The 70,514-nt window shown below is 36.6% G+C and overlaps 3 protein-coding genes across 4 annotated transcripts; all 3 read right to left on the bottom strand.

The window, feature by feature from the left end:
• Nucleotides 1-40,297: 40,297 nt before the first annotated feature.
• LOC133880137 (cyclin-U4-1-like) lies at nucleotides 40,298-42,034 on the bottom strand. The gene is made up of 2 exons (XM_062319023.1): nucleotides 41,648-42,034; nucleotides 40,298-40,845 (listed from the first exon to the last, which is right to left on the bottom strand). The coding sequence occupies exons 1-2, from the start codon at nucleotides 41,980-41,982 to the stop codon at nucleotides 40,569-40,571; spliced, it is 612 nt and encodes a 203-aa protein (XP_062175007.1). The 5' UTR covers nucleotides 41,983-42,034; the 3' UTR covers nucleotides 40,298-40,568.
• Nucleotides 42,035-52,565: 10,531 nt separating this feature from the next.
• LOC133880321 (pentatricopeptide repeat-containing protein At1g02150) lies at nucleotides 52,566-56,540 on the bottom strand. Its single transcript, XM_062319269.1, has 2 exons — nucleotides 55,726-56,540; nucleotides 52,566-54,126 (listed from the first exon to the last, which is right to left on the bottom strand). The coding sequence occupies exons 1-2, from the start codon at nucleotides 56,092-56,094 to the stop codon at nucleotides 52,867-52,869; spliced, it is 1,629 nt and encodes a 542-aa protein (XP_062175253.1). The 5' UTR covers nucleotides 56,095-56,540; the 3' UTR covers nucleotides 52,566-52,866.
• A 3,688-nt stretch (nucleotides 56,541-60,228) lies between these two features.
• Nucleotides 60,229-63,098, bottom strand: LOC133880527 (F-box/kelch-repeat protein At3g23880-like). Of its 2 annotated transcripts, XM_062319476.1 has the most exons (3): nucleotides 61,867-63,096; nucleotides 60,626-60,657; nucleotides 60,229-60,475 (listed from the first exon to the last, which is right to left on the bottom strand). In XM_062319476.1, exon 1 carries the CDS (start codon nucleotides 62,984-62,986, stop codon nucleotides 61,868-61,870), a length of 1,119 nt encoding a protein of 372 aa, XP_062175460.1. In that variant the 5' UTR covers nucleotides 62,987-63,096; the 3' UTR covers nucleotides 60,229-60,475; nucleotides 60,626-60,657; nucleotide 61,867. The 2 variants fall into 2 exon arrangements, with proteins under 2 accessions (XP_062175460.1, XP_062175461.1); XM_062319477.1 differs by lacking the exon at nucleotides 60,626-60,657 and having other exon boundaries at nucleotides 61,867-63,098.
• Between the last annotated feature and the right edge of the window lie 7,416 nt (nucleotides 63,099-70,514).

Here is a 70,514-nt window from a genome sequence, read left to right as displayed (position 1 = left end):
TCTATATGTGGACTTTGAAAATTCTAAAATACCAAACTGCGATTTTTCTACTCCCATGTGTTTTGTTGTGTTACTTACTGAGTTGTTAAACTCACCCCTTACCCTACAACCTTTTTCAGGATGTTAATATCAGAGTCACATTTTGATGATGGCATAGACCTTGCTAAGAACAATAGATTGTTGGGGGACTGATGTAACCTTTGTACTGTATAGAATCTTTCTCTTTTGAAATTTATAGCATTGTAAAGACCTACTCTTATGTTCATATAAATAAAATAGATGATTAAGATCTATATTTAAAAGATGTGTGCTTTATATAAATGTATTTTTAGGCTCAAGTTTGCGTTGCCTTTATATCCCAAAATGGGGCGTGACATGGACATTGCATGAGAAGAGGGGAAAGGTGGACCAAACACTCCACTTGTGGACATAGTGAAGAGAGATTCAAAGAATAATCCCTTGTTCCCGTTTTTGGAAATTTCTCATTACAAGTGGTTTGAAAAAAACAAAAACAAGAAAAAGATTTGGGCTGAGTTTGAAGGCCAGGGAGGACGAAGCATCTTATTCCGACTGCAACAGAACTGTCCTATAGCTAGGTCAAGGTGTCTGTACTTGACTAAATGGATAAGCATTGATCGGGCATACACGAGACTAGTTGCTAACCTTGTTTTGGTATATAAAATCATTGGCACAAGATTTGGTATTCATTGATAGGAAAGAAAAATAAAAATAAAAATGGGTAGCCCTCTCCCACCATCGAAGAGCTGGTTTAGATACTTCCAATTTGAGAAAAGTAGGGACTCACCAGACAATACTCAAGACGCTCTCTTAGTAATTGCCATATTGATTGATTGCAGTAGTGACCTTTCAAGCCGGGGTAACCCCTCCTGGTGGAGTTTGGCAAGAAAATGATATGGCAAATGAAAATACTGCCATGAGTGCAATTTATGCGTCGGATGAAGGAGCCTACATTGTTTTCTTGATTTCTAACACCTTGGCATTTCCCACGTCCATTCTTGTCATAATGTCCCTCACATATAAGTTCCCTTTCCTTTTAGAAATCTTGATTGCCACATGTTCAATGATGGTAATTTTTGAATCTTCGCTCTTTGCTATCACGCCAAGAAAATTTCCGGGCTTTCGTTACGCCCTAATAGTAGCTGCTGTGCATTTTGGAGTGTGAATTTTGATTCATTTATTTAGAGTACTGTAGACGTAAGATTTCCAACTCAACTAGCTGAGGAATGTCTAGTTGATATATGCAGAAATATTTGACAGAGTCAACTAATGTATCACCTAAAATTACTGCTAGAATGTGTTAAACCATATTCAGCACAGTCAGCCGTGACTACCGTGCCTCTAGCTCCAGCCTATCTAGACCACAAAAGGAAAGCCTTATGCGTATCATCCTCCAGCTTTCACCATGCAATAGCTAACCATCCAGGAAAGGAAGACCCTACAATAGGCAAGGATATCATATCCACCCACAAGGAAAGACAACCAGCGTCCTAGCAAATCCATATCATTTATGTACATTCCTAGTTTACATTTGACAGTATTCTCTGCCCATAAACAAATCAGTTTACCATCTATAGGGCAACGGTAACATAGGACCTTTCATGTATATAATGCCTAGCATATCACTGTGTAAAGCAAGCAAGGAATTATTCTCAATAAAATATTTTCATCTTAAAATTTATTTCTTCACATGGTATCAGAGCCTCTTGGCTAACACCCATAGATCCTCCGATGGCCTCCTCATCCACAGATTCCGCTACCACCAACCTCCAACTTCCAAGCTTCACATCTTTTTCTTTCAAGAAACTCGAAGGCCCCAGTAGCTATTTGAATTGGGTATCTCAGTTCAATCCCATTCTCAAAAGCTATGAATTGATGGGTATTGTGGATGGCACCGAGCCATGCCCATCAAAATTTCTCCTTGATGATTCAGGAAAACCAACTTCCTCTATCTCTCCTGCATATTCACTATGGTAGAGAAAGGACCAATATCTTGTGTCCTGGTTCACCACAACGCTGTCCGACAGTGTATTGTCTTCCATCTATGGATTAAACACTGCTCTACAGGTGTGGACCACTCTTGCCTCTCGATTTGCATCTCAATCGAAGGCAAGAACATCTTATTTGAAGAGACAACTTCAATCACTACAGTAGGGTTCCCAAACCTGCTCCGAGTACCTACTACAAGCCAAGTCTTGGACTGACCAACTCAATGCAGTAGGGAAACCGGTCGATGAAGATGACTTGATATCCTACATCATGAGCGGCCTCAACTCATCCTACACAGGGTTTATCACAACCTACAATATTGTCAATCGAGTTGCTACTGCCTCCTTTGATGATTTCCAAGACGATCTCCTTAATCATGAAATGCTCCTTGGACATCATCAACAACAACAGCCATCTCCTACAGATTCAGGCAACTTTGCCTTATATTCTCACAAGCCAAAGCCTCATGGCTCACATGGTCCTACTAATCAATCGAACAGAGGCAAATTTCGGAACAATACTCGGCACAACTCATTCCGAGGTAACTCCTTCTCTAAGAATCATACTTCTAGCACTAATCATTTTTCCCACAGCTCTCGAGCACCCTGTCAGATTTGTGGCAAATCTGGTCACCAAGCCCTGAACTGCTACAACAGGATGAACTACTCATATCAAGGGAAGAGTCCACCCTCTCAACTTGCTGCCATGACAGCAAGAACCAACTTTCATCAAAATCATGCAGAGGAACAGCCCTGGTATGCCGACAGTGGGGCTAACAACCACATCACTGCTGACTTGGACAATCTTACCGTCAAAGAACCCTACAAAGGTGATGAAGAAGTGGCTGTAGGCAATGGAACAAGTTTGATTATTACCAATACAAGTTATTCCACTCTTTATGGTTCACACAAGCCCTTCCACTTAAACAACATTTTCCAATGCCCTACAGCTGCTGCCAATTTGCTATCAATTCAAAAGTTTTGCTTAGATAATCACTGTTAATTTAAACTCACTACCACTTATTATTTTGTGAAGGACAACCTCACGGGGCAGACGCTTTTGCAAGGGCTCAGTAGGGATGACCTCTATCCAATTTTTCTTTCCAAATCATCCAATAAAGCTCGAAAGCTCACTGCCTTCTTGGGAATCATTGCTGATCTCCTTGTTTGGCATAGACGGCTGGGGCACCCTGCATCTTCTATTGTTGACAAACTTAAGAGTCTAGGTCTTGTGTCTGTTCTTGCTTCTTCTATTCGGCACTCACCATGTGAGCCATGCCAATTAGCAAAAAGCAAGTGTCTTCCTTTCAAGTCTTCAAATAATGTAACCCATGAACCTCTTGAATTAATACATTCAGATTTATGGAGTTCTCCTATTTCTTCTCTTGGTGGTTGCAAATACTACGTGATTTTCATTGATAATTTTACAAGATTTTCATGGATCTTTCCCTTACATAAAAACTCAGAAACTTTTGATTGCTTTGTCAGATGCTTCGTTGAAAACCTTCTGTCCAAAAAGATCAAGGCATTTCAATCTGATGGAGGTGGAGAATTCACCTCTCATCAGTTCAAACAATACCTCACTTCTAATGGCATTCTCCATAGAATTTCTTGTCCCTATACTGCCCAGCAGAATGGATTAGCCGAACGCAAGCATAGGCATGTAGTTGAAACCGGCCTCACTTTGCTTGCTCAATCCAAACTCCCTCAAACTTATTGGGTAGATGCTTTCAACACAGCCGTGTTTCTCATCAATAGAATGCCCAGTTCTGTCATCAACCACTAGTCTCCATATGCTACCTTGTTAAAGAAGAATCCAGATTACTCCTTCCTTTGAGTCTTTGGCTGTGCTTGCTATCCTCTCCTTCGTCCCTACAATAGCCACAAACTTATGTATCGTTCTGTCAAGTGCATTTTCATTGGTTACAGTTCCAATTACCAAGGCTATCGGTGTCTAGATCCTTCCACCAAAAGAGTTTATCTGAGTCGTCATGTCGTCTTTGATGAAGGAACCTTCCCTGCTGAGGATTGGCCATCATCCCCACTACACCCTACTGCAACAGCTTCTGCCGCGACAAGAGGTAACACTTCTCACTCATTTCATCAGCCTTCATTTACTTTTTCCCCAGATTTTACTGCTGCCCCTACCCCCATTACTCTTCCTGCTTTGCAGCCTCCTTTACCACACTCGGACACCCCTGCATCTTTAAGGCCACACACCCATGCAGCTTATCCTGAACCAGAATGCCCCTCTCCAGCACCCCAGCTTCCCCATTCTTCTACTATAGAGCCCTCTACCCCCACCTCACCAGCTCTACCAGATTCTCCTCCTGATGCCACTCTGCCTGACCTCTCTTTCTCCCCTGCACCATCTCCACCACTTGCACCTATTCCCTCTCATCCAATGACCACTAGATCCAAGGATGGCATCTCCCAACCGAAACAATTTTCTGGCTTCAAGTTGTATTCCACCACCAAACACCCTTTGCTGGCTCTCCACTCCCTCACCACTCAATCACTGCCTACACCTCCCTCTCGGTTTTCCCAAGCCATCAAATCCCCTCATTGGTTTCAAGCCATGAGTGAGGAATTTTCTGCCTTGCTACATAATCAAACTTGGGAACTTTGTCCTCGGCCTCTTCATAAGAACATTATCTCCAACAAATGGGTGTTTCGGTTAAACAGAAAGCAGATGGTACTCTTGATCGCTTCAAAGCTCGGCTAGTTGCCAAGGGCTTCCAACAGCAAGATGGTGTTGACTTCACCGAAACCTTCAGTCCGATTGTCAAGTCTCCCACAATTCGAGCCATCCTCGCAATTGCCACTCACTTTGATTGGCCAATTCAGCAGCTTGATGTCTCCAACGCATTCCTCCATGGTTCTCTAGAAGAAAAGGTCTTCATGAAACAGCCCCCTGGCTTCATTGACAAACGGTTTCCTCATCATGTTTGTCACCTCAAGAAGGCACTCTATGGCCTTAAACAAGAACCCCGTGCATGGTTCAACAAGCTCTCCAGCACTCTTCTGCATCTCGGCTTCTCTGCCTCTCAAATGGATCACTCTCTGTTTGTTTTCCACACCTCTCATATATGTTTGTTTCTTCTAATATATGTTGATGACATCATAGTCACAGGGAACAATCTCATGGCCATCAACAACTTAATCAACAACCTCAAGCTGGAGTTTGCTATGAAGGACCTTGGCCCCTTACATTTCTTCTTGGGCATTCATGTCACCTGCTCTACCTCTGGCCTTCACCTTTCTCAGTCGAAGTATATTGCAGATTTACTTGAGAAGTCCAAGATGGTTAGGGCTAAGCCGGCCAAGTCCCCATTGCCTCCAGGCTCCAAGCTCTCTCAGCATGACGGTGACCCCCTTGAGAATGTCACTGAGTATCGGTAGGTTGTAGGTGCTTTACAATACTGCACGCTCACTCGCCCTGACATAGCTTTTTCCGTAAATCAGCTCTGCCAATTCATGCATAGCCCAACTTTCGTGCATTGGAGTGCCGCCAAACGTGTTCTCCGCTACCTCAAAGGTTCTATCAATCACGGTCTGTTCTTTGGCAAAGGATCGCTCCAACTGAATGCCTATAGTGACTCGAATTGGGCTGGGGACCCGGACGATTGTCGGTCCACCACCGGCTATGCCATCTTTCTAGGACCTTGCCTCATCAGTTGGAGTTCCAAGAAACAGCCAGTTGTCTCCAAATCCAGCACAGAGGCAGAATATCGCTCCATGGCCTTTGCTACAGCCAAGCTTTACTGGTTACGCATGCTATTTCAGGAACTTCGTCTTCAACTAACCACTCCACCTACACTATGGTGTGATAATCTTGGTGCCCTCTCCTTAGCCTCCAATCCCGTATACCATGCACGTACGAAGCACAATGAAGTGGACTACCACTTCACTCGTGAGAAAGTCGTTCGAAAGGATCTCACAACTCGGTACATTTCCACCCTTGATCAAATTGCCGACATTTTCACCAAATGCCTCACTACCCCTCGATTCTTAATGCTTGGAGACAAGCTGCATGTGTGCTCTACACCCATTGGCTTGAGGGGGATGTTAAACCATATTCAGCACAGTCAGCCGTGACTACCGTGCCTCTAGCTCCAGCCTGTCTAGACCACAAAAGGAAAGCCTTATGCGTATCATCCTCCAGCTTTCACCATGCAATAACTGACCATCCAGGAAAGGAAGACTCTACAATAGGCAAGGATATCATATCCACCCACAAGGAAAGACAACCAGCGTCCTAGCAAATCCATATCATTTATGTACATTCCTAGTTTACATTTGACAGTATTCTCTACCCATAAACAAATCAGTTTACCATCTATAGGGCAACGGTAACATAGGACCTTTCATGTATATAATGCCTAGCATATCATTGTGTAAAGCAAGCAAGGAATTATTCTCAATAAAATATTTTCATCTTAAAATTCATTTCTTCACAGAATGATTGACACAAATTTAAATGAATCATGCTTGCAGTAATTTTAGGTGATACATTAATTGACTCTGTCAAATAATTTTGCATATTCCCAATACCGTTGATCCCAAACCCAATAATGGTTTCCTGTATCTCCCGCCATATGCAATATTCGATATCATCAAACTGTTGTACATGAGTGTTGACCGTTGCCCGAAGGACCTGCAATCCACACTCTTTCTTCTATAATTTTTTTTTTTTTTTTTTATTTTTTATTTTTAAAAAAATGCAACTCACTGTGGCCGTGGGTCTTGTGTAATTTTTTATTTTTTTTTATTTTTTTTATGAATATTTTTGTTATTTTTAGAACAAATGTGTTACATTATAATTTTATTTTTAGTTTTGGAAAAAATATTTCTTCAATTAATAGTTTAGGTGTAAGTGTACTTTTGTTTAAAATAAAAGAAATGGAATTGGTGGAAGCATCAAAAGCTGAAGCACGGATATCGAGCAAAGGACAAAACAATGTATTATATACGTTGCTTAATCATATTTCCATGTTAATGTAAATTATTGTTATTATATGATCATTATCATCTTTAGGAAGAAGACTTCAAATTAAAAATCCTATGCCCCGGTTTTTGGTGTATAGAAAATAAAACCACTACAATCTTGAAAGAATCAAACGTCGAAAGCACAAACAACAACAAAAGTGGGACAAGCATGTTTTATATATATGAGAGAATCTTGATTATATTTTATTAAAATAATTTTTCACTAACACGTACAATCACTTCACTTTCTAAACTTGTAGTGAATTTGCACGATCTAAGAGGTGGGCGTTGGGAAGTCGGGAAATTTGGACCAAACACTTCACTTGTAGACGTAATTAAAGAGAGATTCAAAGAACAATCCCTTGTTCCCGTTTTTTTTTTTTTTTTTTTTTTTTTTTTTTTAAGCAGTCAAGGTGTCTATACTTAACTAAATGGATAAGCATTGATCAGGCATACACAAGACTAGCTGCTAACCTTGTTTCTATATATAAAATCATTGGCACAAGATTTGGTATTCATTGATAGGAAAGAAAAAAAAATAAAAAATGAGTAGCCCTCTCCCACCATCGAAGAGCTAGTTTAGATACTTTCAATTTGAGAAAGGTATTTTTTTTATTTTGTTTTATTTTTTTCGGCACGCAAAATTATTATTAGCAGCAAAACATATCGTCTCTATTCAGCAAACATTAGCGATGACCCCAACATGTTGCCGCTAAATATCATATGCGTCCAACTATTACCAACGATCACATTAGCGGCAACATGTCAACACTATTGTTTGATTGCGGTGACAAAGAGCTCATTAGCGGCGACAATTTGAGCAAATTTTTTTGTAGAATTAGGCTCGACTCATATATATATATATATATATATAATGTTTTATACTTATATGTTGGGGTAAATATAAAAATAAATCCATGAGTTTTCGTGCATATTTGAAAAAACTCCCCACTTCTTTTTTTTTTTAACATTAAATCCTTTAGTTTTTCGCGAATTTGAAACCTATCCTTCCATGAGGTTTTCGTCTATTTTCGTAACCTCTGTTAGTGCCACTTCGACATTTTCACCACATCATTTTAAAATTATTTTTTTATTATATTATCGAATTAAAAAAATTAAAATTATATTTATTTATTTATGTTTAAAAAAAATTAGAAAAGACTGGTTTGCCACCCTCCTTCGGGAGGCGATGGCTTGCAAGTGGCCAGCGCTAGCTCTTGGGTGGCTCACAGGTCACCCCTTAGGGAGAGTGAGGGAGGAGAATGGCATGTCACCCCTATTGTTTGATTGCGGTGACAAATAGCTCATTAGCGGCGACAATTTGAGCAAATTTTTTTGTAGAATTAGGCTCGACTCATATATATATATATATAATGTTTTATACTTATATGTTGGGGTAAATATAAAATAAATCCATGAGTTTTCGTGCATATTTGAAAAATCTCCCCACTTCGTTTTTTTTTTTTTTTTAACATTAAATCCTTTAGTTTTTTGCGAATTTGAAACCGGTCCTTCCATGAGGTTTTCGTCTATTTTCATAACCTCCGTTAGTGCCACTTCAACATTTTCTCCACATCATTTTAAAATTATTTTTTTATTATATTATCAAATTAAAAAAAAAATTAAAATTATATTTATTTATTTATGTTTACAAAAAATTAGAAAAGACTGGTTTGCCACCCTCCTTCGGGGGCGATGGCTTGCAGGTGGCTAGCACTAGCTCTTGGGTGGCTCACAGGTCACCCCCTAGGGAGAGCGAGGGAGGAGAATGGCATGTCACCCCTGGGGGGGGGGGAGATGGCATAAGCAATGTCTTTGTCTCTGGGAACTTATTGCAGGTGTTGGGCCTACAAATTTTACGTTATTGGAAGTAGGATAGGATGTGATGAACTGGGTCTTGTGGGGTTCGGGGAGCTTCGTAAGGGGAAAGAAAGAAACGGGTTAAGGGATAAAATTGGAGAAAGCGGCCATGCTTCTGAAGATGAAGAGGCTCCATTGCTGCGTTTTTAAAAATCACATTTTCAAATCGCAATTTTTGAAATTGCAAGTCCAAACGGAGAGTTTCCTCCAACTATGATGAGACTTTGACTTAAAACACAATTGCCTTACCTGAAACATGGACAACAAAATTTGTCTCTCTTTACACAAGAGTTACATGGAAGGATCTTATTGAGCAGATCTAAATCATCGTTAAGTGTTTAGTTATAATCCAATATTATTATAAGTGCACACGTGAAATTACTGTTATTTTTAGAATATTATATTAGATAATTATTTTTTTGTGGATGCTCGTTTTTCTTTTGTGTGTTTGGTAAAGATTATTGAGTTGATTTTTTTTTTTTTTGAGTAATTGTAAAAAGTGATTGATATGATATAAAGTCAAAAAAAAATTTTATGGAAAAGTGAAAAAGTTTTATAGTGTAGTAGATTTTTTTTTTTTTGAATAGTAATAAAAAGTTATTGATATATATATATATATATTAGGATATTTTAAAGTTAATTGTTTTTAAAAAGAGTGAAAATAAAAGAGAGGAATGGAGTGTTGGTTACCAAACACCCTTATCGTTTGGCTACTCTCTCCCCTCCACTTTTTTATTCTCACTTGTACCCAAGAGCCCTCTCATCCCATGACATCACGAACCCAACATCATCGTCCACCATCCATTTCACAAACCTGGGACAAGAAAAAACAGGGGTGAGAAAGACCTTAAAGAGACTTTCCACACGTTGCGGAAGTATCAGATGAAGCTCAACCCGACCAAGTGTGCTTTCGGTGTATCATCAGGGAAGTTTCTGAGATTTCTGGTACCACACCGAGGCATCGAGGCGAATCCTGAGAAAGTAAAGTCAGTCCTCGAAATGCAATCTCCAAGGACCACTAAATAGCTTTAGCAGTTAACAGGAAGAATCGCAGCACTCAACCGATTCATCTCTCGGTCCACAGACAAGTATCTCCCCTTCTTCAAGATCTTGAGGAAGGCCTTTATGTGGAGTAAAGAGTGTGAGGAGGCGTTCGGCAAGTTAAAGGAATACTTGATGAATCCGCCTCTGCTAAGCCGACCCTCGGAGGGGGGAAATACTGTACATGTACCTGGCAGTTTTTCCCTCAGCAGTAAGCTCAGCATTGGTAAGGAAAGAGGCAGGAGTGCAGAGACCCGTTTACTTCACGAGTAAGGTGCTTTATGGAGCAGAGGAGAGGTACCCTTGGATTGAGAAATTGGATTTTGCTCTCGTTGTCTCGGCTCGACGATTAAGGCCTTATTTCCAAGCTCATGCGATCTAAGTACTTACGAAGTACCCTTTAAGGAAAATCTTACAGAAGCCCGACCTCTCGGGGAGGTTAGTTAACTGGGCCGTAGAGCTCAGATAGTTTGACATCGAATTTCACCCTCGGACAACAATAAAGGGATAGGCTTTAGCATATTTCCTAGTGGAATTGTGCAACATTCCAGAGAGTGAAGAACTTCCCAAAAAATCTACTGGTTCCTCGGCCAGTAAAAGAAGCAGAGTCAGAGTCATGATACTAAACCCCGAGGGTCAAGTTTTTCGATTTGCGGTCAAGTTGGATTTCAACACCACCAACAACGAAGCAGAGTATGAAGTAGTTATTGCGGGACTTTCCATATCCTGAGAAATGGGCGCTACTAATATAGAAATTTGTAGCAACTCTCAAGTAGTTATGGGCCAAGTCCAAGGACAATTCGAAACACAGGAAGTCAGAATGAGCAGGTATCTGAAAAAGGTACGCGAACTCCAATCCTGTTTTGACAGGGTTGTTATCACCAAGATACCAAGAGAAGCAAATACGGCAGCAGATGAGCTCTCAAAATTGGCCTCGAGTAGTGAGCAAGAGATTAAGGCCTTGGATTAAGAAGTTATTGTTCTATCCGAGCCCTGCATTGCCCCGAAGTCTAATGTTATGGAATTAGAAACGGTGCCAACTGAACCAGAATGGGTTGTAGATGTCATTCAGTATCTGAAGAAAGGCCTCCTACCTGAGGGCAAGGTGGTAGCTCGGAAGGTTAAGCTACAGGCAGCTCGGTACAACCTTCTCGGTGGAATCCTTTATAAAAAGGAGATATTCCGAACCTTTACTGAGGTGCCTTCCAAAGGATGAAGCGGAGTATGTGATGAGAGAGATCCACGAAGGCATTTGTGGCAACCACTCTGGAGCTCGGATGTTGGCACACAAAGCAACTCGGGCCAGTTACTATTGGCCTTTGATGAGCAAGGACGCAACTCGAGTCGTAAAGTATTGTGATAAATGCCAAAGATTTTCCAAAATAGAAAATTCACACCCCGAGAAGTTCATCGGCATTACGTCTCTGTGGCCCTTTGCAAAATGGGGGGTAGACATTGTCGGGCCAATGCCCTCTGGAAAAGGTAGCAAAATTTTTTTGGTTGTGGTTGTAGACTATTTCACCAAATGGGCTGAAGTGGAAGCAATGACAACTATAACCACTACAAATATAATTAGCTTCCTCTAGAGATCCGTGGTATGTCGATTCGGAATACCACATGCTTTTGTAACTGATAATGGGATACAATTCGATTGCCAACAGTTCCGAAAGTGGTGCTCCAAGCTCTGTATTCGGGACTATTATTCCAGTGTGCTACGTCCTAAGGCAAATGGGCAAGTAGAGGCAACGGACAAAACCCTGATGCGAACATTGAAGAAGAATCTCCAGAAGAAGAAAGGAGCCTGGGTCGAATACGTCCCCGAAGGGCTCTAGTCATATAGGACAACTATTAGAACCCCAATTGGCGAGACCCCTTTCTCCCTCACTTATGGGATCGAGGTCATCATCTTGGCAGAAGTGAGGTCTCCGAGCTTCAGGGTAACATACTACAACCCAAGGCTCAACGATGAAGGTGTCAGCCTAAACCTGGATCTCTTGCAGGAAAAAAGAGACGATGCTCAAGTCACCTGGGCAGCCTATCAGGATAGAACGGCTCGGTACTTTAAGAAAGCAAAAACCTCAGGAAGTTTCAAGTCGGTGATTGGGTCCTCAGGAAAGTGAGCTTGATGACCAAAGAGGCTACTGAAGGAAAACTAGCACCAAAGTGGGAGGGCCCCTATCAGATAGTAAAGTGTTAGGGAAAGGGGGCCTATCATTTGAAGTCCGAAACGGGAAAGATGCTCCCGAGAGCATGGAATGCCGAGCATTTGAAAAAGTATTATATGTAGTCATTGTAGCTCGGCAATCATATCATCAATAAAGAGATCTTCTTCTCAATTTTTTGTCTACTGCAAAGTTATTGTACTGCACCAACTATATACCCGACTCCCTCCCTAAAAAACTCGATCGAGTGTTGGAGGGATACCCATGGGACTATCCGCCCGACTCCTTCTCTAAAAAACTCGGTCAAGTATTGGAGGGATACCTAGGGGACTATCCGCCCGACTCCCTCCCTAAAAAACTCGGTCGAGTATTGGAGGGATACCCAAGAAATTATCTACCCGACTCCCTCCCCAAAAAACTCGGTCGAGTATTGGAGGGATAGCCAGGGAACTATCCACCCGACTCCCTCCCTAAAAAACTCGATCGAGTATTGGAGGGATACCCATGGGACTATCTACTTGACTTCCTCCCCAAAAAACTCAGTCGAGTATTGGAGGGTACCCAGGGTACCTGACTACCTACCTAATGGTAGCTCAGCAAAAGATATGAATAAAGATAAGGATATGACAAAGACAAAGAACAACCTCTCGGACTTAAATCTCAAAGAAAGCATATCAGAACATGATATAAAATCGTCAAGTAAGTTTCAAAAACCCTCAGGGGTACAAGTTTCAAGTTAAGTTTTACGAGTTTTTAACTCTTGGGGGTATAGTTCAAAAACCACCAGGGGATACACGTTTTACTAGTATTGGTTCCTCTTGTTTAAAACTAATATTTAAGAATCAGTAAGAGAAGAAGGAGGAAAGTCAAAGTATCCGAAGAGTTTCTTTTACCATCAAAAACTTTTCCATTGCGAAAATTTGGTACAAAAAGATACATTTTGAAACAAAAATTTGAAGTATCTACAGGTTGAAACCCCGAGCCCAAACTTGAATCTCAAGAGCTATTGATTACCCCCGAGGTTTTCATCGCATCAAAAGGACTTGGGGCAGAGTTGGTCCAATCAGGTACATTAGGCATGAATGAAGGACCAAATCTAGACATCTCCCTCTCCGCATCCTTGGGAATTCTTTCAGGAACATATTGAACTGTGTGAGGGTCGAAACCGGAATGAGGGTCTAAGACGAGAGCTCGGAAGTTTTCAAAACCCCAGTTGAAGCCCCGACCAAAACCAAAGTCTCGGATATAGGGAATGTAACTCAACTGCTTCAAAAGTCTTTTGATTTTCTCTTGATAAGCGTCGTAACGCCCCCGAATTCTGATTAAAAGGCTTTCAGCATGGTCTTGTGCTTTTAGGGCCTTCGACTTTTCGGCCTCGAGCTTCTCCACTTCGGCCACGAGCTTCTCATTCTCTGCCTCCGCAGCTGCCACATTCTTGCAGGCCTCGGAGCACTCAGTTGTAATAGCCCAAAGTCTAATCTCCAGGGCTTCTCGGGCATTAAGCTCGATTGATAAACTTGAGATTGACTGCGTGCATTGTTCGTTAGCTACCCAAAGTTCCCTCTCAAGTTGGAGTATGGTGGACTTGCCCTCGGAGATCGCAGAATCCTTAAAAGTAATGTCATCGTCTTGGTTCTGAAGAAGAGCCTTTTGATCAGCGACATGTTGCTCAAGTTTCGAGATTCGGTTCTGCATTCGAGAAGCGGCAAGATCCTTCAAAGCGATTTCCTCACCCCAGGCCTGTAGAAGGGCATTTTTGTCGGCCACTTCCCTCTCAAGCACTATGATTCGAGCTTGTGCCGCGGTGCTGGAAGCTTCTTGCGAAGCCTCACGATGCTTCTCGAAACCCCTCCAATGGGTGGTCATCTTTTCCAAGAGCTGAAAAAAGAAAAAAGAAAAAAAGAAAAATGATGATAAGTGGAAATTTATAAATATATGGAGTAGTGAAAATTTCCTAAGGAAAAAGGAAATTAAATGATAATGGGAGATCATGATGCTCTGCGCAAATTTTTCAGCTGAAGTCACCCGGGCACCGCCTAAAAAATCTTCGGGGATCAAATTTTGAACGGCCTCCATCGGGCATCCCCGAAGCCCTCGCCCAAGGATCTCAAAAGGCGACCTCGCCCTTGACGTATTGGGTTCCTCGGTATGGGGAAGTTCCTCCTCAGCAGGAACAGCCTCAGACTCGGGATGTCTCAGACTTGCCTCTAGGGTAGTTTCGGCCTCAACATCTGGGGGAGGCTCCGAACTCTGAGGCTCTTCAGCCCCGAGTGTGTCTCTGATGATTTGCTCGGAGACAAGCAGACTACCCCTTGTAGTTCCCCCTTCAGAAAGTTTCTGGGCTTGGGCTGGATTTGGCAATGCGGAATTAGTTCTCAAGTTTGTCTCTATCCCATCGTTGTTTCTCTCTCGAGGCGGAGTCGAACCCCTCGGTACTGCAACAGACGTCGAAGGGCCTCTTCTGTTGCCATAGAAACCTCGGGGGTTTCCTCTCCTTCACAACCTTCCTCAGTGTCAGCAGGAGAAGAGAGCTTAGGCTAAAAACCTTCCACCTTGGAGGGATTGTATGTTGGTCTACCCAACGTTTCTTTAGCTTCAAATATTAAACTCACAAGGAGGCCTCGGGGTCCAAACATTTTCCTCTGGGCCATGTGCTTTACGCGATGCGGAGTATGTTGAGGGCTTGGCTCGGGGGTAGGTTTTGTCCCCTCTTCCGTCCTCAGAGATGTAGGACTTGTTGCCCCAAACTGCTCCTTCTAGCTCTTCAGGAGGTATCTCTGACCCATGGTGCGATGCCTCGGAGCTCGTTTCGTCCCTTAGGCCAAATGGTGGCAAGCTTCCCTCTCCCTGGTGCGAGGGATCTTCGAGCATAAAACCTCAGAAGCTCATCGAGCCTTCCTCTGTATTGGTCTCAGGCACGTGCCTCTCTGGAGGAGTGGAATGCTTTTCTTCTTCTTCAAATGAGCCCTCTCGGGGGTCTAAGCTGTTGCTTCGGACGTTCTCTTAGCAGCTAGTCTCAGTGATTGAGGAGCATCATCCTTTCTCTTTGCCACGCCCCTCTTAGTCATCACCTTTTTGTTTGACGGGATCTTGTACCCGAGAAATTGCCTCAAAGTCTCGTCAGTTACAAGTTTGTCGAATTTAATTTCTTCAAACTTCTCGAGTTTCACCCTCGCCGCAGACCAGTCACTTATCTTTGCAACGTTGTCTCGATCAGTTGTGCTAATGGAAGCGAGCTTGCACCTATCCGATCGCAGCAATTGCCAAGTCCGAGGCATTCTCCGGTTTTTAGGCAGGTTGTGGCCCTCGGGGAATTCCTACTCCCCAGACACTTGGAAGAATTGTTGCTCCCAGTACTTATTGTTGGTTAGCCCACTCTTGAGTTTGATGAAGATAGGGGGTGTCGGACAGACTATTCTATCATCCCTTCCAGAGTTTGCCTCAGGCGATAGATATGAAAGAATTGAAGGATCTTCATCTTCTTCTTCAGAACCAGCCTCCACATGATGTAGGAGGCAAAAAGATACCTCCAAGTATTAGGCATTATTTGACTCAGGGCAACCATCAGGAATAGAACAAAGTCCCTAGCAATCTTTGGGAATGGAAGACGGAGTCCGGCCATGAACATCCTCTCAAAGGGGGTGACATCACTACCATTGATTGTCCGAGTCCCGGGGGTTTGGTAAAACATCCTCACTGTCGGAAGGATGTCGTAGTTCAGACGCAGGACATCTTCATGCCTCTTGAGGATGGCTGTTTCCACCCTGCTCTCCAAGGGAGAAAGATCTGTAGAGCCATCGGACTTCTTGGTTCTTGCCCGTGAAGATGAAGGAACCTCAGGAGTAGATCTCTTTTTGGCCATCTTGGAAAAGAAAAGCAGAAGAAATTTAGGAATGGGAAAGCTTGAAGAATCGGCAACAATGGTAAAAGTGAATAGGAACGGCAAGGAACAATATTTATAAAGGGGTGAAAAGGGAGAGTTAATTACCCCCCACACATGTCCGAGAAACAAAAGGGCGCCATAATTCCAAATCTCCAAAATTGAAAAGACGGCCGATCAGAAATTCAAAATTCAAATTTGCATTAAAGGCGCAACCTTGAAAGTGCAAGTTTGGATTTGAAAGGCCGGCGTCATCATGAAGCATGCATGGGCATGTCATTATGATGGGAAAATATTGCAACTATCAGATACAACATTTATGGCATGGAAAGCGACAATTTTACAAGTACATGTAATTCCTTTAAATTCAAAAAATTAAATAAAAGGAATTATGGGGTAACTGTTGGAAAAATAATCAGCTCCGAAGCCACTTGACCTTCTATTCGACTCGGGTTTTAAAGTGTGTATCCGAGTCGGACCGACCCGATCTGACCTGACAGGTCGGGTTGATCCAAACTATGCCAGATCATCTGGGTCATATCACCTCGGTCATAACACATTTTTGGGTACCTCGGATGTTTGTCAATCCTTGTTATGGATAAATCAGTTCGATGTTCGAAACGCTTTAGATTATGGCGTGACCTAATGAACTGCATACCTCGGAGCTCAAGACCCCACAGAGTGCGGAATATGCCGAGATCTCCTAGTCTTTATGGAGTCAATATGTCTCGGATGTTCCTACCTCAAAGTCGTGGCCAATGCAAGCGCTATAAGGTTATCCCCTTATCTTCAGCGAGTAAACATTTGTTAACTGATAAGATTCTATGACCAAGATTTATGGAGGTTCTATTTGGATACCAAATCCCAAGATTTGGGGAACAAATCTGTATCCCAAGTTTAAAGGATGACAGATCCCTATCAGCGTGGAGTTCTTTTGAAAAAGGAAGAGTCCTACTCAATTCAAACTTATTAAAGATAAGATAAAAATCTGCACGATCTATGGCTAAGACTCCAATTCCAGGTATACTTCAGAGACTCCTGCAAGTCTATAAATAGGGAGATCATAATAGGTATGATATAGGTTTTCTTCTCTAAGCTCTGAGATTTTCCGGTTCTCCATTAAAGTCATAACTCTTGATGGTAGAAGGATGTACGTGGTGTACTGATTTGAAAATGAAATCAAAACTTCAAGAGAGAGAAAGCTCAAGCTAGGCTTTTCACAAATCCTCTTTGGAATAAAGATGAACGAAGCAAGATTACCTCTAGAAGGTCTTTCTAGGTGTTTCTTAATGTTCTTGCTTGACCTCAAAAAGTGGGCATCAATAACTATTTATATGGTGTCCATGAAAACACACACACACAAAAAATGCCTTTAGATTTGTGCAGTGAAAATTACTTTGAATGAATGGAAGCTAGGATCAATAAGACAAAAAGTGAAACACCTATCAATTTTAGTATGTTACTTTGAATTTGGAATTGTAATGATGGTTGTTATTGCTGATATTAAATGATGATACTTATTTATTCCCCTTGATTTTTTCCATTTAGGATTTAATTGTGGGGAGGCATCTAATGATCTTGCACTGGCATTATGTTCAAGGTTTGTTCTTCACAATTTATATTTGGGGTAATTACCTTTTCCCCCATCAACTACTAGTCATTGTCAACATGCCCCCATGAACTGACACCTCGACCAAAAGAGAGCATCCAACTACCAACTTTACATACTTTGCTCCCCTCCGTCAGGGAATCCCGTTAACTTGGACGGAATATTCCATTTTTGGGCGTTAATTTTGGTTTAAAGACCAAAATGCCCTCCAACAGTAATTAATAAAAAATATATATTAAAATTGATATGTTTAAAAAAGTTGAGGGCATTTATGTCATTTTTGAATTTAAGTTAGGGTATTTAAGTCTTTTTACGAATTAAACTGACGAAATGGGGCAAAATATGTAAAGTTGGTAGTTGGATGCTCTCTTTTGGTCGAGGTGTCAGTTCATGGGGGCATGTTGACAATGGCTGGTAGTTGATGGAGGAAAAAGGTAATTACCTCTTTATATTTTTTGCTCACTATTGTTCTAGCCGTTTCATTCTTAAGTACCGTGCTTTCCCTACTCACTTCCCCTTCTTTTTTGTGCCTTTTTGGCATACTTAGAATAGGTCACACTTTGGTGAATACTGTTTATATATATCAAGTGCCTTTCTTTTTCTTCTTCTTCTTCTTCTTTCTTTTTCTTTTTATTTATTTATTTATTTATTTATTTTTATCATAGTAATTTGTTATATTGCTGCCATCAATTAGGCACAGTTAGGATGCTATTGGAATTTGGATCCTCTCCAGTTCAATGGAGCTTGTCAATTTTAAAGTAAGGGCAATTTTGTTCAAAAAAATATGTAAAAACAAATTTGCCCTTGCTTTAAAATTGATTGGCTCCTCTCCCATTTAGTTGAACCGGAGAGATTGCATCAATTTGAAACTTACTCCATAGGTTGAAGGACTGTTATCTTGTTTTCTGTTTTCACATAATTCATGTAATTATATTTCGGGTAACTTTTGTAAATAATTTTATTTAGTTGTAATGTAATGAAGTTTAAATCTTTAATATTAAATGTTATGAAAAGCTAATATTTTATTTTGTTGGAACAATTGTTTGGTGCTAGGTATGAATCAAGTCTTGCTGATGTGGTATACGTCAAATTAAAGCAAAAGGCTAAAAATAAAAAAATAAAATATTTTTCAAAAAATAGTAATTTTTTAAAATTTTAATACTATTAGCAGCAACCTAGAGGTCGTGACCAGAAGCAAATTTTGGTTCTGGTTCAATCTTTTTTTCTTTTTCTTTTTTTTTTTTTTTTGCGGCGCGCAAAATTATTATTAGCGGTGAAACATATCGTCTCTATTCAGCAAATATTGGTGATGACTCCAACATGTCGCTGCTAAACATCATTTTGGGTCCGACTATTACCAAAGATCACATTAGCGGCGACATGTCGTCACTATTGATTGATTACGGTGACAAAGAGCTCATTAGCGGCAACAATTTGAGCAAATTTTTTTTGTAGGATTAAGCTCGACTATATATATATATATATATAATGTTTTATACTTATATGTTGGGGTAAATATAAAATAAATTCATGAGTTTTACTGCATATTTGAAAAAAACCCCCACTTTTTTTTTTTTTTCCTAACATTAAATCCTTTAGTTTTTTGTGAATTTGAAATTGGTCCCTTCATGAGGTTTCCATTTATTTTTACAACCTCCGTTAGTGCCACTTCGATATTTTCGCCATATTATTTTAAAATTATTTTTTATCATATTATCAAATTAAAAAAATTAAAATTATATTTATTTATTTAAAAAAAAAAATGGAAAAGACTGGTTTGCCACCCTCCTTGGGGAGGCGGCGGCTTGCAGGTGGCCAGCGCCACCTCTTGGGTGGCTCGCAGGTCACCCATAGGGAGGGCGAAGATGGAGAATGGCATGTCACCCCTAGGGAGGGCGAGGGGGTGGGGAGAATAGCATAAGCAATGTCTCTGTCTCTTGGGAGCTTATTGCAGGTGTCGGGCTTACAAATTTTGCGTTGTTGGAAGTAGGACAGGATGTGATGAACTGGGTCTTGTGGGGTTTGGGGAGCTTCGTAAGGGGAAAGAAAGAAACCGGTTAAGGGATAAAATTGGAGAAAGCGGCCATGCTTCTGAAGACGAAGAGGCTCCATTGCTGTTTCGGAAATCTGCTTTGATTGATGAAGAGGTTCTTGTCACCAAAACATTACTACCACCTGGTTCTGATGTTCTCACATCTAGTATTAGTGATTCTTCGGATACAAATGGACCTGTTTTTGACTCGTGCGGTACAACCTCTTACTTTTGCTAAAGAAATGATCGACTGCATTACAAGTGGAAGGACCTGAAGAGGAAATTGCTTCTGATTTAGAGCTGCCTACACTAAAGGATAATATTGAGCTTAATGGTGCTTCTGTTAACATAAATAATTCACCTGCAGAAGTGAATGCATATAACAAAGCAAATGATGAACCTGCTGAAGAGGGCAAAACCATCAGCGAAAATGTCTTTCTTGGAGAATCAGTTAGAGAAGAGCTTTACATTTTTTATGTGGCAAATGAGTCGGTGACACAATCTATAGCGAGTTCAAGCACTTTAAAATCATTTTCTCAGCATGCCTCTGTTCTGAATAGCAATAAATATTCTTCATCATTGAGGAACTCAGCACTAAAAGGAGCAGAATTATCAGCACAGGGTTTCTCTTCAGACTGCAGGTAATGCCATAGATAACATACAAAAGTGTATCATTTCTATAGATGGTTTTTCTTTGAGCATTAAGTTTCTTCTCTGTCTCGCATTCTTCCATGTTGTAGCAGAAAGCCCAGGATTTTTTACTTTCCTCACTGTGCTGACTTTCTTCTCTGTCTCTGTCTCGCATTCTTCCATGTTGTAACAGGTTCCAAGCGTTAGCCACCCACGCTAAGTCAACAAAAGCAGTTTTCTTTTTCTCTACGCTCATAATTGAGTTCAACTGGTATCACAGTAAACAAGAAAAATGTCCTCTTTTTTTTTGCATGGATACTTGAAGGAACATGCCTACATGTGGCAACCATTTGGCTTTGCTCATCCAAATTTTCTAGATCATGTGTGCTTACCACGGAAAGAACGTTCCAAACATTCTCGTCTAAAGACTCAAGAAAAGCTCTCATGTGAACCTTTCAAAAAATGCAAGAAAATGACGTCACATACATCTCTATAATAAAATGGTAATTGACTCACTCACTGGTCCTTCTTATCATTGGTCTTTTTATAATCATTCACTTACATACGATAATTGTTAAAAAAAAAAAAAAAAAAAAAAAAAAAAAAAAAGTGGGGAAGTATTTTTAATACTTCAGGAAGATAAGATTGTGAGTCACATCTTGTTTACCCACATCGAGAAATTTAGAACCAAAAAAATATATATTTTGTGTGTACGGACACGTTTAGGGTTGGAAGTATTGAATAAAGTATGTATATATAGAGAGAGAGAAAACCATGAGGATGAATTTAAAAACCAAGCTGACCAACCTGTCAAAAGCCTTAGAGATTATTTGCAACCGACTAGGTCAAGTACCCCTTCCTGCGTGGCGGTCCTCGCCAATACAGGAAATTTTGACATTAAACCTGGGGTAGTCCAATTGTTACCTAAGTTTCGTGGGCTTGATTCTGAAAATCCTTACATGCATCTCAAGGAATTTGATATGGTTTGTGCTATGCATCTTAGTAATCTTGATGATGTTATTAAACTGACATTGTTTCCATTTTCTTTGACAGAGAAAGCCAGATATTGGCTACACGCCCTAAGGCCCAGAACAATAGGGACATGACAAGAGATGACCAGGGAATTTTTGAAAAAAATTTTCCCAACTCATAAGACCAATACCTTGAGAAGAAGCATCATGAATTTTGCCATGAAAGAAAATGAAACATTTTTTCAATGCTGGGAACGGTTTAAAGAACTCTTACTCTCATGCTCACATCATGGGTATGAAACATGGCGGGTGATAAGTTTTTTTTATGATGGTTTGACTTCCAACATGAGGCAATTTGTAGAGATGATGTGTAATGGTGAGTTTATGAACAAAGTGTCTGATGAAGCTTGGGATTATTTTGATCTCTTGGCCGAAAATGCTCAAGTCTGGGACACCACAGAAAAGACTGATAAGGCAAAACCTGAACCTAGTTCTAGGGGAGGTTTATATCACATTAAAGTAGATGAAAATATGAGTGCTCGTATTGCTACATTGATAAGGAAGGTGGAGGCATTAGAGTTAAGCAAAGTGGGTGTGACCAAGAATCCCAAACCAATTGAGATTAGCTGTGAGATTTGTGATGCTAATGTGCATTTGACCAAGGATTGTCCCACAATTCCTGCTTTCAAAGAGGTGTTGCATGAACAGGCCAATGCAGCCAATGCATATCAAAGACCATTCAGTTCACCCTATTCTGAGACATATAATCCTAACTGGCGGAATCAACCGAATTTTAGTTGGAAAAATGGTCAATCTACAAATGAATTTCAAGGATCTTCTTCTCATGCTCCTTATGTGCCACCACATAAGCAGACCTTGGAGGAAATATTGCAAGCCTTCATACAAAGCCAATCTCAGATCAACCAAGATAGCAGGCAAGATATTCAAGAGTTGAAAAACGCAGTTGGCAGAATTGAGTCTCAGTTGAATGTGAGAGAGAAAGGAAAGTTTCCAGCCCAACCTGAACCTAACCCAAGAACTCGAGCTCGGGTAAATGAAATCAGCAATACTCAAGTGGAACATGCCAAGTCTGTCACTATCCTTAGGAGTGGAAGGGTGGTTAATAAAGAGGTCCCAACAAAAGTTTCACCACCTAAGGGAGATTTAGAAACCAAGAAAGATGACAAGCCTAGTGAGGGTGAAGATGTTTTGGAGAAAGTGTATGAGCCTGTTGCCCCATTTTCCCAAAGGTTGCTTGCACTTAAAAAACGAACAGAAAAGCAAGATATTTTGGAAGTGTTCAAGCAAGTGAAAATAAACATTCTTTTGTTAGATGCCATCAAACAAATTCATTCATATGCAAAAATTTTGAAAGATCTTTGCACCGTAAAGCGAAAGCTTTTTGTTCATAAGAAAGCATTTTTAACAGAGCAGGTAAGTGCTATAATTCAGCAGAAAATTCCTTTGAAGCAGAAAGACCCTGGATCACCAACTATCCCATACATCATTGGCAATTCTAAGATTGATAAAGCATTAATGGATTTAGGAGCAGGTGTAAATCTACTTCCCTACACAGTTTATGAGCAATTGGGCCTTGGGGAGTTAAAACCCACCAAAGTTGTTCTTCAACTTGCCGACCGATCTGTTGTTATACCAAGAGGGGTAGTAGAGAAGGTTTTGGTGCAAGTGGATAAATTTTACTTTCCTGTGGATTTCATTGTTTTAGATACAAAGCCTATTTCACATTCTAGCATTGATGTTCCTGTCATTTTGGGACGGCCATTTTTGGCTACTTCTAACGCTTTGATTAATTGCAGGAATGGAATTATGAAGCTTACATTTGGAAATATGACCGTTGAGTTGAACATCTTCAACAATTGTAAGCAACATGTCATTGATGATGGTGAGGAGATTCATGAGGTGGAGATGATCCAAACCTTGGTGGAAGATAAGTTTTATCACTCTATGTTTTCTGATCCTATAGAGGCATGTTTACTAAATCCCATGAGTGATGATATCGAATTGGAAAAAGCTCATGCTATTCTAGATGTTGATCCAGTGATGGACACTAATGGATGTAACTCATGTTTTGAGGACTTGCATGCACCCATTAAAACTCATCCATCCAGTGTCAAAGCACTCAAAATTAAAAACTTAAAAAATGGTAATGTTTCTAAAGAAAAATATTTGAAACCATTTTATGAAGATTTGGAACCGATAGATGAGTCCAATGATTTGGAGGATCCTGTTTATCGAGATCTGCCAAACACATGAACTCAATTTTGTCATTATAATCGAAATGTATGTGTCGTAGTTTAGGTTGTTTTTGTTTTGTTTTGTGTGTTTTGTTTTTCTAATTTTTGCAGGCAATAAGTTTGTTTGTTTTCATCACTTCAAGGTACTCTTCCTAATCTCTACTTCTTTATTTTATTTTGTTACATTAGAGACAATGTAAGTTTTAGGTTGGAGGAGGAGCTTGATGCTTGATGATTGTCGTTGTTTTTGTGTTGTTTTGTTTATTTTATATTTTCTCAAAAAAAAAAAATAAATAAGTTTTGTGTTTTTCTGTTTGGTGTCTTGTGTGTTTTCTTTTTCATCTCAATTTTGTTTTTTGTTTTTTTTTTTAAAAAAAATAATAATAAATAAATCTTGTGTCTTTAACATGAATTTTTGTTCAAGTTTCATTATGCTACTCCTGCTAAAGAATTTCATTGCTTTCATACTCAATTCATTGCACATGCACTCAGCCCCATAAACACGTCTCTTTGTTAAGGATAGAAATGACTTAGAAATTCTTGAGGATAAAAATGTGAAGATTTTTAACCCTTGTGAGTTTTGAGCCAATCATTCTGTGGTGAGGGTAAATTTTCATGGAATCATACTTCTTTTGGATGCGCAGACATTATTTCGTAGGTAGTCTCATTGTTCTTTCTCTTGGCTGAATGCTAAAAATTGATGTTTTTATGCCACACTTGAATTTGAAAAGTCATGAATATTGAAGAATTATGTAAATCCTTGAAAGATGAAATTAGCCCATTTTTCTATACTTTGAACCTGAAATTTCTGTTCATCATGATTTATTGTCGCTAGTTACCCAGTTGAGCTTTACGATTAGCCTTTCTTTCTTAAACCATTTTCCAAAGTTTTTCAAGAATGAGGTCAATTAACTTATTCCAATGAGGGGGATGAAAAAAAAAAAGCAGAAAAGGTGTTTCAAAAAAAATAAATAAATAAATTGGGGTTGACCGTTGACGTTCAAGGGCAGAAGGTATATTTTGGAAAAAAAAAAATAGTGCATATTGGAGGAAGAGTGGAAAAAGAAATTGATTGAAATGTTAGAAGATGATAAAGTTCCAATTATTCTTGAAAACATTTATCACTTTTACCATTACCTTTTTGTTAGTTATTTCCCTTCTCTTAACCTTACATTACGTCCCAATAAAAGTCCTTATTTGATCTCAAGGAATGCATGGTTCAGAAATTTTCATGACTAATTAATGAGTGTGGAGTAAATTATTTTCAGCATTCTTTCATGAGACTACTTGTTCTTTCTTGATTAAGCGGTTTTCTTATGATCCATATGTGAGATATTTGATTTTTGCTTACCTTATTCCACTCACATATACTTGAGAGTGTTACACCTATTTCAGAGTGATTTCAATTGTTGAGTGTTAACACCAGTAAGGCTTGAATCAAAACATAATTATTTTGATAGAATTTCAAGGTCATGCATATCTGAAATTGAGAGTGTGTTTATATGTTGGCTGAGAATTCCACGTACTCACATTGAGTTATGAGAGCATCTGAAAATTCTTTGGTCGTTGTCAGTATTATGAATTTGTACTGTTTTTATTTTTTGTGTTAATTGAAGAAAAAAAAAATCTCTTTTCTTGAGTCTTTGCTTGTAATGCATATGAACTCGCTTAAATTGCTAGAGACTAGCAATAAGCTGGTTGGGGGGTGTGATAATTGCTTAAAAGTGCATATTTTTTCTATTAAAATAAGCATTGTCATACTATGTTTTATTCTAATTCTTGCATTTTATATTTAATTGTGGAATATTATTTAATTATTAAAGTTGAACTTAAATTGGTATTAATGCAATGAATTGTTATTTTGTAGAAGACCAAAAGAAAAGACGATAAATAAAAAAAGGAAAATAAGAAAGGAAATCAAAGAAATAAAAGATGGAAAGAAGGCGTAGACCTGGCAGCACCCATTCCTTCAATAACAAGAGAGGCATGCATATTTTTATTTTTTAAGTGGCGTGCATCTCCTTCCATACCTGGAGAACGGAATAGAAGATGGATTTCTTTCCAAAAGAGAATGCAATACCAAAGATATTATTTCCTTTCCACACTTGGGCTGCGGTGCAATTAACGCAAGAAATTCAAATTCTTTCCAGATTAGAAGCACCGAAAAGACCTAGCAAGCTCTATAAATACCATGTTTTGCTCTTGCAAAAGAGAGGAGGAAGAGAAGAGCAAAGGAGCACAGAAGAGCATAGAGGCGCAGAGTTTGAATTTTTTATTTTCTTTGTTTTTAATTTATGTTTAGTACTTTGATTATGGAATTTATTTTCATAAACATGAGTGGCTAAACCTCTAGCTAAGGCTAGATGTGAAGCCTAGTATTTTTATTATGTGTTCTTGAGACTATATTATTTGTTTTTCATAGATGAATGATTAAATTTTGGGGATGATTTTTATTTGAGAGTAATTTAATGGGACAAGTTTATTTTGATTCCTTATGATTTTTGTTTATATCAAATGCTTACTTTGTTTGATTTAATATGATTCGAAAATATATAGAATGCTTAATTTATTGTTTCATGTTTTTGAAGTTAAATTCTCAATCAACCCATGTTTGATCTATTTTATATATTTTTTTTTTTATGTCTCATGAATACATAATAAAATACTAGGTGGATCCTTGAAACCCTAGTCTTTTTCAATATTATCTTCCAAGTCAAATTTATTTATTTTAGTTTCATAGTTTACTTTTTAATTTAAATTATATTTCTCTGCTCCACTTTCGAGTGGAAACCAAATGCAAATTTCCTATTTTTTTTATTTATTTTTCTTTTTTGCATAATAATAAAAATTATTCTCTCGTGTCTAATCATTACTTGTGGATCGACCTCGGACTTACTGTGATTTATTACTTGCGAAAACCTACACTTGAGTTTGCACCCTTTGTGGTCCAACAACTAATTCCATACTAGAAAACGGTTCCTTTAGTTGTTTCCTATTGTAGACAGTATAGTATGTACTAGGATAAATTTGAAATGAAGAAAATTAGAACGACCCATGAACTACGAAAGTTAAAAAAATAAAAATAAATAAATATTGTCAGCTTAAAAAAATTGAAAAATCTTGCACCAAGTAGAGGAGAAAATAAACAAAATCAAGACAATGATTCCGAAATGAAGAAAATTAGAACGACCCAAAAACTACGAAAGTTAAAAAAAAAAAAAAAAAAAAAATGAAGAACCCATAATTTTTTTTTTGTCGGCTTACAAAATAAAAAGATGAGAACTCCCTCCCTAGTCCCCGGTAAGTTTATTAATTGCTTCAGAGATCACTCTGTGCATCGAAGAATTACAATCGTCAATTGTCGATGAGGTACGGCCGTGATTTCTTGTTAAAGCGGTCGTACTCGTTCAGATTCGAACGGATTTTGGCATTAGAGAGGATGGTGCTGGAGCCGGCAACAGAGAGGAAGCTTCTGGAAGACTGGAACAAAAGGCCGTCGCCCTTTGGATCGTAGGGTAAGCCAAGGGTTTTCTCCTTCAGGTACTACAGAAGAATAAGTTGTCTCCAGTTGGCTGTCGTCTTCAGGTGGTGTTTTCGGTGGGTGGCTGCTGGTGGCGGAAGCTGAACTTGGAGAAGGGAGGAGGGATGAAAGAGGAGAGGGCGACTTTTTTTTTCTTGTTCCTTTTCTTTTTTTTTGCCCTTTCTGAACTCGTAATGGTCTAAACGTTAAGAATAATGATAGTTGTACACCAAGTGTACAACAATCATACAACACCCATTCACAAGGAGTGGGCCCCACAGTGTATGGGACCCACCCCTTGTGAAGAGGTGTTGTATGATTGTTGTACACTTGGTGTACAACAATCACTCCCCAAACGTTAACAACTGTCAACTGGCATCAACTTTTCTGTCTTTTAAGTTTGATAACGTGACACCTTTTTGACCTTAGATTTCATTAAAAAAACAAAAAACAAAAAAAAGGAAAATGTTAGTTTTACTACGGCTGCATGCCTGCACAACATGTGCATTCCTGTAGTGCAGCAATTCAGGCCCTTAAAAGAATCAAGGCCGCGAACCGGCTATTCTCCGATTCTTTTGAAATGGAAAGGATCCGAATCCAAATTATATCAGTTGTATGAAATAAAATAATTTATTTAAAAACAATAAAAACTCTTGGCCTGCCACTCCCATTGTACATTGCCTCGATAAATAGGAGTATGTTTGATAAGTGACTGAATAAAGCAAAATTATACGTCTGATATAAGGGAAATAATTTTTTAATTGAATTTTTTTTTGGGCAGTAGTAGGAAGTGGTAGAGATGTGATATAAAGTAAAAAATATTTGTATAAAAAAATAAAAAAAAAAATTTGTATTATAGTGAAATTTTTTATTTAAATAGTTATAAAAAAATTATTGATGTGATATAAAGTTAGAATATTTTGAAATTGATTGATTTTTAAAAAAATAATAATAAAATTGGAGAATTTTCTGTCAGTTGCCAAACAACCCCACGGGGGGATAGATTTAGATAGCTGTTTCTTCTTGTTTATCCAAAACCACAAAGAACCATTCATCCTATATTTTCTCAAAATAATAATAATAAAAAAATCTATTCACCTAATTGAACTTAGGGAAAATTGCACCGTTGGTCCCTGTGGTATGCAATAATTATTTTTTACTCCCTGTGGTTTAAAAAAATACTGGGAGATCCTTGTGGTATGCAATAATTACAAATCGATCCCTGGCGTCAAATTATGTTAAATTTTTTAACAGATTCTGTCAAATGCCATGTCAGCGACATGTGTCGCCATCTTATGGCGACACGTGTCCATCTTAATAAAAAAAATATAAATTTATTAAAAAATAAATAAAAATACTTTTTAAAAAAAAATCAAAAAAAAATCAAAAAAAAAAAAACTGAACGGGTGGCTTGGCCACCCATTTGGGGGTGGCCGCGCGGCCACCCCCAAGCCACAGGGGGTGGCCTTCGGGCCACCCCTGGAAGATCCGGGGGTGGCGCGCAGCCACCCCAGTGGCCTGGGGGTGGCCACGCGCCACCCCGGAGTTGTCTGGGGGTGGCGCGCGGCCACCCCCAGTTGTCTGGGGTGGCCATCGGGCCACCCCTGGATCTTCCAGGGGTGGCCCGAAGGCCACCCCCTGTGGATTGGGGGTGGCCGCGCGCCACCCCCTGCGGCCTCTGGGGGTGGCGCGCGGCCACCCCCAAATGGGTGGCCAAGCCACCCGTTCATTTTTTTTTTTTTTTTGAATTTTTTTTTTAAAAAAAAATAAATAAGTATTTTTATTTATTTTTTAATAAATTTATATTTTTTTATTAAGATGGACACGTGTCGCCATAAGATGGTGACACGTGTCACTGACGTGGCATTTGACGGAATCTGTTAAAAAATTTAACAGAATTTGACGCCAGGGATCGATTTGTAATTGTTGCATACCACAAGGATCTTCCAGTAATTTTTTAAACCACAGGGAGTAAAAAATAATTATGAAATACCATAGGGACCAACGGTGCAATTTTTCCTTGAACTTAAATACTAAGAAAAGTGTATATATATATATTAATTAAACATAGAGTCTACATGTTGAATATTTCTCACGTTAAACAACTCTAATTTTATTGCACATTCATACATGTATCTCCACTATAGTTGTTGAAGTAAAATTGATCATAAGTGAATATTTAACTTGCAAAAAAAAAAGAAAAAAAGGAATGAAATTAGATTGGATTGAGGCACAAAATGGTAATATCATGTATTTGACACTGCAATTTCGTAGATAAAAAGTGTGATTTTAAATTGAATAACAAAAAATAAGTCGTTTGGAATTGCATTTTAAAAAAATTACGATTCAAATCGTAGTACATAGGTTTTTTTTGAAACTGCACAATTTTAAAAGCTCAACTACGATTTTTAAATCGCATTTTTTGAAATTATGATTTTGCCAAACGTTTAATTGTGTTTTTAAAAATCACATTTTCAAATCACACTTTTTGAAATTGCAAGTTCAAACGGAGAGTTTCCTCGAACTATGATGAGACTTTGACTTAAAACACAGTTGCCTTACTTGAAACAAGGACAACAAAATTTGCCTCTCTTTACACGAGTTACAAGGAAGGATCTATTATTGTTATTTTTAGAATATTATATTAGATAATTATTTTTTTCTGGATGCTTGTTTTTTATTGGTGTGTTTGGTAAAGATTGTTGAGTTGATTTTTTTTTTTTTTTTTGAGTAATTGTAAAAAGTGATTGATGTGATATAAAGTTAAAAAAAAAAATTATGGAAAAGTAAAAAAGTTTTATAGTGTAGTGGGGTTTTTTTTTTTAATAGAATTAAAAAGTTATTGATATATATATATATAAAATTAGGATATTTTAAAGTTGATTGTTTTTTTTTAAAAAAAAAAGTGAAAATAAAAGAGAGGAAATGAGTGTTGGTTAATTACCAAACACCCTTATCGTTTGGGAACTCCCTCTCCTCTACTTTTTTATTTTCACTTGTTTAAAAAAAAAAAAAAAATCAATTTCAGATTATTCTAACTTTTTTTAACCTTTTATATTATATCAACAATTTTTTATTACTATTTAAATTAAAAAAAGTTAGAAAAATACAATTTTTTTTTTCATATAAATTTTCTTTACTTTATATCACGTTACCACTTGAAAAGAAAAAATTATTTCACCGCAAAATATTCCAACTAGTCGCTCCGTTTCGTAAATATCATGCCGCCGTTGATGACCCAAGACCCCTCTCATCCCATGACATCACGAACCCAACATCATCGTCCACCATCCATTTCACAAACCCGGGACGAGGACAACTACCAGCTACTCACAAACCAACGGCGGTTCAAGATATTTTAAGATATATATATATATATACCATCCATTTCACAAACCTGGGACGAGGACAATTACCAGCTACTCACAAACCAACGGCAGTTCAAGATATTTTAAGATATATATATATATAAGGCCACGAGTTTAAGTTTGGTCCCTTTTTCTTTTTTAATTATTATTATTATTATATAATATTTCAATGTTTATATAAATTAAATAATATATTTTATTTATACACACAATGAAATGAACCCAGCAAAACAAATAAAAGAAGGAAAAATTACTATGGAAGTGAAGTAAGGTTGTAAACGAATATAACAACTCATGTAGATACTTGGGCTCGACTTGATTAGACTCAGCTTAAGCTTAACTTGGTTATTTTTAAACGGAATGTTTATGAATATGAAACTAGGCTTGCTATATATATGTTATAAGATATAAGTATACGGTATAAGTTATAATTTATAAGAATATTAAATAATATATGAAATGTGTTATATAATATTATCACTTTATGTCATAAGACATAAGTATACAAGTATTTATACAAGTATATATGTAAATAATTAATGTAATATATTATATATGAGTATATGTATAAGTATATAATATATATAATTATAGGTATAATAATTCTCTCGACAGAGGAGGAAAAACAAAGCATATTATATGAAAACACCGAAAATGTCTAAGTTGTTTCTAGATTTTTGCTTTCAAGTGTTTTTATTAATTTTCACTTGTTTTGATTTTTAATTAAAACGGATTTTCAAACGCACACAAACAATACAGAAACACGTTTTGAGATTTAAATAAGCTTGAGGTTAGTCATCTAAAGCGGAGAGAAGTAATGAAGTAGCTCACCAACTTGCGAAGGAAGCTCTTTTGCTTAATGAGGAAGTTGTCCTTAATGAGGATTCTTTTCGTCTTTTGAGCCCTGTTATTAAATTGTTTTATGTACATGCAAGAGAAGCTTGATTGTTTGTTTTATATATTCTAACACAATCACTTCCCTTGTAAACTTGTCGTGATCGATCAATTTGCACGATCGTAACATGCAGGAGGACGTTGGGAAGAGGGGAAAGGTGGACCAAACGCACTTCACGAATCACTTGTAGAAGTTGTCCTTATATAAATTGTTTTATATATGAGAGAAGCTTGATTATATTTTATTAATTTAATTTTTAATTAAGAAGTACAATCACTTCACTTTCTAAACTTGTAGTGAATTTTGCACGTTCGTAAGAGGTGGGCGTTTGGAAGAGGGGAAATGTGGACCAAACACTTCACCTGTAGATATAATTAAGTAAGAGACATTCAAAGAATAATCCCTTGTTCCCGTTCTTGGAAATTTCTCATTACAAGTGGTTTGAAAAAAACAGAAAAAAAAAGATTGGGCTGAGTTTGAAGGAGGGGCGAAACACCTTATTCCTACAGAATTGTCTTATAGCTAGGTCAAGGTGTCTATACTTGACTAAATGGATAAGCATTAAGCATACACCAGACTAGTTGCTGGCCTTGTTTCTATATATAAAATCATTGGCACAAGATTTGGTATTCATTGATAGAAAAAGAAAAGAAAAATGGGTAGCCCTCTACCACGACGGGAAAGCTGGTTTAGATTCTTTCAATTCGATGAAGATAAAGATAAACCAGGTGACGTCCGAAACGTTCTCTTAGTAATTGTCACACTGATTGCAGCAGTGACCTTTCAAGCTGGGGTGAACCCTCCTGGCGGAGTTTGGCAAGAAAATAAGAACGGAAATACTGCCGGGAGTGCAATTTACGCGAAGGACAAAGAAGCCTACATTGTTTTCTTGGTTTCTAACACTTTGGCATTTTCCACATGCATTCTTGTCATAATGTCCCTCACTTATAAATTCCCTTTCTTTTTAGAAATTTGGATCGCCACAGTTTCAATGATGGTAACTTATGGATCTTCGCTCTTTGGAATCACGCCTAGAAAATCTTCAAGCTTTCGCTACGCCCTAATAGTAGCTGTTGTGCCTTTTGGATTGCGACTTTTGATTCATTTATTTAGAAAGTGTAGAAGTAAGATTTCCAACCCGACTGGGCGAGGAATGTCTTTTTGATGCAAAAATATTTGAATGAGTCATTTAAATTTGTGTCATGAGAGTCCTTTACACTTGTGGAACTAGAATTATACGTGTCTTTAATTATTGTTGACGTGATATGGGAGTTCCCATGAAAGTAAAAGAGGTGAAGAAGTCCAGCTACGATTGAAGTCTCCCACGTAGACATGATTGAAGTTTGTCATTAATTCAAAGTCTATTAAGAGTGTGTAGTACTGCTTTATCTTCCATTTTGTTATTTATCTTTATTTGCTGTTGTTCTTTCTTTGCCAGGTTTGCTAGTATGCCGTTGTAGTATACTACTACCTGTAGCATGTAGAAATCACCAATAATATAAAATAAAGTTATATGTTGTTTCTTAATTTAAACTAGTGATGCTGCATATGTTATATATTAGTATTTTTATTATTATAATTTTAATGTTTCGTGAAATAGTATCACAATTGGTGTTAAATATTGATACAAATTTTGGTAGAACTTATTTTAATGTTTTGTGAAATAGTATTCACGATTGGTTAGTGTGTGAATGCCTAACCAGCCAAAAGCTCAATAGAAGGCATCACAACTTCATTACTAATGATTGTGGAACTTATTCTTTAATATCACACCACAAAAAAAAAAAAAAAAAAAAAAAAAAAAAAAAAAAACCGGATAATTAATCTAGTTAGATAAAAGTGACACTTGGCTCCCACTAAAACTAATATTACGTTACAAATTAGCCCCGCTATTAGAAATTGACGAAAAGGTGGTTAGGTGTGCCGCATGTGACTTATTTTATGTTATTCTTATCATAACTTAAAACTCATTAACATAAATAAATCAAACAATCTGTGAGGGTGGTTCGGCCCTCTTGATTTCTATTCTTTGGATGTTAATTTTTTAAGCTATTAAATCAACACACACACATATTTATATATATATATATATCAAAATAATTAATTTTTTATTATCACATCATTTCAATTTTATAATAATTGTATAACATTATGCTAAATAGCATCACTAGCTACGCCCTCAGCCTCGTCACATTATTGTAAGGCAAAATACAAGCTTCTTCTCTCTTGGATCAAAAGAACGGCCATCTCATTGAACTTATGTGGAACTCTAGATTCAATATTTAAGGGACAATTGGTATTTGGACCGGCTCTTCTACTAAGCGACTTAAGAGGTTGCTTAAAGCCCCCAATGAAAATAGACTCCCTAATAGAAAAAGGTTTCCAAAAATAGTATTGATGCTAAATAGATATAAAAAAAATTAAGACAGTTTTGTTAAAAATAAAAAATAAAAATAAAGTCCCAATTATAGTGTTCAACTATTTTGCTAAAGAAAAGAAAAAAAAAATACATTAACTCTCCTTTGAGAGGCTCTAAATCTCATGGAAAAGTCAACCGTAAGCTTCAAAACACAAGATTTTGTCAAAATAATAATAATAATAATAAATACAATGATTTATTTTTTTCTTTGATAGATAAAAAAGCACCCTATAGAAAAACCAACCATCAGATGCCTAAGAACACAAAAATTTTGTAAATAAAAATAAAAATTGCATTGCCTCTCCATTTGAGACTATAACTCCCGTATAGAAAAGTCAATAGAAGAAGCAAATAGCACTTTTTCTTTGTTTTGAAAAAACCAAAAAAAAAAAAATACAAAACAATTTCTCTCAACAAATTACCTAAAGTTGTCTCCGGCAGCCAAGAAGCAGGAGCCTACGAGGCGCAAAACCACTCCTACAAGCTTGCACGCTTGAACACCAGCCAACTCCAACCTTTCTTTTTTTTTTTTTTTTAGACAAGAAGGAAAAGCCGGAGAGGAACTTATATTAATAAACTAATATTAGGTATATGGAACTATGAAAGGATGCCAATTTTTTATTTTGTCTGTATAAATTAGTTACTAAATATTAAAAATAAATGTCTTATGTAGGTTAAAAGTGTTACATGATTTTATTATAAAAGTGAAGCGTCCTTAATAAATCCGGTTCAATTCTATTATTTTTTTATGTCACCTTTTAATTTATTATATTTTTAATTATAAATGTACGCTATGCATTAGTTATGAAAAAGCTTTAAACATATAAGAATAAAAAAAGAATATAATTGAATAAAAAAAATATGCAGACAGATCGAAGAGAAATGAAGAAGAAGTTGAGCGTGAAAAATGGCCAGAACTGAAAGTGAAGGGATAAGGTTGTCGGATATAAGGGGTACATGGCAGTAGCCGAGAGGCTTGAGCTGGATGTTGGATGCAGGTGGAGTCTAACCAGAATGGAACGGCAGCGTTTCAGCTGAAGGAAGACTATGCGTTTTATTAAGTGTAATAAGTCGTTTTGACTAGTTAAGGGCCTATGTCGTTTTAGGATGCTTTGATGCGTTTTGTACACGGCTGATTAGGGGCAGTATATAACCCCTAGCCTGTGCTTAAAACAACTAACTTTGGAATTGTGTTGAATTGTATTTTGGAGGGATTGGCATCCTCGAATTTCCCCCTTTTTTTTCAATTTTTTTTTTTTGCCTGTATTTTCAATTTCAGATCAATCCATTTGAATTCTTACTTCCATTTTCCTCTATTCCTTCTCTAAAATTCCGATTAACCCAGAAAACCTGTTACCCTCACACAAGATGTTGCTCTTGGTGAAGCGACTGTTGCCTTACTTGTGCAGTCCGGTCGGACTCCTCTTGTGGTTTTGATTGAAGGTGATGCCTTAACTGTAATTTTAGCTATTAATTCTCTTTTTCTGTTTGTTGATTGGAACTTTGGTAGTATCCTTTTGGATATTAGTTTTTCCTTATCTTTTCCTTATTAGTTTGAATGCTTTGGAAATTTCTAAATGTGCCAATTTTCGTGCACTAGCTACGTGGGTCACTTTTCAGCAGATCTCTCTTCAGATCAAGAGTGAAAAGGACTCTCCCTTGTTACTTTCTTACAGGTTCAAAATTTTTTTGTTTTTATTTTTTTTTAACCTGAGGATTCTACATGGAAGCATTTAATGAAGTTTAATTTCATCAAACACGTTAATGGAAGTACTTGAACTTGATTAATATGTTCCAAGTTCTAGTAAGGATTTTGATAATGGTAGAAGTATTATGGAAAGAAATGAGAATTTCAATTCTTCCCCTTTTCCTTAAAAATTGTTCTAGATGCTACATGTAATAAAGGCTAATGTTTGTATGTTTATCGGTTAAAACAATGGAACAAAAGTCTTTTCCTTCTTCTCTAGCTTTTGGGTACTAGCTAGAAGTAAAGAATGAACAAAATGGGAAGTTGGTGAAATCAAAAGATGCCAGTTGCCCAAGTAATCTATTAGTAGCAGGCATTTACCGTTTTCTCTAAATTTAGGGAACAAAATTATTTTTTATTTTCCTATTTAAAAACACTTTATAATAACTTTCCTTAATTTTTTCCTAAACTATTAAAATATTATTTTTTTTACTTTTACTTTTACTCTTTCTTTTTTTTTTTCATTTTATTATTATAAAGAGAAGAGAGGTGAGAGGTGAGAGGTGAGAGGTGAGAAAATCGAGTTTACAATTATAATAATTAGAGAAATGTTAGAACTTCTTCAATCGTCATTCTGGTGTCCTCCTAGATACATGGAGTTCATAAAAAAAAAAAAAATAAAATAAAATAAAATAAAATAAAAAATTATCTCAAAAGGTGACATACGAAATGCAATTTTTTAAGCCAAAAAAATTAAATTCATGTCATTCAGAAGGACACCAGAAAGACTCTAGAAAAAAACTTTAACATTTCTCAAATAATCATTAGGGATGCTACAATGCTTCTGTAATGGGAAGCACTGTAACATTCTCAATGCTTAGAAAACCTATAAGGAATCTACAGAACATTGAAAAGCACTGTAGCATTCTTAATGCTCATAGAACCTGTAAGGAATCTATTGCAAATATATATATTTTTTTTAATATTTTTCTTATATTTAGGAAAGAGAATCACCTATAAAATTTTTGCTACTAGTGCTCTTATCTCTAAAGAGGTTTGGAAGCGAGCTGAGCCGAATCGAATATTGAGCACGGATTATCAAACGAGCTTGTTCATTTACAGCCTTATGACGAAAAGTTTCTTTCATATGATCTCTTCCTAAGGAGATTTGGGCCCATTGATTGCACAATTGGGACAGTCCAAAAGACCGATTCCAAGCCCAACACAGAATGTGATAATAATTAACTATATATATATATAAGGGAAAACTTCAATTTACCCCCATGAAGTTGTCACCAATTTGCAATTCTACCACCAATGTTTCAATTTTGTTAATTGCACCCCATTAAGTTTCAGAAATTTTCAATTTAAGGAATCCGTCCAAATCAACCGTTTGATTTAACGAAATTCAGCTCATGTGCTGTTCACGTGCTTGTTAGGGATGAAAATGGACAAGAATGCCCTCTACAAAACGGCATCGTTTTGTGAAACACCAAAACTAAAATTTATGAAAACAAAACGACACTGTTTTGAGGCAAAACATCATGCCCTAAAACAAAGACGACGTTGTCGGGGAAGACGGCTTCGATTGGTTGGCGGCGAGAGGGACGGCTTCGATTGGTTGGCGGCAAGCGGCAAGCGAGTCATCCTTGACGGAGATGGACTACGCAGCGGATGCTGGCTCGGAGGCCTCCCAGCGTTGGCCAAAATCGACAATACTTTGTTTCGTCGATTTCGGCCGAGTCGTTCAACGACGCGGAATTGTCGCTCGAGGCCGAGGTGGTTGAGCTAGGGTGAAGTTATGTCCTCAATGACAAGAGGCTGCTGCGCTAGCATCCGTCGAGGTCGTCTTCCCCGACGAGATCTAGGTTTTGTTTTAGGGCTCGTCTTCAAAACGGTGCCGTTTTGAAGCTTGGAGAAGGTCACTTTGGAGTTTGGCCGACACCAGGAGGCCTCCGCGCTGGCATCCGTCGTGCAGCCCGTCTGTGTCACGGACAACCCGCACGCTGCCAGTCCATCTCCGTCGAGTTCGTCTTCCTCGGCGAGGCTGTCTTTGTTTGAGCGCTTGTCTTCAAAACGGTGTTGTTTTGGAGCTTGGAGAAGACTTACAAAATGGCACCGTTTTGAAGAAGGCAATTTTGGTTTCCATATGTCCAAAACGATGCCGTTTTAAAGAGGGCAATTTTGTCAAAAAGGGCACGTGCGCGGCACAAAGGCTGAATTTCGTTAAGTCAAACGGTTGATTTGGACGGATTCCTTAAATTGAAAATTTCTGAAACTTAATGGAGTGCAATTAACAAAATTGAAACATTGGTGGTAGAATTGCAAATTGGTGACAACTTCATGGGGGTAAATTGAAGTTTTCCCTATATATAAACTGTGGGCAGAACAATATGGATGTTATTGTTGATCTTATACTATTAGCAACAGTTATTTTATATTGATTCTCTTTTTTATATTTAAAAAAAAATCATGAAAAATATAAAAAAAAATTAAAAAATTTTCTACAGCAGCAGATGCTCTGTATTTAAATAGGGTGATTGAAAATGAATAGTAATTTCTTATATATACATGTCTATTATTCATTTCTTATATATTATTTTAATATAAAAAATATATATTTAATTGATATAAGAAAGAGAGAAAAGGTAGAAAATAAAGAAAAATAATAAAATAATATTTAATTGATATAGAGAAAAGTAAATGAATTTATTGTGGGGTGTTTTTTATAAGGAAGCAAAAAAAAAATTTCTTTTTTTAAATATAAGAAAAATGGTTGAAAATATGCTGTTATATTTGTTTTCTTCCTTATTTTTAAAGGAATGCCTTATATTTAGATGAGAGGTCGGAATCCGACAGTAATTCCTATATATATATTAATATAAAAAAGTCTCTTTGCTCTCTCCACTCCCTGTCATTCCTGCGTCCTCCTTGTTCATTGTAGAGATCTCTCTGTGTTTTCCAAGTCCATCTCCGAGAAGCTCAGCAACACCGTTTCGGAGCTCGCCTCCGGGATTTTGCCGGATAACGGCTGGCCGGAGCTGCTTCCGTTCACGTCTGGAAGATAAACGCAGGAGGACCGTTGCTGGCCCACGTCTTGCCGGTGGAAGGACAGCAATTACTCTTGCCGGTGGAAAGAGATAAGAAAGAAGAATGGCTTCTACCGACGGTCTGGTACCGAAAACCAGGAGTTTTCTGGCTTCTTATTACGACAAATACCCATTTGCACCTCCGTGAGTGAGTGAGTGGGTTGGTGGGAAACACCTCAGTGTTGTTGTGGAAGAAGCGGAGGAGCAAGGGGAATCGATCCCCCTTGCAAAAATGCCAAAAATGATCTGCATTGCAAATTTTTGACAGTAAAAATTGGGTCAAATTTTATGAATATAAAAACAAAGGTACGAACGGTTGGTTAGTTGGTAGAGTAAAATGACAAAAAGTAGGATAGAGAGGGAAAAAAAAAAAATAAGAGTAAAAAAGAATATTTAATTGATATAAAGAAAGATAAAAAAAATTTATTGTGAAGTGTTTGTTTATAAAGAAGTAAAAAGTAATTTTGGTCCCTAAATTTAAGGAAAATGGTTGAATAATTGCTGCTAGTGTTTTTAGTAGACCAAATTTTTCCCTGAAATAGATTAGCAGAAATTTCTTTTATACTGATATTTGTTTTTAGAGTATGGGAGAATTAAAAATGCATATAAAGACTAAAAATGTATGTGAAAAGAGTTATGCCAGTTTAATAAACATAGTTAAAAGAATTTCTTTCTATTCAATTTAGAGGAAATTTTGTTCAATATTAGTCCATATATACAATTTATTTAAAGAGAACGGGGTAATTCTGTTCAATATTATGGACTAGAGATATGATGATATGTTTATAATTTTCGTATAATTTTTGTTTAACTTTAACAACTTTTTTTAAGATCAATCATTGAATATTTAAGGCTCACATGAAAGAAAACAGATTTAATAGTTAGTTTGAAAAAAAAAATAAAAAATAAGTTATTAGAGTTGTACAAAAATTGTGTCAAAAGTTGTATAACAATAATTTTTCTTCAAAGGGAAGATCTTGAGTTAATGAAAAATTTAGGCAGGCCGTGCAACCCGGGCAGCCACCCTATCTAAATCAGGGTGGCTGCCCAGACACCCTTCCTTTAGTTAGGATGGTTACATAATTATCCTATATATCTTGTAAAAAAATAACTTAATTTATAATAAAGTGTTTTATATGTTGGATTATTTGTTAACGTATTTTTATGGTATGAGCAGAAAACAAAATTAAAAATGAAGACAATGCCAGCATTTTTGTGCAGCCATAGCCATGCACTTGCAAGAGGATTGGTACGAGTATAATATGTGCACAACAAGACACATAGATAATACTCATGTATGATAAATTTCATCCACATATCTTGTTGTATGCATATTGTGCACATTTTTGTTGAGTAAAAATCATTTTTTCCCACATGCAATCTCTCTGTCTCTCTCCTCACCCAACAAGTTGCCCATGACTGCACATGTTGTCTGCTTCCTTTATAGGAATCATTACAACTGTCAAATGGAAAGGAACTGCCATTACTTCCGAGAACAACCCCAACAAAATTAGAATTAGGATCCTCTCCAGTTCAAGGGGTATTTTTGTCTTAAAAAAAAGTGAAAAGACAAAAATACCCCTGTATTATAAGGGACTGGAGAGGATCCTATTCCAACAAATTAGTACTCCTGTACCTTATCCTTTTGAAAGCTACCCACATTACCAAACTGGCTTTTCACTGACCACAAATTCTTTTTCGTTTTTCAAATTGCTTCCAAGTATAAGCCCCAAACGTGGATAAGAGCCAGCATCAACCACAAAACTAATTAGAATCTGGTAGCCAGTCTGTAAAGAGGACACTCCCATCTGTACATAGCAAATAACTTCAAATCCAATGCCCCCCAAAAGTTAAAGACAATAAAACCAAGAATAGACCGATTCGGATAATAAATGCGAAAGAGGTTCTATAAGGTTTATTTGTCCTAATAAGTAATTGGGTTGTTTGAGATCTGTTCGGATAGGTAAATCCATAAGAACTCTTTCACATTTGTTACAATCCGGATAACAAGTTGCTGGAGATCCGAATCTTAAAAACAAAGAGTTTAGTAGGTACACAAAGTCATAAGCTCAATTGGCCAACCCAAAATATAGAGAAAAAGTAAACTACCTCTATTTCTAAACTACATTTAGAGATCATGTGCAATAATTAGAGCTTAAGTGGCTAGTTGTTGCTTTTGATGGGAGGGTTCATCCTCATTGAAGCACAAGTGGGCTTTTAGTGATCTCCCTAGATTTAGAGATGGTTCTGCTACAATAACAGGAGGTTGCTGCAGCATCATCTCTCTTTGGAGGTAAGAGCAGTAGGTGTGGAAGGTGGTGGGTGTCACATTTAATCTGAAGCCCAAACCAAATAGGAGGTCCACTTCAAGAAAGTTCATTTCTGTTGTGCTGATTCCTCCTACTTTTGCATAGTAAGCATTGTTGTAGTACCTGAAGAGTTTCAAAGCATAGACAAAAATGCATTGTATATTTAGATTCATAATTACCAAAATGAATTCTAGCCTGTTATACAACTGTCATAGATGATGATGCAGTGAAAATCAGTCATTTCACAAGTATTGATCCAATGACTATTTTTCACTGTCACGTTTAACAAGTTGTATGACAGTCATATAACTAGCAGTCTACTAAATAGTATTACCTTCTCGTGGTGTTACAAAAAAAACTATGTAAGGCCATCTTTTTATAATGTTCATTGACTTCAAAATTATTTATTAAATTGCTGGAATCATATGGATCTTGGTTGGCAATCAGTGAAGATCAGTCATTTAACAAGTTATATAAGTTTACTAAATAGCTAGAATTACCTTCACATGATATATGTTACAAAAGGAAACTATGTAAGGCAATCCTTTTATATTAATGTTCACTGACTTCAAAATTATTTATTAAATTGCTGGAATCATATGGATCTTGGTTGGCAATCAGTAAGAGAAAGAGGTACAAAGATTATGATTTCACAGAAATTTGAAACATAAACTTTCTAGAAAAAGTTGAAAATTTACGAAATCAAAGTCATACCCCACCAAAAAAAAAGAAAAAAAAAAAAAGAAAGAAAGAAAGAAGAAGAAGAAGCAAGAATTTGTAGTGGTCCTATATCCCAATAATTAGCTTCACTACGTACGTTTAAAGCTAAAATTAGAGACCAAGTTATGAAATCCATACGTTAATCTTCAAGAAAATTAAGGTTGTGGAAAATCAAATCAAAACTATGAGTGAGTTGAACACTTACATGTCATCCATGAATTTGGCGGCCACCATGACACTTGTGATAAGAAGACGATGAACGTTGAAGGAATTGATGGGCAACGCGGCTTGCCTTTGAGCAAAGCGATCGAGATAAACGTATGCAACGATGAAGCAAGAAGGGCTACAATTGGCGTACTTGAAAATTCTCTCCAGGTAGCTTTGGATGGTGATGGTCGGGCGAGATAGGCCATGGAAGACTGAGATTTTCTGGGGTTGGAGTCGACGGTTGAGATCGTTCGACTCAGCCACTCTTTGGAGAAGAGAAGACAGAAATGTTATCAGCTTCATCATCACATCTGGGTTTTCTAAATCTGCCATTGTTGAGCAGCTTTTGGATTCTCAGAGTTCGAAATTCTGTTTGGTCGTATGTTCGGATATATAGTCATGGTCGTTAAATATCGGTAGGTAGTTTTATGGACCAAAACACCCTCAATTAATTTAAATAATCTAATAATTAGTGGGGTTTGTGCTCTTTTTGAATGAAAAGTTTGTGATTTTGAGTTGGGTAATCATTTTTATTTTTATTTTTTTTAATTTCAAAACTTAACTTGTGAGGGAGGGAACATAGGTGGATTATTGTCAATTTGGGGGGTTTTTTGGATGATTTATTGTGACAATGGTGATGGCATGCCATACCCATCATGTGATTACATGTGGGAAATTAGTGATTGTAGTTTGAAGGGCCCACTTTTGGGGGGTCTTGCATGTGTTTTGATTCCATACATTTGGGTGACATAACATGGATGTAAAATGTTGATTTATATATATACCATTAGAATATGATGACATTGTTCCAATCATACAGAGAATTGTGAATATATAACTTTTTGGTTGGATTCACGTTTGAGACATGATCTGTCTGGATCAACTCTCAACACAATCTAGCTTTTAGATCTCTTAAATCATCAATTATGACTGTATAAATCTGTCTAAAAGTTTGAGCACATAAATTTGTCTAGGCGGGACGGAATTAGAATTTTAGGTAAGGAAGACAAAACTAAAAAAAAAAAAAATCAAAAAAAAAATTAATGGGGATAAAATACTAATTTTAAAGGATTTTTTTTTTTTTTTTTCATACATATACTTTTGAGGAGATTTTTATCCCCATTTATGTAGACAACCTTTATGCATATTGCCAACTAATGAGGATCCCTTGCATTATGATGTTAGAATTGTAGGTGCAAGAGGGGCCTAATTAGGATTTCTCGTTTGGAGGGATCAAAATAGAAATGAAGGGTTACATTTAATTTTGATAAGGACCAAGTTTAATTTTAACCCTAAAGCTGAATATATATATATATATATATATATATATTTAACTTTTAAAAAATAAAAAATAAAAAAAAAATAAAAAATAAAAAACCCTCAAGGGTGGCTCCTCTTGGTGTGTACCTAGTTCCGTTGTAGGGGGTCTTAATCCATTACCAAGAAACATGTCTTTCTAATCCCTTGATCTTTTGCAAATTGTATTTTTAACATTAAATAAAACTTGTCTTTCTTTCAAAGTTGAAATACTTTAAAAGTGTCTAGATGCATGTGCTAATTTCCAAGCACATGCATTAGCTCCGCTTGGTCTGTACCTAGTTCCGTTGTTGCAGGGAGGGGGGGGTCTTAATCCATTGCCAAGAAACATGTCTTTCTAATCTCTTAGTCTTTTGCAAATTGTATTTTTAACATTAGATAAAATTTGTTTTCCTTTCAAAGTTGGAATATTTTGAAAGTGTTTAGATTAGATGTGCTAATTTTCAAGCACATGCATTAGCTAAGCGGGCCGCTTCTCATATCATTTTTTGAAGCATTCTCCTAAGATCCCGCATTCTCTCTTCCATGGATCAAGAGTGTGAAAGATCATTCCTTGTAACCCATTCTCAGTCAATCAATTAGAAAATTAAAAATAAAAATAAAAAATCTAATTTGCTCTCAGAATCAATATACACTAAAATTCTACATTATTCTAAATTCTACAAATTTTTTTTTTTTTTTTTTTTTTTTTTGTTTTAGCTGTACACTCACATACTTATTTTCGGATTTGATATAAATATCAAATATATATGTTTTATGCATGAGTGCTGGATTAGAGCTTTTCCAGCCCAAATTGGCTTTTGATAAGATCTACCGACACCCAGAAGGCCAGAATCAAAATTTGTAGCCACATATTATAATGGGATTATATGTATGCTTCTTCTTCTTTTTTGATTAATTTCTGTTAATGATCCAAAATCGAAAAGAGAAAGGAAACAATAGAAAGAAATAATGCTATACATATTTCAAAACGTTCTTTCATTGATGTTGCAGTAAAAATCACTATTAAATGAATATTTCTTTTATTCTTCTAGTTGGAAGTTGGATGCTAAAGATGATACTCAAAAATAAAAGGTGTTAGTTGTGCTTGAACAAACGAGTACCGGTTATGGTATCGGCCGAAGAACTAGGATTTAGATGTGGGGGAGATGAAATTAGAAATTATATATTTATATTATGGAGATAAAAAATTGATTTTAAAATAATTATAGGAGTATTTCTAAAATAATCATTTGTTGAACATTTTTAGTAGTTTTGCCCTGATTATGGTATACATATTTTTGAAAACATAGGGTTAGATATAGGACAATAAAGGGTGGAGTCAAAATGAAGAAGAGGGAAAGTGACTTTACAGCAAAGATGCCATTTTGTGGCTCTTCTTACATGGTGGCAACAACCTAATTTGTGAGCCTTTTGTTATCTAGTCACCTTTGTCTTTAGCCAGCACTTCCCATGACATGTATATATCTTGAGTAGTTCGATAAGTTCTTCGTGTGTTATTTTTGTATCTTTTTAAAAATGAGTTGATTTTTAAAATTATTATTTGATTAAAATTTAATACTGATAAATGTTGTTTTTATTTTTTGTCCATTTCTGTATAAGATAGACAAATTAGAGTAATTCTAGATATCATACTCATGTCCCTTCAAAACTGATATGGCTTTTAAAATCATCATTTGATCAAAATTCAATAGTGGTCTATCATAAATTAAATGTTAATTTAAAAAGCCACATAATTTTTAGAGGAACATGGGTATGACGTATATAATTACTCAAAAAATTTACCATTGAATCTGTGTGACTCACATGTCTGTCCCATATAAGGATTTTTTTTCTACAATTTCAAAAAAAAAATTGTAAATTTTCAAATAATGTGAATTCATACCGTTTCTTGCATCGAACAACGTGAAAAAATTTATATATTAAAAATGTAACATGTTACAAACAAGAATTAAGTATATTTTAATCAGGTTCTAACGTTTTGTTCTGTAAAATAGTTTTGAGTAAAAAATTATTTTTTCTTTTTCTTTTTTTACCGAAAAAGAAGTGTATTTTAAAAATAAAGAAATCTTTTTGAAATGAATATTTTTTTTTTTGCTACATCAATAATGTGCCACATTTTTAAATACATATAGTTTTTTAAATAGTTCGAGATAATTAAGAAACTGCTTGAATTTACATAAATGAATAAATATACACAGCTAGTATGAATTCCAGCCTTCTCAATTGTCATTTTAATTAGAGGTGGGCAAAATATCCGACTGCCGCCTACCGACTTATTTCAATTCGGTAGTCGGGATTTTTATTTTGAAAGTCGATTCTATTCGGAAGTCGGTATAGCTGATTTTTAACCGATTAACCAAACTTAACAAACTTTTAATTAACCGAACCAAACCAACACTTTGAATAGAAACGACGTCATTTCGTTTTGAAACTTTACTGCTTTAACAAAAAATTTCGAAATTATAATTTATCAAAATGAAGTCAATGAATTAACTGACATTGTCTGTTAACTAAACCGAAAACGACGTAACTGAACCAATAGCCCATCCTAATTTGAATTGATCGGTCGGACCTCTAAAGCTTGTCTTCTGTTGCCAAAGGGCTTCTCCGACCCATGTGCTGTCCATGTGAGCCCCTCCACTAATATATGGCGGCCCGCATTATTGGCTTCTAAATGCGTAATAATTTATAACCTCTTTTTGTATTTAAAAAGAAAAAGAAAAAAATATCAATCTTGTCAATAAAATCCTGCAATGTCATTATCAAGGGATATTTATGAAATTTTATATTACTTTTTGTTCTTTACATACGATTGTAAGGAAGCCTTCTTCCATATAAGATTTGTACAGGGATAAGGCTATTTTTACTACTAATTGGACAGCAAATCTGTCTCCTTTTTTTCACATGGTGTGTGAGATGTGGGCTTGAGCAAAAGAAAAATGGACCCATCATCATAAGAGCCAACAACAACAACAAAAGAGGAGAGAGGAGATAGATTAATCTCTGATTTTTTTATTTTTTTATTTTTTTTCTTTTTCAGTGAAATGGGAATGGGAAAATTACGAAAAAAGGAAATACAATCAAAGGATGGACAATCCAAACATTATGCTTAAAACAACTAGAAACCAATTAGATAAAACTAAAACTATTGGGAATAGGTCAAATAAATTGTGAGGTCTTACATCGTCTAAGTATGGGAATGAGGATGTGATTATATGTATATTCGCACACTTCTTGACACAACGCGTTTTAAAGTCGTGATGGTCAAAAACTTATCAGAACTCTGCAGTTAAGCGTGCTTATGCGATAGTAGTATTAGATTGGGTGACCTCTTAATATATCTGATTTGGGGGAGAAAAAATAGACAATTTTATGACGTTGGAGTGGGTCATTACATAAATGGCCAGGCGGTCCAGACCATTGGTCCAGACCATTGAGAAAATTGAAGTGGCCACAAAGAGTTGTTAACAAAGTCGATGTTCCTTAAACGAAACTGCCAACAACGTAACAACTACGTAAAACAAATAGATCGATGCTCCAGAGCAAGAGAACAAGTATTGAAAAAAGGTTGAAATGGAGCCATCAGAGAGAAACTACACCACGGTGTTCGATAAGGGCAATAACTGGCATGGAAAGCTTGGTGGACACCAAAAAGGGAGTTGGAACCAGATCTGGGGTTACAAAGACAAAAATAAGTTACCAGTTGCTTTGGAGATCCAGAGAGGAAGGAAAGAGGGACCAACGATCTGACGGGTGGACCGAAAACTGGCAGCATGAGTGGCAGCGCGTGTTGCACATGTGCTAGAATGAACGATGGCAGCAGAAGCGGAGGATGCTGGTGGTGCTAGGCGATAGGTGCATGTCTGGGCGGAGTGGAGGGGCAGCATGCGGTAGATCTTCAAAATAAAAAAAAATGGAAGTTAAAAGTAATGGGAAAAAAGAAAAGAGGGGAGGATGAGGAAGGAGGAGGAAAGCCTCTTGTCATACTAATTTTATACCGTATGACGTTGCATATTTTAAGTGATCGATATGAAAAATCACTTAAAATATATCACTTTAGCCGATATAAAATTAATGTATATTTAAGGAATACACATAATTTCATGGTAATTAAGGTAAGAGAAGATGAGAATTTGTTTTTAAAAATTTGCACGTAACATGAAATTTTATTTAAAAAAACTTGGTACAATTACAGAATAAGGTATAATTTCTAAAGCATTTATTTGAACAAAGTACATGCATGCTGCATAATATTTGTGGGATTCTTTAATTTTGATCGATGTAGATGGATGGAATTGAGAAGTAACTACTATTTCTTCTTTTATTGCTTTTGAGAAAGTTTCTTCGTTCATAGCTTTCCTGTCACAAAAAGAATGGTAATGAGAATCTTATATTATTATAAAAGAAATGGAAAACACTTCAGAATCTTGAAAATTTTCTACTGAAGAAAGTTGCCTATTTGGCCAACCCAAAAATATCTTCAAGGAAATTAAACCATCGTATTTAAAAACATTTTCACCATTTGGATATGATCTTTCGGCTATAAGCAGGGAATTAAAAATCAGAAAAGAGAAAAAAATATCTCGATTTTTTTTTTCTTTCTAATTATAAAAAATAGGCTAGAGAGACTCACTATACTTATTCTTTAAGTGTGATCATGATAACACTTGTCCACTGAGAACCGCACATAAAGGACTTAGGTGATGGAAACCACATATGCTCTCCCAAATCCAACTAAACTAAATTATGATTCAACCCCATCATATTATAACATTAATATGACTAAAACTAATCAAGTTGGTGCGGAAATTCCCAATGTAAGATGCAAACCCATGCCCTAAAGTTGTAAAATGTGTCTTACCAACTTGTACTATCCTCCTCCTTGTCTTAGTTGTAAAAAGTGTTGATATGGTTACCGTATACACCCATGATACCCATAATATCCCCTTGTCTTGTCTGACTTAAATACAAGTTGTCAAGTCCCATCCTTCAACCAATATATACATATATAAAGTCACATCCTATAAACTATAAAGTAGTCTTGCTTTAGACAACCAGATTCACGTGTCCCTATTTTTTTTATTTTTTTTTTTATTTTGAGTGATATAAACTTTTATCCTTTATTTAAGGAATAATTGTACCGTTGGTTCCTGTAATATGCCATAATTATTTTTCAGTTCTTATGATTTAAAAAGTACATGGAAGGTCCCTGTGATATGCAATAATTACGTTTTACTCCCTGAGTCGATTTTCCGTCCACCATTTTGACGGAATATGTTAGCCCTACACGTCAACGCCACGTGTCGCCAATAAGATGGCGACACATGTCCATCTTCATAAATAATATAAATTTATTAAAAAATAAATAAATAAATTTATTTGTTTAAAAAAAAAACTAAAAAAAAAAAAGAAGAAGAAGAAAAAAAAAAACTAGCAGGTAAGGGGGGGTGGCCGCGCGCCACCCCCTTGCAACCTTATTACTTTTTCTTTTATTTTTTTTTTGAATTTTAATTTTAATTTTTTCAAAAAAAAATAAATATTTTTATTTATTTTTTAATAAATTTATATTATTTTATTAGATGGACATGTCAGCGCCACGTGTTACTATTAAGATGGCGACACGTGGCCCTGACGTGGCATTTGACAAAGTCTGTTAAAATTTTTAACTGAATTTGACTGTAGGGATCGATTTGTAATTATTACATATCACAGGAACCTCCCATGCACTTTTTAAACCATAGGGAGTGAAAAATAATTATGGCATACCACAGGGACCAACGGTACAATTATCCATTTATTTAAGTTAAACGATGCGTTATTTATTTCAAAGAAAATGTGTATTGTGGTCGGACGCTTTGACTCGTCTTCAAGGTGAATGGGTCTTCAACCTCTTGTGCCTAGTTTTTTGCTTTCATGTTTTAGTTGTTTGACAAAACCACTTGAAAAAGTAACAAGACCTCGCTATGACTAGTGAATCTCAATCATTTTGAAAAATATTTGACCATAGATAAATTTTTGAGGATAGACAACTAGAATTTTTGAAGAAAAAAAATTTCAAGACTAAATGAAGTTTTTGGGAGATGAGAGGAGAAGGGGGGCATTTGACCCCTCTCGACCCCCTCCCTCCATCCATGGACCAAAATTGCTCCAATTTTTGTGGTCGGCTTTGATTAAACTCCACAACATATAAAGCAGTCAAAGCTTCATTCACAACAGGTTCTGCTAAAATATTTCTTGTGGTGCTACGTGCTGTCAATGTGACTCTCATAATTCCGAACTACAATACCAATTTCTATACTCTTATGGTCCTTATCCACAGCTACATCCCAATTAAATTAACCATCCATGTTGGGGACTTCTACCAAAGTGTTGGTGATACTTTGAGAATGGTATTCCGCACATCTTTGAGAATGGTATTCCGCACATCTGGCTCATGCCCATTAAGCCGTTCGAATTCATCAAGAGAGTTACTTGCTTCTTGGAAGACTTGGTTAAGATGAATAAAATCACCTCCATGAACTAAAGTTCAACCAAATCACATCGTCTCATCAGCCGATCCTAAACCACATGGAAAAAAGCAACATCAATTTTAAGAGGATACAAAGACGATATGTACGTGGGTGACATCTAGAATTACTCCCTTAATAGATAACGCCATTCGCGAATGCATGCATTCATACATGCACCTAAACAAAGTTCATGTGCTTTGGGATAGTAGGAAAAGTGATGGTTGCATCTTAATCGGCATGGAATGATGCAAACCTCCTCACTCCACCTATGAGGGTTAAGGTGCTGAGGCCACCAAGGATGGAGAGGAAGATCAGCCTGTACTGCAACTAGAATAAGCATAATCAACTCTATTGACACTCCTCATCCTATTTATTAACATCTATAGCTCCCTTCCCTATATTGATTTTTTGAAGTTAAATACAAAACAAAGTTTCTATATATAAAGGCCAAACCCAATTGGTTAGTTTAGTTTAATATGAATTCAACTTTCAAAAACGAATTAATTATCTAATTAAAAAAAATATTTGATTTAGTTGAAGAGCCATTTTAAAATGGGAACTTTTATTAAACCTTAAAGCTAATACTTCGTTTGTTTCGACGTAAAATGATATTTGGTAGAGACGCAAATGATAGTCAACTTGAAAATGATTTTCGTTTGATCAAAAATATTAGTAAATTTCGAAAAATGATTTACACTTTTTAAAAGCGTAAATCATTTTTTCCATACGACAGATGCCCTCTTTTAAAAGATGCAGTCGACTTTTACTCTCAAGTAGTCAACCACAACCGAAATCTGGTCAGTGTCGAAATCAGGTCGGTGTTGGACACGTCTGGTCATTGTCGCCGGATTCCAGTGACTAGAATGGTTTGATTCCGACCATCTGGCTGGGATCTTGCTAGAACGATTGAATTCCGGCCAACTGGCCTGGATCTAACCAGAAAGGCTAAATTCCGGCCAAAATGGTTGGCTTCCGGCCTACTGACCGGGATTCGGCACAAATGGCCAAATTCTGGCCACCTTCGCCAAAATTCAGCCAACTCAAATCTAGACGAAACTATTTGGATTCCGGCCTTTATCATCGGAATCCAGCAACAATAGTCGGAATCCTGTCGATCAGTGACAGAATCTCGTCACTGGTGATTTTTATATTATTTTGCATTAATATTTTTATGTTGTGAATAAAAATTGATTTTTATAATTTAATATGATTGAATGAAAGTATAAAAAATATTTGTGATTTTCCATACGCGTCAAACACCGGAAAATGTTTTCGGTGAAAAGTATTTTCTTGAAAAATGATTTTCTTGAAAATATTTTATAACGAAAAATATTTTACGTCGAAACAAACGAAGTATAAGTGAAATTTGGTTTTAAGTCATGTTCCTAGTTTGCATAGGTCACGAATTTAGTTTGCCTTGTAATTGTTGATTTATGTTGCGGCTATATTCACATTATTTGTGTCGATCATTTCACATTTAGGAAGAAAGGAAGCCTATATATTAAATGGAATAGTAAAAAGTGAATAGTTAAAATGCTGAATTTGATGTATAAAAGGTTAATAGCTAAAATAGATCAATTTGATTTTTTGTTAACTATTTTAGTTAATAAGTTTGCTAAGATTGCTGTGAATGCTCTTAGCTATAGGTGGCAGGTGCTACCATTAGAAGTATGTTTTTTCTAATAAAAGTATACTTTTCCTATTACCAACAAAGAAAAAAAAAAATGGGGCATGCACCATCTCTAGGTCCAAAAATATCATAGGAATGCTATAAAATGTATTAAAACAAATATATAAGTTTTGGAATAATATTAAAGACCATATTTTTATATATATTTTTTTTATTTGTCAAAGTTGATGTGACTTTTAAAAATATCATTGAATTTAAAACCGATTATTATTAAATTTTGGTCTAATTATGAATTTAAAAACCACATTAACTTTAAAAAAAAAAAAGAAAAAAAAAAAGATATCCGCGTCAACTTTAATTCAATAGCAATTTTCAAAATCATGTATCATACATTTTTAATTGGTCTTAGCATGACAATAGCATGCTTTTAATTTTAAAATAAATTTGGAAAAATATTTGTCAGAGTCACAAAACCCTGGCCACACAACCAGGGTAGTTTTGTACGGTGAGGAATAACAATCACACTCAATCACCCAGAAAATAATATGGGAAGAAAACCACTTCAACAATCATTAGTTCCTCCATTAAAAAAAAAAAAAAAAACCTACCCAAAGAGAGCTCCTTTATGGAAATGGATTTAAAAATATAATAAAAAATTGGAATATTACCGTTCTTCTATGAAGGAAAACTAGGAGTGAGTCTCTTGTTTCAAACCTTTTAGTTTTATTATGTTACGAGTCCTTGAGAAGATCTTGTAACTGGTCGTTGATCAGGAAAATCAACAAGATTTCTCCTACGTGCTCTCCTTATGATGAATGTTAAAGTTGTTAGAGGGACCTTAAACCTCGTTAAAGTCGTTAGAAGGACCTTAAACCTCATAACAGAAGTGTTAATTTGTCTTAATAATTTTGTGCCACTTTATTGCAAAACTAGTGCTTAAATAGAACTACAATTGACTTAGAATTAGGTTTGGACTAGTAAACCTATTCTGATTTGAACTAAGAGGTCCCATATAAGGAAGCCTCTTACAACTCCAATTAGGCTAGGACTCTTACTAAGGAAATAAAAGATACTAACTTATAAGAAAAGAAATAACATAGATACTTCTCTTAATAACGTAAGAGAGTTGGGCAGCAGAATTTACTAAATAACCTAAGGTGCTAACATATTAAATGTAAATAAAAGGTCATTTGTTCATTTTAGGGTATTTATGTAAATTTATTTTCTAAACTTAGGATATTTTTGTCACTCTAGGTTTTAATTTTATTTTATTTTTTAACGATTCTAACTAACGGGGGTTAGTCATTCGATCTATTTTTCTACATGTTGATCCTACATATTTAATGGTTAATTTTAAAACAAGTTGTACAAGAATTGTACAGAAGTGATAAACGTATCATATCTCTTTCTAATAAAATGCTAATTCAATGCAGCAGCTGAATGTGACAAGAATCATGGATACAAAAGGTAAAAATATTCATCAAGTAAGCAATAGTTTCGGTCAAAAACAAACATCTGAAATATACCTATGCTGAGCAAATCTTCATGTATCAACACGAACATGGGTATTAAGGCTTACGGTCCCACTGAGAAATTCCAAAATCCATATCCTTGGCAACTATTAGCAGAACTATATGGTGTACCAGATTGACATTTTCGTAGGAGCTCTTTGAAACTTGAAAGAGACCCACTACAGGGAGAATTTCCCCACACCTTGCCTCCAACGAAGCAACTTCCTGTACAACAGAAGCATAAGTATCACAGGCTACCCTGAAGTTGGTTGAGAAGTATTTCAGACCCATCATTCTCATCGTCATTATTCTCGATCTTATCAAGGGCATTATCTTTCCCCGCCGACAGTCCATTGCCCGTGACGTCTCCATTGGCTAAGCCAATGCGTGATGCATATACTTCATCTTCGAGATATCTGGATTGCCTCAACAATCCAACCAAAACGTCCCTGCTGTCAGCATCATCTTTTTCCTCACAGAGCTCAAAGAAGGTAGACACATTGGCAGGCTTTGGCCGCCAACTCTTTGAACCCTCAGCCATAAAAGCTTCTTTCCAGCAGGATAAGGCCTCAGAAATCCTCTTCTCTCCCATATGCCCTTCAACAAGAGTCTCCCATGTACTCGAATTTGGCTTCCCTCCAGTTTCGACCATTTGGTTGAAGAAACTCTCAGCTTTATCCAAATTTCCTTCTTTAACATACCAACCCATGAGAAGATTTCCTATTCTAGGGTCATAAGATGACTTTACCTGCAACCACTCCTCATAAATTTTCTCTGCCCTTTCGATATCACCTAGTCTAACAAGAGAGGATATTATAGCATGGTATCCCAAATTTGGAACGATGGGAAAAATTGTTCTGTAAACTTTCCATACTCGATAAGCCTCTTCTTTGTTACCAACATTACCATAAAGACTTATAAGATAATGATAAGGTATTCGATCCCGACCTGTTATCCTACTCTCCACCTTCTTCAAGCAATCTTCAGCTTTTTCAAACTGCCCCATCTTAATGTACATTGTAGCCATCGTGCTAAATGTAGTCCAATTGGGAATAATGGTTCTGTCCAGTTTCATCTGTTCAAATACTTGTTCCATCTTTTCTGCAGATCCTTGCGATCCACGAGATGATAGCCAGATATTATAAGAGTATATATCCAACTGCATGCTTTTCTCCATCATTTCTGAAACGATCGAGTCAACTTTATCATACTCCTTGAGGTTCATATAGAGAGTCATCATCACATTGTAAGGAAGTGCGTGTGTAGCAAAACCTTTACTTTTTATTTCGTCGAGTAAAGATTCTGCCTTTTCTCTCATTTTAGCCTTCACATAAGCATTGAGAAGAGCACCATATATCCTTCTGTCCCTCAAAGTATCTGGCATCTTCAGGAAATACTCTTCAGCACCAGAAATTCCACGAACCTTGCCAATGAGATCTAGTTGAATTGCAGCATCACTAGTAGACAATCTAAACCTCTCTCCTTTATCGTTCATCCAATCATACACCTGCAAAGTGCAAAAAATTCAAAACTGAGAATAATGCAAGACATGGCTTTTAATCCAAAAATTAAAAATAGAAATAGCAAGACATGGGTAATCACTGAAAGAGAGACAATGCTGTAACCCAATATATCAGGGTGTGCTGCAATCTATAGGGGTAAAAGACTAACTAGAATGGGAGATGGCCGTGAGCACCAATTAACAGATTCTTCCAAGAGTTGACATGCAATTGCACAGAATGAATTATTTCAATCATGATAAGCTTAAGCTTAGCATCTACTCATTCATATACGTTAATTAGAAGCTTTATGCCCTCAACCAATAATGAGAAGCTTGTGAACAGAAAAATCCAGCACAATTAATGAAATCTTAGCACGCAATTTCACAGAATGAATTATTTCAAGGAACAACTCATTTATGATAACCCTAGCATCTAGTCAGAGAAATTTTAAGCCCTCATCCAATAAAGAGGAATTTCGAACAGCAGAATCCAGCAAAATAGATGCTCTTCATTCTTTAAAATATAGGAAAACCAGATAAAGACACCAAACCCTGCTTTGAGATATATTTTCAATTATATTAATATGATGCTAGACAGTGAACACATAAGACTGCTATATGATGCAAGCACATCTACCAACACCATTTATTGGAAAACAGAAGAACTCATCATGTTATTACAAAAAGAAAAAAACAACCTCCAAGAGCAAGGATAATTTTTATGTGCTTTTACTGGATAAAACTATCATATTTGCAACATTTGTCCTGCATCTTTTTCGGGTTGTGGACCAGCATTCTCGTACTCTCATTCAAGTTGGTCTAACGGGTGTGGATTATTTACAAGAGAATAAGATCATGGTCAATGACCAAAATTTGGATTCTCAAGGATCCGAAAATTTGAATCTCTCTATATAGTTGCATTAGGTAACAACATAATCTTCAGTTTCTTTTCCTTCTCGTATAATGCATTCTATCATTCTAACCTTGGCTTTAAAATCATCATTTCGCAGGGAGGGTGGGGGTAAGCTTGCTTGTACGTTACATAATCAAATGCAATTAATTTATATACCTACAAAACAGTCTTGACTTCTGCTAAAATTATAGAACTTGTAAAAAACGCACCAAATAAACTCCCAATTTTGTAGCTTTTACCTAAAGAGCAAGATTATACCAAGAAATAGAAACAGCAAGGATGCACAAACTCACAACCCCATCGAACCAGCACATCATTTCAATGAATTCCCACCAATAGCAATGCATACGCATTAAGCAAAACACACTGAAAACGTCAAATGCAATCCCAAAATCCAAAATCAAATTTTTTACTCAACAGAAAGATCACAGCAACTTTAAGAACAAAAATGCTACCCAATATCGCAGGCCATAAATCCTAGCAGTCGATTTAACCAATTTCTACCCGAAATTAGCACAGACCAATCAGCCGAAACACACCCAAAGAATCAAACAACACCACAAAATACCTTCTCTTTTTTTTTTTTGTTAGAGCTTGGCTTTTCTGCCAAAAAAATAGCGCATACCCATTAACCTAAGTAGAACGAAAACATTAAAGAAAAAACCCATCTGTCATTTTTGTTTTCTTTTTACCTCAAGAGCGTGCTTGTACCTCTTGAACTTCCTCAACTCCTTGACCACCCTACAAAGCTCCCATTTTGAGAGCTTCCTGCCCTCTTTCTCCCACTGGTCCAAGACGCTCCCAGAACCCAACTCATGATTCTCCATCAAAGATATTCTCTTGTATATGGCGTTCCATTTCACCATTGGCCTGCGCTCGTAGTCCACGGTCCCATAGCTATGAATTTGTGAGATTGAGCAGGTGACTGTGATTGGGACTCCCCGGTAATTTGCAGCTGTGGGAAGGGCCAAACTGGGAACTCTGCACGGTAGGGGCCGAGCGTAGGAGAGGGATGATGATAGAGAAACGTTGTGGTGGTGAAGAGACGGTTGGAGAAGCATTTTTGGTAGGGCTTTTGGAGTGTGTATGGTATCGATGTCTAAAACACAGGAATTGTGTTTTTCCTGGTCTTGCTCTCTGTCTCTCTGTTTGTGGATAGGTTTATGAAATTACCTCAAACTCCCCGTCTTTCGTTTTACTTTCTTTTATCTTTCTTGGATAATATCATGTGTGAAATTACACACATTTTTTACACCCCGACGTGGCAAGAGCCACATCAGCGTCATTTTCTTCTCCTCTTCTCCATGTCAAAAAAACACGGTCCCCATTTCCTCTGAAATCTCGGTGTCTCTCTCGTTTCCCTTTCTCCAATTGCCCATTTCTCATCTCACCTCGCAACAGGTCCGAAATCTGTATATGAAAATCTAGGGTTTGATTTAGGAAACTGTAAATGAAAATGGAAGATTATGATGAATTGAAGAAGGGAATGATGATTTGATGAAATAAAATGGAAGAACAAAGAAATGGGTAATGAATTCTATAACGAAATTGAACTATTCGAGATGCCCGGTTTGTAAGAGGTGCCCATCTTTCAATTTACCAAGTAAACACTGTTTTTTAAATAATTCCTACAATTAGACTATTGGGCATTAGATACATAGCCCTGTGCTAAATACTCCTACAATTGAGATGGGCCAAGCCCATCTAGCCCATTACTAAAATGGGAAAAATATATATATCTTCTTCAAACTACCATTTACTAGGCTTGGCAATTTTGACACGACTCGCGAATTCGGCACGAACACGACACGAATATATAGGGTTTGGGTTTAAGCTATAACTCATTTACAACCCGTCAACCCGTTTATGACACGTTTGTAACCCGTTAATAACTCGTTTATGACCCACCAATTTGTTTATGACACGTTTATGACTCATCAACCCGTTTATGACATATTTATAACGCGTTAATGACACATTTTTTATCAAATTAACTAAACGGATTGACACGCTAACCAAATGGGTTGACACGACAACCCGAATTGGCAAGCCTACCATTTAATTGTCAATGCTTCACTTCAAAATACTAAGACTAACAAAAAGATAAAAATGACCATAAAATTTTTCAACAAGGCAAAAATGTCTTTATAAATTAGAAAAAAATAAAAATAACTAAAACTAAAAACTAAAAAAAAAAAAAAAAAAAAAAAAAAAAAAAAAAAAAAGGAAAAAAAAGGATAAAAAAAAATTATTTTTATTTTTTAAAAAGAAGAAGAAGAAAAACAAGTTTTTATTTTTTACTTTTTGTTATTTTAGTTTTTTCTTAATAATTTTTTATTTTTTTTTAAAAAAAAATTTATGAAGGGTATTTTTGTTATTATGATGGACATTAACATGTTTTAGTAGTTTAAAGGGGGACATTGACAATGAGTTAGTAGTTTGATAGGTTATGTGTATTTTTCTCTACTGAAATCCATTATTAATGGTACTATTACACTACCCACTAGGGGTGTACAAGCGAAACGGTTATTAAACGAAAATAACCGGTAACCGGAAAAACCGGATAACCGAAGTACCCGGTTGCGGTTACCGCTTATTGCATTTTAAAAAATCGGTTAATAACCGATAACCACAACCGATTTTTATTATTATTATTATTATATATATATATATATATATATATATATATATATATATATATATATATATATATATAATGGATGTTGAAGAAGATTTTCCATAATAATGTAACAGCCGAAAGCAAAATTTAGGACCAAACATACTTATGAACAGGGGCGGAGCTACCCCTGGCCTTCTGGGTCCCCCCAAGGCCAGGGGTTTCTCAAAAAAAAAAAAAAACTTAAAAGAAAAAAAAAATTAAAATTAAAATTTTACCCCTAAATTTTTGTATTTTTTTGGTTTTGGTTCCCTCAAATTATTATTTTTCAATTTAGCCCTCCCAAATCCTAAATCCTAGCTCCGCCCCTGCTTATGAATAAGGGAAAATTAGTTCATGACAAAACATATATCAAACAAACAAAAGCACACCAAGTCACAGATTATCCTGTCCTTAAAGCTTAACCCCTCCATTGATGGCGACCGAACTGTGTGTGTATAGAGCAACTTCGACAGTATTTTCACCACCAAGTGCTCAGCCAAAAAGGTTGACATTCTTCTCTACTTCTGCTATCTCTCTGTTCTGCTCTGTTCTTCGAGTCAGAAGAGGGAGTAAAACTGCTTTATTGTTTAGGAAAATATAATTTTTTTAAAAAATAAAAATAAAAAATTAGGACAAATGAATTAGCCTTTGTCTTCTCCGTCCAAAAAAAAAAAAAACGTGTGTGGTCGTTCCTCATAAGAGGGGTGAGGGGGTAGCCTCTCCTGTAGTTGACCACCCATTTGTGAGGAGAAGTCTCACCCTAATAATTGCCACCTTTTTTCCTTTGCTGAAACTTAATTTTTTAATATTTTAATATTTTTATTTAGGATAAATTTGTAATGATGGATTGTCAAGCATAATGTATATTTGGTGTGTAACGTATCAGATATGATCCACATGTCATGAAGTTAGTGATATGATGTAGTACACTATTAATTAATTGGGTGGTAAGCTAACAAAGAGATTTATTTGAAACTAAAGTAAAAAAATTAGGAGTTTAATTGTCTATATTAAAAACATAAAAATTAAATTTAAAGCACCCAAAAGCCATTGTTCTCTCTCTCTTTTTTTTTTTTTTTCTTTTTTTTTAATGGCCTACCAATTTTTTTTTTTTCGTTATAATAGGTGAGATTTAGTGAAAAAAAAAATTGAGGATAAAAGTACGTTATTAGAAAATAATTTCTCTTTTATCTTCTTTTCACTTTCTTCATATAACCAAACAAATACTATCTCTCTCTCTCTCTCTCTCTCTCTCTCTCTCTCTCTCTCTTTCTCATAGAAAGTGAACCCGAGTATTATAGGTTTTATTTTATTATCATTTTTGCTTATTTAGCTCACTTCATTTTTTTTACTTTAGAATATGATTTGTCCTCATTAAAATAAAATAATAAAAAGGGAATTTTGTTTAGTTGATTAAAGATTGCATCCTGTCTTTTTCTTTTCTTCAAATTTTTAAATATTATTTGTATAGGCTAATATATTATGATAAAATTTGAGAACTTTAATTGACACACACACACACACACACACATATATATATATATATATAAATTAAATAAAAAATTACGTATGAAAGGAAACAATGAGCATGTAAAAATCGGCTAATTTGAGGTTATATGAGATTCAACACAATTCAAATGTCAGTTAAAAATTAGATTTTTTATTTTTTTATTTTTTTATTTTTACAAACGATTTAACTAAAGTACATTTTATATTGAGTACTCAAAGTCGGAACCTCAAAAATGAAATGAATCGTGTGAAAAATAGATCATATGGCACGCACAATTTGTCATCCATACATTGTTTCCATAAAAATTAACCTTCTTAAATAGTTCAAGTAATTAATCATTTTATTTTATTTTTTTAAAAATAATTGCCACCTCTCTTAATCCTGCCCTCACTTTTCACTACTCCCATTTTTTACTTCTATATATACTTCTCGCATTCCCTTTTCTACTTCAATAATTATATTTAGGAAAAAATATTATGAAAATAAACACTTTCATATTTCCCCCTATTTAAACCTTTTTCTATGTCATATTGTCCCTTTCCCCAAGTCTAGTTGAATAATAATTTAAAAAAAAAAAAACAAAAATATTTTCTTTTTGGTGTTTAAATTATAAAATTTGAACTCCAGACATGTACTTCTAATGACTATTGATTGATTATTGTCCGGAGACTTCTAGGTTATACACTATATGCACGGGAACTATCGGTGTGATGCCTTTTTCCAAAGAGTAATGCTTAAAAAATAAAAAAATTAAAATTATCTCGTACCTATTCTACAATGTTGATGAGGCAGTCCTAATCAATCTTTGGATCAATACTTGAAAAAAAAAAATAAAAAAAAATAAAAAAAAAAATAAAAACCACCAAGGGTTGGTTGAGATTGCCAAGTTAGCCTTGTGAAATATTGTGGGATAAAAATATGGTATATCGTATTACTATTTGCAAAAATAGCGTTATCGAAAAACTGAGAAATTAACTATTAATAATATGATATAAACATAATAAGATCATCATGAGAAGGCCATCAGAGTCTAAAATGTTGTTGCAAGTGCATGATGCTATAAAACAGCGATGACATTGTAGAGAAAGAGTGGTATAGACTACAGACCAATGAAACATTTTAAAACAGAACAGGATTTTTCATAAGAAACAATAACACATTAGAGTTCACCATTCCATAAGAGATACTAGTATTCAGTCGATGTCGTTTATGAAGCCCAACCTCTGACCAAGCCACCTGGTGATTTGTTTCCTTCTCAGTAGACTCTTTCTCTCTGTTTTTGCAAGCAAAATTGTTAGTTATATTGTGATATCTAGAATCCAGCCAGCAAAAGCACTCTAGTCTACAATCAATAAAGAAATTGAATAAGTTGCTTCATGTGCTTCAAAATTTCAAGAAGATTTTCTAAATCAAGAGTTTTTACCTGGATTTAATCCTAAAGCTGCAGAAGATGTTCTGCATAAAGATGTAAAATATTTAGTTTCCAAGCAAATGTCTGTAAGAAAAGTCACCTTCTTTTTTCTTTTCTTTTTTTTCAAATTGTATCTATCAAAAGAAATCTGAACATAAATTTCTTTAGGAGAGGGAGCAACCAAAATGTCAAAAGTACCAAACTCTTTACAAAAGAGTCTTGTTCAATTCAAAAAGATTATCAAAATTTTAAAAAGTTTGATTATAATCTGTTAAAAAATTATAGCCTTGGCCAAACAAGTTCATCCAACAATCCTCCAAGGCTTCCAAACACTCCTGAACCAAAACCTTTTTTCAAGATTGACTATTAACCAGCTCAAAGGTTGACCTAAAGTTTTGGGATTCCTCTTTCCCAAATCTTTTCCAATGGCCAACCCTATGCAAAACACCAGAATCATCCAAAACTTCTTCAAAACCTCCAACTGGTTTCCAAACTTATAGTCTGCGACTCAACAACCCATTCAAACGCCCATTCTACAATTTTTTCCCAAAGAATCTAATACATTCAAAAGGTGACCGTCTCTATTTGCACCGTTGAGCCTGAACTTTTATGCCAAAACCAACAGAACATTCCCCTTTCCGAATAGCCCAAAGATGTTTCCATGCAAATTGGCACTATGCCCTGACCAGCTAATTAAGGAGAACCCGAAAATTCTACGAGCTTATACTCCTAGACACACACTCAATCTCCATAACCTATATTAAGGACAAAGAAGATGAATAAAAGTTTCTCATTCAAATATCAAATTCTCAAGATCCTTACCCTTTCTAAGTGCAGACAATATGCCCAAGAAAATTTCAAACAAATTTTGATTTTCAATTTTCAATTGTTAGGAGTACCAACCAGCATTGTTTGACACTTTCTGTTTTTAATGATACCTAGCTTCATCACTCTAGGTTCTTTTACTTAAAGGAAGAAAAAGAAAAGGCATCTCAACCATTTCTGGTTTGGTTCATTGATTGGTGGATCGATTTCGGTCTAAATGAACAAAAAACTTCCCTTCCATGAGATATCTGTACACTTCAAGGACAATTATTTTGGATACTTCAACAAAATGACTCTGAAAGAAAATTCTTAGACAAGAATATAACAGTAGAAAGCAAAATTTAGGACCAAACATACTTCATAACGAATACAGAGATAATTTCAGAGCAAAACATATATGAAATAAACAAACACGTGTGGATCCATACCTCACAGATTATCCTGCCCAGCACTGATGGCAACCGAACTCTGCGTGTGGAGTACAACTTCGAACGATTCCTTAAACCCTTCAATCTGAAGATAATTCTTTGTCTGTGTAAAAGGATCATACAAGACCAACTGCCCCTCACTGTTCTCCATGAACAACTTCCCTTTCTTCCAAAATCCCAATGGCCTTCCCAAATCCATGGGAATCTCAATGCTAACAAATCTAGTCCACGACTCCGTAACACCAAATTCAAGCGAAACCCATATCTCCAAAGACATCTTTATATTACTAAAATGGCGAGGAAAAATCGCCATAGCAACATGCCCGTTTAACTCCATCAATTGGTGAGAAAAACACAACCGATCTCTAGAGTACGGAACCGGTGTCGTACGGAACACCTCGTCGGTGAAATCAAAAGAAATAATTTGACCGCCACCTTGCTCCGCCGACCATAAGAAAATCCCACCCAAAGCCAGAGTCTGTGAACGGGCAAAAATACCATCAGGCACGCGTAGGTCAAGCAGTCTCCACGAACCACGGCTCACACTGTAGACTTCCGCTATCAGCGCTGCCGTACCAGAGCCGTTCACAACGTGACGAACGCTAACCACCTTGAAGTCGCTGGAATTGGGGTCGAAGCCGAACCCAACGCTGAAGGGAGGAGGAGACAAGGGCGGGATAGCCTTGAATCCTACATGTGGTGTGGTGGGGTTCCAGAGATAGACGTCTCTGGTTTGGAAATCGAAAAGGCATAGTAGCCCATTAGAGGAAGCGACGAGCTTGATGTAATAAGTTGATCTATTGAGGAAATGAACGGGTGCTAGAGGGAGATTCATCGGGATCTGAGACACACAGTCGAGGGTGTCGTACGAGAGGGAATAGAACACAAACTTTTCGGCGTTCGATTTGTCTGTGGCTTTGACGAGGATGAGAGGAAGAGGATGAGTGGGGTTTTGGGTGGTGAGAATAGAGTGGTTGAGGAGGTTTGTAGAGAAGAAATCATGGTTTCCGATCAGAGTAAGCCAGGTCTTCGAGACGCACCTGAATCGGAGGAGGGATTTTGGTGGCAACCTCGACAGGATTTCCATCAGCACGTCAAGAGGTAGAGAGGTTGAAGACATTGTTTTCCCAACTCCTGCTCTGCTCAAGGAATTTCTAGCAATAATTTCAATCTCTGCGTTGTCCAGCGACTCCGGCCAGTATTTGAAGGAGACTTGGAGTCCTCATATTTACGGATGGAAAACTAAAGATATGGTAAACCACAAATATAAAAAAGAAAAGGAAAAAAGAATTACTGTAACCCTTCGGTTTTATATTAAGAGGATCATTAATTCATATAAAATGGGTAAATTATAAAAGAGTTTTTAAGTGTTAAATTTAATATTAGTTCATTTGGTTTTATAAGCAATTTTAAAAAGTTTTAATTGTATTCGACTAATTATTTTAAATTGATAACACACATAGTAATGTTTTTTGCATAATTTATACACAATTCTAATTATTTTTATTTTATGATAATCATTAAATTTATTTTTTTTATATATAAGTCTTAAATATTTAATTGTTGATCTTAAAAATTGTTAAAATTATGTAAAAATTGAAAAAAAAAAAAAAAACATTACTTTAACACATATGATTAAATAATTTTCCTCAATCATTACGGCATTAAATCAGCGGAGAGTCGGAGACGGAGGTGAATTGAGTAGGGCAGAAAACTTTTTTTAAAAAAAATTTTTAATTTTTTTTTGTTTTATTTGTGTTTTTCAAGATGATTTGACAATACCCGTGTAAGAAATGGTTGAAATATTGCAATACAGTCTCTACAGAAGAATTATGTTGAAGTTGCAATACAGTCTATACTTTTTCTTTTTTTCTTTTTTTGTAAAAATCAATAAGGTTTTGTCCTTTTTTTAGGTTTTTTTTTTTTAAAAAAAAAAATATTAAGGGTATTTTTGTCATTTGGGAGGACAATACAAATTGAGTGTTAGTTTGAGTGGAGTATATGTATTTTTCTAAAAAAATTACCTGTACTTGGGCCGATAGACAAATTTTATAAATTTTTTGAGTAATTTTAAATGTCACCACATGTTTCATTGAGTCCCTTCAAAATTGATGTGACTTTTAAAATTATTATATGATTAAAATTCAATAGTGATCTATCAAAAATTTGATAATGATTTTAAAAGACAGATCAATTTTGAGGGACACAAAAAGAACACGTAGCAGCTCAAATACAAGCTAAGTAAACCCCCCAAGTTTAAAAAAAGGAAAAATTATCAAGAAAAGGCTTCTCACAACTTTATTTTTGAAATATTTAAATAAAAGAAAAGATTTCTCATTTAAATGGGATATTGTAAGTTGGTAGTTAAAATGGAAATAATTAATTATTTAAAAAAAAAAAAACTAAATCGAAATATATCTAATTAGTCTCAACTTAATGAATTTACTTCCATCTCACTCTCACAAAGAAAGAGATATGAATTGAGGTAGAGGTCAGTAACAATCTTGAAAATCTTCATCTCAAAAGAAATCACTGCTTATCCTAGCTTTTCTATGGTAATAAAATTTTGCCAGTGCTGGCACTTTTTTTTTCTCAGTGCCGACGCTGATACATGGTGTAATTTTTGTAGTGTTATTGGCTCAACTCTCTTACTAGTATTAACAAATTTTTAGACTGTTTTTTTTTTTTTTTTTTTTTGGGCCTTGAAATTTGGTTTAAGTTTGAATTTATCTCTAAATTTAAATATATTAATTCCATCATTGATTATTTTAAATAAAGTACTGTCATCCTTAGATATAGAAGGTTGAAATGATAATTAAGATTAATCATATGTTCACATATACTATTTAACACAATAACAATATTGTTCCCTTTAAATTAGTTACTTCATGATTAAATGACTCGATCTTTATAAGTTTCAAAGTATAAATATACTCGAATTATAAGTTCCAAATTATGAACATCAAAAACATATTTCAAGGGTGGACTTATAATCTTCACTTTGTATGAAAAAAAAAAAAAAAAAAAAATCCTTAAAACCACTTCCATAATTAATGTTTTATATGATCACAACATTTTGCACTCATATGAAAAATGCCACTTATAAAAAAATAGCACAAATTCTACTTTTGTTTACTCATATTTTACTTATCAGAGTTGTGATTGGTGCACAACACAATTACACAACACTTATTGCAAAACACAAGACACATAAGGTAGGACCCATGTGGTGGGTCTCGCCCTATATGTATTGTGTTGTGCAAAAATATTTTACTTATTAGGAGTGATGCTATAAGGAAGGCTAAAGTTTTTTTTGTGTCCACTCAAATGTCATGTGGCTTTTAAAATCATTATTAAATCAAAATCCAATAATGATCATCTCAAATTTAATGGTGATTTAAAAGTTATATGACATATGGGAGGAGAGTCCTCCTTGTAGCATTACTCTATAATCTAGCAACAATTCTCCTATTCCCAAGGGGTAGCTCAATCGGCTGGGGACCACGCCTCATGAAGTGGAGGTCACTAGTTCAAATCCCCCCTCCCCCTCTTGTATGGACATGTCAAAAAAAAAAAAAAAAAAGAAGCAACACTTCTTTAGTAGAATCTAAAATTAAGGAGATTAGATTCAAAATTGGGAGACAAAATCGAATCTTTATGTAATTTCACTTATGCTCCGTTTATTTCCGTGTAATATGGTTTCTGTTGTAAAATATTTTTAGGGAAGTCATTTTTTAGAAAAAATATTTTCCGTCCAAATCATTTTTTGATGTTTGGCGCGTACAAAAAACGACAAATATTTTTTATATTTTTATTCAATCATATTAATTTAAAAAAATTAAATTTTATTTAAAAAATAAAAAAATATATATATTAATATAAAATAATACAAAAATATATTTTTATATTTGGCGCATACGGATTCTGGCCAGTTGACCAGAAGTCAGTTGTCCTGGCCAAATCTCGGCCAGCTGGCCAGGATCTGCCGTTTTGGGAGCAACCAAAATGTCAAAAATATCAAACTCTTTACAAAAGGTCGAGTCTTGTTCAATTCAAAAAGATTCTCGAAATTTTAAATTTTTTGATTATAATCTGTTAAAAAATTATAGCCTTGGCCAAACAAGTTCATCCAACAATCCTCTAAGACTTCCAAACACTCCTGAACAAAAACCTTTTTTCAAGATTGACTATTAAACAGCTCAAAGGTTGACCTAAAGTTTTGGGATTCCTCTTTCCCAAATCTTTTCCAATGGCCAACCCTATGCAAAACACCAGAATCATCCAAAACTTCTTCAAAACCTCCAATTGGTTTCCAAACTTATAGTCCGAGACTCAACAACCCATTCAAACGCCCATTCTACAATTTTTTCCCAAAGAATCTAATACATATCAAAAGGTGACTGTCTCTATTTACACCGTTGAGCCTGAACTTTTATGCCAAAACCAACAGAACATTCCCCTTTCCGAATAGCCCAAAGATGTTTCCATGCAAATTGGCACCATGCCCCGACCAACTAATTAAGGAGAACCAGAAATTCTATGAGTTTATACTCCTAGACACAAACTCAATCTCCATAACCCATATGAAGGACAAAGAAGATGAATATAAGTTTCTCATTGAAATATCAAGTTCTCAAGATCCTTTCTAAGTGTAGAGAATATGCCCAAGAAATTTTCAAACAAATTTTGATTTTCGATTTTTTCATTTGGGTGGTAAGAATAGAGTGGTTGAGGAGGCTTCAAGAAAAGAAATCATGGTTTCCGATCAGAGCAAGCCAGGTCTTCGAGACGCACCTGAATCGGAGGAGAGATTTTGGTGGCAACCTCGACAGGATTTCCGTCAGCACGTCTAGAGGTAGGTAGAGAGGTTGATGACATTGTTTTCCCAACTCCTGCTTTGCTCTGCTCAAAGAATGGTTGGGTTTATAATGAAGCATATACTTCTGGATCATATTATTTGTTGGGGAATTATTATTCCCCACTCGGGTAGTGCACGTGTCGGACTATACTCAGTCGGGAGTAATTACTCGGGCAGTACGTGTGGTCAGAAATGACCAAAGACTCGGATATATGGGTGGTCGGGATTATGTGCCATGTCGGTAATGACCACTCGGATTATATGCTTGGTCGGGAGTGACCAAGGTCTCGGGAACATATGGTTGGTCAGGATCCTTAGTATTTATTAGGATCTTAGCACTTGTCAAATCAGGTCAGAAATCAGCAGGTAGCACCATGCCTAGCATCTTCACACCTTACCGGTCACTGTTCACACTGTATAATAACAAGACTTTTTGCTATTCATCAACAGTAAAGTGGAGTATAAATATATACCTATCATCTAAGAGGTATGGGATCTAACATTTAAGCATTATACTCTCTCCCTCTCACACAAAAAAACTGATTTGGGCGTCGGAGGAGGCACCGCCGGCCAACCCCCGGCGGGTCTTTGTTTTGTTACAGGTTACAGGCAAAGGGGTGACTCTGAAGCTGCCACGTCACCGGGATGAAAATCATCATCAACAGTTTGACGCCGTCTGTGGGAACGATTCAATCATTCCTTAGAAAAAGAAAATTACGAAATGGTGACCGGTGGTCAGTGACACCCTTCGTCAAGAGGGAGAGTGGAGCAGGTCCCGGCTCACGCATAGCAGAATTTCAAGTTCTTGAGGCTGTGAGTCCAGGTCGGGGTATTCCGAGTTTGAGCCCTCGAAGCTGAACCGAGGGCGATCTCCGCAAAATATGCAGAATAGCGGGCATGAATTTCAAAGTTATTGGCTAAATTAAAACAGATCTGGCCTTTGTCGAAACCTCTGTCGGAACATGCAGATGTATAGTTGCAAATTTTTCGATTCCAGATTCACCGATGCCATCTCGGTGGTCGTCCCTGTAATTGGAAGAAGAAGATTTTTTTTTCAAAAAAAAAAAGAGAAGAAAGAAGGTAGAGTTTTTCCTGGTTCGCGTGAACAGCACACGAAGCTCAGTTAGTGTCCAGTCTTGCACGATTGAGCAGAGAAAAACATTTAATGTTTGGTTTATTTGTCACAAGACTTTTGCTTGATTTGTACAGCACTGTCAGGGAGTAAAAGGGCAAGAAATGGCCACGTATCCTTTTAAGAAGATTGTGAGGAGCAAAGGTTTTAGAGTGGTACTTTTCTGACAAGCATTATTAATGGTGCCTTGTGCGTAAGACAAAGTGTAATTGATGCTGAGTAAGTTTGGTACAAGAGTCATACCAGGTTTGACCGACTTTGTATAAAACAAAAAGCAAAAGATTTGGGAAGAGGTTGGAGCTTCAGTTGACACGCTAGACCCCCCCCCCCCCCCCCACGGGAATGAAGCGCGGGGTGATACCTGATTCAAGCTTCTTGGTTCATTTGAAACTATCCGAGAGCAGGTGGAGAGTTGGGCCCATTGGATCTCTGCAAGTAGGACGACACCTGGATGCAATAAGCTAGAGAAGACAAGCACTGTGTCTTTGTTGCACCGAGAAGCCGCATCTAGGCACCGAGTACCACCACTGAACCATCAGAGTCCTCGACGAGTAGAAGCTGCGAGCGGGCAAGGCTGATCAAAAACCCCGATCGGTTTCTAGAATTCGCCCATGACCGAGACCACCAGCAAAGGCTGCAGGAATCAAAGGCCCGAGATGGTGTAGTGAGATTTCTGCATGCAGAGTACGCGCCCGCGATCCCAGAGTCATAGATCAGTTCCGAGCAACTTGAACCAACACTGAGGGCCAATCTCTCTCCGTCTCTGTTGTATGTTCATGAAATGCGCTGAATAGGCAAATAATGGGAGCTACTGTGGACGTAGAGTGAAGCACATTCACAATAACGTCCACAACAAGCCTCTGTCCGAAGAGGAGGCTTTGCCCGTCTCCAACTAAGACTTTGGTCTCGGAAGGGCTCGGTCTCAGCTCTAGTCACCAGCCGAGTCAGTATCGGCACGTAGCTCTGGATTTCGATCACGAACACGAATAGATTTACATACCTACATCCACGCTCCTTGTTGTGTACAGTCAGCTTCTCCACTTGCTTCTGGTCAGTCATCTGTAAGCTATGAAGATGCAACAAACTCAACTTGGGGGGTACTCTCATTGACACTTTTTGCATCGAAGAATTAATCGAAGATGAAAATGAATCAGTTTGTCAGTACTCATGACGCTGGGGAGGTGGGTACTAGTGAAGCGGTGCAGCCCGTTCGGTGCTCCCTTCTGAAGCCCGAGATGTCGTCTGCAACGACGTTTTCACGACCGGTTTTTAGATCTGCAGGAACAACCGAGATCTAGTCGGTTCCCAATTATGTAAATCAGCCACCCGGTTGGTGATACAAGTCACTCCCATTCTATGGCGAGAGAACTCAGATTGGGGCTCCGAGTCCGCGGTAGGATGGTTGAGCTTGAGCATGTTGGTTGCAGTAACCAAGTCACACTTATTCGGCAGCTCATGATTAACAGCTTTCTCAGATTTTTGCTCCAGGAGGCAACAGGTATCATCTCCCCGAACGGACTCCAGATTTTCAGAAGGTTATTACCGAGATTGGGGCGGTCTCCTTTGGTTATAAGGCATAAACATGACGTAATGAGAATACCGAACAACTAGAACTTACGCAGTGGGCTCCAGTGGACCCCGAGCGGTTTGCATGGCGCATGCACGCGGAACCATCGAGGTTCTCGGCAAATAGAGGCTACAAGTGAGCAAAGTTGGTCGGGAACTCCAATGGGTCTTCAGAACTGTCACCACCTGGACTCGATTGGGTACCCTAGGTATGAATAAATGTGGGGTGCAAGAGGCATATGGAACTATGAAGAGAACGGATTCTATACCAAACGGTTTCTCGAAAATCTCGACTCGGTCATTAGGATCTCCCCAGTTCAAAGGTCTCGGTCTCGGTCCTGGTCACTAGCCGAGTTTGTGTCGGTACACGCCAAATAGCTGTTCGATGAAGATCTGGTTGGAAATAATGAAAGTGATTGTTTGCTCGTGATACTGCATTTTGAAAAAATAAAATAAAAGGGATCCAATCGGGAATCAGGAAAGTGACTCGTCTCAGCCACATATCTCCACAGTTGTTATCCCCGAGGTTCAATCTTTCCAACCGACCTCACTTTAAGAATCGCCTGGAACTCGGCAACGAGTAGTGACGCCATTGACGGGTCTGGACCCTAAGATGCAGAGCAATACACAGGAAAGCACTCGATTGGTCTTCTTCGACTGCAGGAGTCAAAAGCTCGAGGTGGTTTTTATCGAGTTTATGCTGCTAGTGGTTCCAGACTTCGACTGGAACTCCTTAACTCTGTCTTTGTCTAGACTATGGAAGCCCTCGCGGTGGAGCAGGTTCTGTGGGGCGTGAGAACACCGAGTTGTGGCCACAGAGAGGATCGGAACCAGGATGGCTAGAGAGCAGTTGTGAGAGCCTCGGTCAGTGAGGACAACGTCCTCGGCATGGACGGTAGGAACAGGTTCATTTCAGCCGATAGCTTTGTCGGTTCAGAGATGAAGAGGTAAAAGTATATATGCAATTTACAGAGATGCTGGCCTGCTGGGTTCGTCCATCGCGCAGTCTTTATTTACAAGTTTCGCAAACAATGGGCCGCGAGCTCAGACTCTTTTGGGACCACGTGAAGGAGCCTTATCCGGACGTCATGA

Source organism: Alnus glutinosa, chromosome 10, assembly GCF_958979055.1.
Source record: "Alnus glutinosa chromosome 10, dhAlnGlut1.1, whole genome shotgun sequence".
NCBI lineage: Eukaryota > Viridiplantae > Streptophyta > Magnoliopsida > Fagales > Betulaceae > Alnus > Alnus glutinosa.
Note: the sequence above shows the minus strand (reverse complement) of the source record. Positions and strands in the feature narration are given on the sequence as shown.

What these genes read in the sequence shown, in the direction of transcription:
- LOC133880137 (XM_062319023.1), bottom strand. Translation starts at nt 41,982, where the DNA reads ATGGCAGATTTAGAAAACCCAGATGTGATGATGAAGCTGATAACATTT. An exon ending in GCCAAATTCATGGATGACAT is followed by an intron (nt 40,846 to 41,647) that starts GTAAGTGTTCAA and finishes GAAACTCTTCAG; the next exon opens with GTACTACAACAATGCTTACT.
- LOC133880321 (XM_062319269.1), bottom strand. Translation starts at nt 56,094, where the DNA reads ATGCTTCTCCAACCGTCTCTTCACCACCACAACGTTTCTCTATCATCA. An exon ending in GGTACAAGCACGCTCTTGAG is followed by an intron (nt 54,127 to 55,725) that starts GTAAAAAGAAAA and finishes TGCACTTTGCAG; the next exon opens with GTGTATGATTGGATGAACGA.
- LOC133880527 (XM_062319477.1), bottom strand. Translation starts at nt 62,986, where the DNA reads ATGTCTTCAACCTCTCTACCTCTTGACGTGCTGATGGAAATCCTGTCG.